This window comes from Coturnix japonica, unplaced genomic scaffold (genome assembly GCF_054131305.1).
Source record: "Coturnix japonica strain WE unplaced genomic scaffold, WE-NBRP24 Scf039, whole genome shotgun sequence".
NCBI classification, from domain to species: domain Eukaryota; kingdom Metazoa; phylum Chordata; class Aves; order Galliformes; family Phasianidae; genus Coturnix; species Coturnix japonica.
Window position 1 is genome coordinate 5,149,735 of NW_028188942.1, and position 72,089 is coordinate 5,221,823.

A 72,089-nucleotide genomic window follows, 5' to 3' on the forward strand; every position below is an offset into this window, starting at 1 on the left:
GCCACCTCCTGCCCCATAAGTTTCACCTCTCGCCCAACAAATGCCACCACCTCCCCCAAAAGCGCCACCTCCTGCCCCACAGGTGCCATTTCCTGCCCCACAACATCCACCTCCTACGCACAAGTGCAACCTACCGCCCCACAACTTCCACCTCCTGCCCCACAAGTGCCAACACCTGCCCCACAAGTGCCACCTCCTGCCCCACAAGTGCCACCTCCCGCCCCACAAGTGCCACCTGTCACCCTGCAAGTCCAGCTCCTCTCGCCCCACAAGTGCCAGATCATGCCCCACATCATCAACCTCCTGCCCCACAAGTGCCACCTCCAACCCCACAAAGACCACCTCCTGCCCCACAAATGCCAAATCCTGCCCTGCAACTTCCACCTCCTGCCCCACAAGTGCCAACTCCTGCCCCACATCATCCACCAACCGCCCCACAAGTGCCACCTCCTGCCCCACAACTTCCATCTCCCACTCCACAAGTGCCACCTACTGCACAACAAATACCATCTCCTGCCCCATAAGTGCCACCTCCTGCCCCACAACCGCTACCTCCTGCCTCTTATCATTCACCTCCCGCCCCACAATTTCCACCTCCTGCTCAACTAGTGCCACGTGCTGCCCCACAAGTTCCATTTCCCGCCCCACAAGTGCCACCTCCCGCCCCACAAGTGCCGCCTCCAGCCACACAAGTGCTAAATCGTGCCGCACAACTTCCACCTCCCGCCCCACAACTGCCACCTCCCGCCTTAAAAGTGCCACCTCCCGACCCACAAGTGCCTCCTCCTGCCCCACAAGTGCCTCCTCCTGCCCCACAAGTGCCTCCTCCTGCCCCACAAGTGCCTCCTCCTGCCCCACAAGTGCCACTTCCTGCCCCATAAGTGCCACTTCCTGCCCCACAAGTGCCACTTCCTGCCCCACAAGTGCCACCTCCTGCCCCACATCATCCACCTCCTGCCTCACAAATGCCTCCTCCTGACCCACAATTGCCACCTGCCGCCCCACAACTTCCACCTCACGCCCCACAAGTGCCACCTCCCGCCCCACAAGTGCCACAACCCGCCCCACAAATCCAACTCCTGACCCACAAGTGCCACCTCCCTCCCCACAAGTTCCACCTCCCGCCCCACAAGTGCCACCTCCCGCCCCACAAGTGCCACCTCCCGACCCACAAGTGCCACCTCCCGACCCACAAGTGCCAGCTCCTGCCCCTCAAGTGTCACCTCTTCCCCACTAGAAGAAGAAGGGAAGAGGGGGAAGTGGATGATGTGGTTTGGGGGACTGAAATTGAGAACACATCTGTAGGCAAACACTCCCATCAACTTCCATATGTCTGAATGTGCAGCCCCTCCTCATGCAGTGACCCTCCTTCCACAATTGCAGACGGTTTCATTCCCCACAGCAACTTCACAGTGGCAGAAGGGACGGACACCTCCCTGTAACCAGAAGGAAACAACAAAGCAAAATAAAGGGACGCCCGCAACCTCTCCAGCCTGTCCCGGTCCCTCTGGTTGGCTTCCCTCCCCTACAATATATTGACTGCACTGCTCAGTTTGTATCGTCTGCAAACCTGCCATCATCTATGTCACTGACGAAGGAAGATGCTGAAGAGCAACGGTTTATATGGGTTAATACCTTGGAGCCCCTCTCTTCAAGGAGCTAGTTCTGCAAGTCTGAGTCCCACAAAGGGTGGTCTCCATAGACGTTCAAATTCGTGCTGCACAACCCTACTTAATTTTCTGTATTCATTTCTGTATTGATCTCATGTGGATCAAAATAACACAGTCAGTATCTGCAACGAGTCTAGGCCGAGCAAAACTTTTGATGGAGGGAGCAAAGAGATCAAGACAAGATGATGTAGTGCAATGCAGTCAAAGCAGCTGGCCAAGCAAAAGCTATGTGCATGCATTTCCAAGCTGAGCACGCACCTGGAGCTGGGACTGTATCACTCATTGTCAGAAGAATTCCTGAGTACCCTCATAAAGAAAGCTATACACCAGTGTGACTGGAGTCCATTTACACCAATTAGACCTCTTTACATTTTAATAAGCACCATTTACTACTCCAAAGTTGCACTTCCCTTTGCCTTTCCATCTGAAGGGCTTTGAAAAAGTCTCTGAAATAGAAATTCTGTGACTGCTGTAATACACTTGGGTAGGTATCTGGACTTCCATCTTGAGACATCCAGCGCCTTTTACAGAAATAAAGAATACTCAAGGACTTAGGCCACCAAATTCCAACTCAGTTTTACACCACTGGTTTTTGATCTGATAGGCAGGAGACAGTGAAAGGCAGCTGCTCAGCAATCCCAGGAAGACAGCTGGGCTCTAGGGAGACAAGAAGGGCAGTAAGGTGACAAACAAAGTGATTATAAGGTTTTATTTAACAGCTCTGTATGGGACGATTCAACTACTTCAAGCTCCAGCAAGCTGCTAGAGACTGATAAAGCAAGACACCTCAGCGACCTCAAAAGCTGACAGCCTTTCAAAAGATAAACTGAACATACCATCTCAAAAAGCATACAATCAATCCATAGAAGTTAATCCAGCAAGCAGTCCTATGGTCAAATTGTGTGCTGCCAGTAAAGCCTTTTCATGAGCATTAAGAACATTTCTGGTTAGAGAGTTATCACAACATGGGCAGAAAATACCTAGGAGAATAGGAAAAAGAAAAAAGCAACCTACCCTTACCCTTACCCTACCCTTATCCAACTCCTCTCCCACATTTAGAATTGAAACAAGTTCAAATGCCATAAAAAATTGGGGGAATAAAACCATCTGGTATTTCCCAGGCAAACCACCAAGACCACAGAACCACAGAATAGCCCAAGTTGTAAAGGAACCACGAGGATTATCAAGTCCAACCCGATGCTCCAGGAAGGACAACCTAAACTCAAACGGCCTTTAAGCTGCAGCAGCTCAGGGCCAGGCCCACAGCCTCAGGGAGCATGTTCCATGACCGCTGGTATCAGACACAGCAAGCACAGGGAGCAGGCAGGTAGGCACAGCAAAGCAGCAAGCAAAGCCCAATTTCTCAGAGGGGGCCTGCTAACAGGAAGACCAGACACTGTCCTCCCAAAAAAACTCCACCATTTTGACAGCCAAAACAGAAACTACATTTTCGGTTCTCATGACTCTTCCCTGTGCTCCCAAATAAATAGTTTCGTGACATCCTCTATCACACTGCAACTGCTCAGAAGTAATAATCAAAATTATATCACTCATAAGAAACTCACTTTTGCATGGTGGTAACGAGAGTCCATTCCCATTGTGTCCCTCCGTGTTATGAACACTGCAATTGGCCTTCTGACAGCCTCCTGAATGAATCCACCAAAAGCAAGGAAGCACCCTGCCCTTACTCTGAAGAGAGAAAGAAAGCAAGGTTCATGGAAACAGGCACACAAGGCTCGCAACCAGACACGGTGCTCCAGGCTCCTGATCATGCCAGAGATAGGACTACCACAGTGCCAGAACATGATTTACCACTAAAGGAAACATCTGGGAGCACAATCACAACTTCAGCACAAGCTGTAACGGCTCAGCATATTTAGCTTCCGTATCATACAGCTGGAGAACGAGATACTCCCAAGCATCAGTCAGCAAGCACTCGGATGAGCCAGCCCTTTGGTTTTAATGATGACTGCCACCTTTGACACCTTACCAGAAGATACTTCCATTTATTAGCCTGGACTTCGTTTCTTCCATCAGCAGCTGCTCCTAAACTGCCCTTGATTCATACAGCGATACCATCGACTTCTAGCACGAGCTGACCTGCAAGACAGAGAAAAGAAAGCAGGATGACAACAAACACAGACGTAGCATCCTTTAATTATCTTGAACAACAGCAACAACAAAAACAGGAGATAAGTGCTGCTGTGGATGCACCCCAGTTTATAAAGAAATGGAAAACCAGCCCGGCCTCAGCAGCCCAACCTCCCACCCCATACGTTCCACCTTCCGCCCCACAAGTGCCACCTCACACCCCAACAGTGTCAACTTCCGCCCCACAAGTGACACCTCACGCCCCACAACTTCCACATCCCGCCCCACAAGTGCCACCACCTGACGCACAAGTGCCAACTCCTGCCCCACTAATGCAACTACCTGCCCCACAAGTGCCAACTCGCGCCCCACAAGTGCCAACTCCTGCCCCACAAGTTCTACCTCCTGCCTTACAAGTGCCACCCCCTGCCTCACAGCTTCCACCTCCCGACCCACAAATGCCACCTCCTGCCCTACAAGTGCCACCTCAGGCCCCACAAGTGCCCCCTCCCGCTCCACAAGTGCCACGTCCTGCCCCACAAGTGCCACGTCCTGCCCCACAAGGGCCAAATCCTGCCACGCAACTTCCACCTCCTGCCCCACATCATCCACCTCCCACCCCACAAGTGCCACCTCCTGTGGCAAAAGTGCCAATTCCAGCCCTAAAAGTGCCAGCTCATGCTTCACAATTGCCAGCTCCTGCCCCACAAGTGCCACCTCCTGCCCCACATGTGCCACCTCCTATCCCACATGTGCCAACTCCTGCCCCACAAGTGCCATTTCCTGCACCACATTTGCCACCTCCTGCCCCACAAGTGCCACCTCCTTCCCCACAAGTGCCACCTCCCGCCCCACAAGTTTAACCTCCAGACACACAAGTGCCACGTCCTGCCCCACAAGTGCCATCTCCCGCCCCACAAGTGCCAAATCCTGACGCGCAACTTCCACCTCCTGCTCCACAAGTGCCATCTCCTGCCCCACAAGTGCCACCTCCCGCCCCTCTATGGCCACCTCCTGCCCCACATGTTACACCTCTTGCCCCACAAGTTACACCTCTTGCCCCACAACGTCGACCCCCACCCCACATGTGCCACCACCTGACCCACAAGTGCCAACTCTTGCCCCACAAGTGCCGGCTCCTGCCCCACAAGTGTTACCTCTCGCCCCACAGCTTCAACCTCCAGCCACACAAGTGCCAACTCCTGCCCAACAAGTGCCACCTCCCGCCCTAAAGTGCCACCTCCCACCCCACTACTTCCACGTCACACCCCAAATCTTCTTACCTTCCACACCACAAGTGCCACCTCCTGCCCCAAAACTTCAACCTACTGCCCCACAACTGCCACTTCCCACCCAGCAATTGCCACCCCCCGCCCCACAAGTGCCTCCTCCCACCCCACAAGTGCCAACCCTTACCCCACAAGTGCCAACTCCTGCCCCACATCATCCAACAACCGCCCCACAAGTGCCACCTCCTGCACCACAAGTGCCACCTCCCGCCCCACAACTTCCAGCTCCCGCCCCAATAGTGCCAGCTCCCGGCCCACAGTTGCCACCTCCTGCCCCACAACTTCCATCTCCCACTCCACAAGTGCCACCTACTGCACAACAAATACCATCTCCTGCCCCATAAGTGCCACCTCCTGCCCCACAACCGCTACCTCCTGCCTCATATCATTCACCTCCCGCCCCACAATTTCCACCTCCTGCTCAACTAGTGCCACGTGCTGCCCCACAAGTTCCATTTCCCGCCCCACAAGTGCCACCTCCCGCCCCACAAGTGCTAAATTGTGCCGCACAACTTCCACCTCCCGCCCCACAACTGCCACCTCCCGCCTTAAAAGTGCCACCTCCCGACCCACAAGTGCCTCCTCCTGTCCCACAGTTGTCACCTCCCGCTCCACAAGTTACACCTCACCCCCCACAAGTTCTACCACCCACCCCACAAGTGCCACCTGCAGCCCCAGAAGTGTCAAATCCTGCCACACAACTTCCACATCCAGCCCCACAAGTGCCACCTCCCGCCCCACAACTTCCACTTCCCGCCCAACAACAGCCTCCTCCTGCCCCACAAGTGCCTCCTCCTGCCCCACAAGTGCCACCTCCTGCCCCACAAGTGCCACCTCCTGCCCCACAAGTGCCACCTCCTGCCCCACAAGTGCTACCTACTTCCCCACAAGTGCCACCTCCTGCCGCACAAGTGATACCTTCTGCCCCACATCATCCACCTCCTGCCTCATAAATGCCTCCTCCTGACCCACAATTGCCACCTGCCGCCCCACAACTTCCACCTCCTGCCCCACAAGTGCCACCTTCTGCCCCACAAGTGCCACCTCCTGCCCTTCAAGAGCCACTTCTTGCCTCACAAGTAACATTTCCTGCCCCACAAGTGCCAACCCCTGCCCAACAAGTGCTATGACCCAGCCCACAAGTGCCAACTCCTGCCCCACTAGTGCCACCTCCCGCCCCACAAGTGCCACCACCCTCCCCACAACTTCAAACTCCTTCCCCAAAACATCCACCTCCCGCCCCACAGGTGTCATCATCTGCCCCACAACTGCCACATCCCACCCCACAAGTGCCACCTCCTGCCCCACAAGTGCCACCTCCCTCCCCTCAAGTGCCACTCACTGCCCCACAAGTGCCGCCCCCAGCCCCGCAACTGCCACCCCTTGCCCCACAATTTCCACCTCCCACCCCACAATTTTTACCTCCCGCCCCACAAGTGCCATCTCCTGCCCCACAGGTGCCACCTACTGTTCCACATCATCCACCTCCTTCCCCACATCATCCACCTCCTGTTCCACAAATGTCACCTCCTGACCCACAACTTCCACATCCTGCCCCACAAGTGCCACCTCCTGCCCCACATAATCCACGTCCTGCTCCAAAATTGCCACCTCCTGCCCCACAAGTGCCACCTCCCACCCCACAAGTGCCACCTCCAGCCCCACCAGTTCCACCGCCCGCCCCACAAGTACCACCTCCTGACCCACAAGTGCCACTACGTGACCCACAATTGCCACCTCCCGTCTCACAATTGCAACTCTCGCCCAACAAGTGCCACCTCCTGCCCCACAATTGCCACCACCCCCCCAACAAGTGCCACCTCCCGCCCCACAAGTACCACATCCCACCCCACAAGTGCAACCTCCTGCCCCACAAGTGCCAACTCTCGCCCCACAAGTGCCAACTCCTGCCCCACAACATCCACCTCACGCTCCAAAAGTGCCACCTCCTGCCCCACAAGTGCTACTTCCTGCTTTACAAGTGCCACTTCCCGCTGCACAAGTGACACCTCCAGCCCCACAGCTGCCACAACCCGCCCCACAACTTCCACATCCCGCCTCACAACTGCAAGCTCCTGCCCCACAATTGCCACCTCCTACCACACAAGTGCCAACTCCTGCCCCACAAGTGCCACCTCATGTCCCTCAATTTTCACCTTATGCCCCAAAAGTGCCACCTCCCGCCCAACAAGTGCAACATCTCGCCCCACTAGTGCCACGTCCCGGCCCAAAATTGCTACCTCCTGCCCCACATCATCCACCTCCTGTTCCACAAATGTCACCTCCTGACCCACAACTTCCACCTCCTGCCCCACAAGTGCCACCTTCTGCCTCACAAGTGCCACCCCTTGCCCCACAAGTGCCACATCCCACCGCACAATTTCCACCTCTTGTTACACAAGTCCCACCTCCCGCCCAACAACAGCCTCCTCCTGCCCCACAAGTGCCACCTCCTGCCCTACAAGTGCCACCTCCCACCCCACAAATGCCACCTCCTGCCCTGCAACTTCCACCTCCTGCTCAACAAGTGCCATCTCCTGCCCCACATCGTCCACCTCCCACCCAACAAGTGCCATCTCCTGCCCCTCAAGTGCCATGTCCTGCCCCACAAATGCCAGTTCATGCCCCACATCATCCACCTTCTGCCCCACAAGTGCCACCTCCTGCCCCACATCATCCACCCCCTGACCCACAAGTGCCACCTCCTGCCCCACATCATCCACCCCCTGCAGCACAAATGCCAGCTCATTCCCCTGAAGTGCCAGCTCTTTCCCCACACGTGCCAGCTCCTGCCCAACAAGAGCCACTTCCTGCCCCACAAGTACCTCTTCCCTCCCAACAAGTTCCAATTTCCGCCCCACAAGTGCCACCTCCTGCCCCACAAGTGCCACCTTTCTCCCCACAAGTGCCACCTCCTGCCCCACAAGTGCAACCTCCTGCCCCACAAGTGCCACCTTTCGCCCCACAAGTGCAACCTCACGCCCAACATCTACCACCTCCCACCCCACAAGTGCCACCTCCCACCCTACAACTTCCACCTCCTGCCCCGCAAGTGTCAACTCATGCTCCACAAATGCCACCTCCTGCTCCACAAGTTCCACCTCTTGCCCCACAAGTGCCAAATACTTCCCCACAACTTCCACCTTCTGCCCCACAAGTGCCAGCTCATGCTTCACAAGTGCCAGCACCTGCCCCACATCATCCACTGCCCCACAAGTGCCACCTCCCGCCCAACAACTTCAACATCCCACCACACAAGTGCCAACTCCTGCCCGTGTGCCACATCCTGCCCCACAAGTGCCAACTCCTGCCGCACAACTGACAATTCCTGCCCCAAAAGTGCCAGCTCATGCTTCACAATTGCCAGCTCCTGCCCCACATCATCCACCTTCTGCCCCACAAGTGCCACCTCTCGCCCCACAAGTGCCACATCCCGCCCCACAAGTGCCACCTCCTTCCAAACTAGTGCAACCTCCTGCCCCACAAGTGCCATATCTCGCCAGACAATTTACAGCTCCTGCCCCACAAGTGCTACATCCTGAACCACAACTTCAACCTCCTGCCCCACAAGTGCCAATTCCTGCCTCACATCTGCCAGCTCATGCTTCACAAGTGCCAGCTCCTGCACCACATCATCCACTTCCTGCCCACAAGTGCCAGCTCCTGCCCCACAGGAGCCACTTCCTTCACCACAGGTACCCCATCCCACCCCACAAGTTTCAATTCCTGCCATACAAGTGCCACCTCCTTCCCCACAAGTGACACCTCCTGCCCCACAAGTGCCACCTCCTGCCCCACAACTGACACCTCCTGCCCCACAACTGACACCTCCTGCCCCACAACTGACACCTCCCGCCAAACAACTGACACCTCCTGCCCCACAAGTGTCACCTCCTGCCCAACAAGTTCCACCTCTTGACCTACAAGTGCCACCTCCTGCCCCATAAGTTTCACCTCTCGCCCAACAAATGCCACCACCTCCCCCAAAAGCGCCACCTCCTGCCCCACAGGTGCCATTTCCTGCCCCACAACATCCACCTCCCACGCACAAGTGCAACTTACCGCCCCACAACTTCCACCTCCTGCCCCACAAGTGCCAACACCTGCCCCACAAGTGCCACCTCCTGCCCCACAAGTGCCACCTCCCGCCCAACAATTGTGGCCACATGACAAACAAGTTCCACTTCCGCCCCACAAGTGCCACCTCCTGCCCAACAAGTGCCATTTCTTACCCCACAGGTTCCAAATCCTACCCCACTGGTGCCATTTCCTGCCCCACAAGTGCCATTTCCCCCCCCACATGTGCCAACTCCTGCCTTACAAGTTTCACCTACCACCCCACAAATTCCACCTCCAACCCCACAAGTTCCACCTCCTGCCCCAAAAGTGCCAATTCCTGCTTCACAAGTGCCAGCTCATGCTTCACAAATGCCAGCTCATGCCCCACATCATCAACTTCCTGCCCCACAAGTGCCACCTCTAACCCCACAAAGACAGCCTCCTGCCCCACATCATCCACCTCCTGCCCCACATCATCCACCTCCTCCCCCACAAGTGACAATACCTGTTCCACAAGTGCCACCTCCCGCCCCACAACTTCAACATCCCGCCACACAAGTGCCGACTCCTGGCAACGTGTGCCACATCCTGCCCCACAAGTGCCAGCTCCTGCCCCACATTTTCCACCTACCATCCCACAAATTCCACCTCATGCCCCACAAGTGCCAACTCCCAACCCACAAATGCCAAATCCTGCCCTGCAACTTCCACCTCCTGCTCCACAAGTGGCACCTCCTGCCCCACATCGTCCACCTCCCACCCAACAAGTGCCACCACCTGCCCCACAAGTTCCACTTCCTGCCCCACAAGTACCTCTTCCCTCCCAACAAGTTCCAATTTCCGCCCCACAAGTGCCACCTCCTGCCCCACATCATCCACCTCCCGCCACACAATTGCCACCTCCTGCCCCACAAGTGCCACCTCCTGCCCCACAAGTGCCACCTCCTGCCCCACATCGTCCACCTCTCACCCAACAAGTGCCACCACCTGCCCCACAAGTGCCGATTCCTGCCCCACAAGTGCCAGTTCATGCCCCACAAGTGCCAGCTCCTGCACTACGTCATCCACTTCCTGCCCCACAAGTGCCACCTCCTGACCGACAAAGACATCCTCCTGCCCCATAAGTGCCAATTTCTGCCCCACAAGTGCCAGCTCATTCCCCTGAAGTGCCACATTTGTCCACACCACTGCCTCCTCCCCCCCAAATAATCCACCTCCTGCCCCACAAGTGTCACTGACTGACCAACTTCCTCCTCCTGACCCACAAGTGCCAGCTCCTGCCCCACAAGTGCCAGCTCCTGCCCCACAAGAGCCACTTCCTGCCCCACAAGTACCTCTTCCCTCCCAACAAGTTCCAATTTCCGCCCTGCAAGTGCCACCTCCTGCCCCACAACTGCAACCTCCTGCCCCACAAATGCCACCTTTCGCCCCACAAATGCCACCTCCCGCTCCACAGCTTCCACCTCCTGCCCCACAAGTGCCACCTCCCGACCCACAAGTGCCACCTCACGCCCAACATCTACCAACTCCCACCCAACAAGTGCCACCTTCCGCCCTACAACTTCCATCTCCCGGCCCACAAGTGCCACCTCCTGCCTCAAAAGAGCCACCTCCCGCCCCACAACTTCCACGTAACGCCCCATAAGTTCCACCTCCCGCCCAACAAGTGCCACCTCTCGTCCCAAAAGGACCACCTCCTGCCCCACAAGTGCCACCTCCTGCCCCACAAGTGCCAACTCCTGCCCCACAAGTGTCAACTCATGCTCCACAAATGCCACCTCCTGCTCCACAAGTTCCACCTCTTGCCCCACAAGTGCCAAATACTTCCCCACAACTTCCACCTTCTGCCCCACTAGTGCCAACTCCAATTCCACAAGTGCCACCTCCAGCCCTACAACTGCCACTTCCAGCCCCACAAGTGCCACCTCCCGCCCAACAACTTCAACATCCCACCACACAAGTGCCAACTCCTGCCCGTGTGCCACATCCTGCCCCACAAGTGCCAACTCCTGCAGCACAACTGACAATTCCTGCCCCAAAAGTGACAGCTCATGCTTCACAATTGCCAGCTCCTGCCCCACATCATCCACCTTCTGCCCCACAAGTGCCACCTCTCGCCCCACAAGTGCCACATCCCGCCCCACAAGTGCCACCTCCTTCCAAACTAGTGCAACCTCCTGCCCCACAAGTGCCATATCTCGCCAGACAATTTACAGCTCCTGCCCCACAAGTGCTACATCCTGCACCACAACTTCAACCTCCTGCCCCACAAGTGCCAATTCCTGCCCCACATGTGCCAGCTCATGCTTCACAAGTGCCAGCTCCTGCACCACATCATCCACTTCCTGCCCACAAGTGCCAGTTCATGCCCCACAAGTGCCAGTTCATGCCCCACAAGTGCCAGCTCCTGCCCCACAAGTGCCACTTCCTTCACCACAGGTACCCCATCCCATCCCACAAGTTTCAATTCCTGCCATACAAGTGCCACCTCCTGTCCCACAAGTGCCACCTCCTGCCCCACATGTGCCACCTCCCGCCAAACAACTGACACCTCCTGCCCCACAAGTGCCACCTCCCACCAAACAACTGACACCTCCTGCCCCACAAGTGTCACCTCCTGCCCAACTAGTTCCACCTCTTGACATACAAGTGCCACCTCCTGCCCCATAAGTTTCACCTCTCGCCCAACAAATGCCACCACCTCCCCCAAAAGCGCCACCTCCTGCCCCACACGTGCCATTTCCTGCCCCACAACATCCACCTCCCACGCACAAGTGCAACCTACCACCCCACTACTTCCACCTCCTGCCCCACAAGTGCCAACACCTGCCCCACAAGTGCCAACACCTGCCCCACAAGTGCCACCTCCTGCCCCGCCAGTGCCACCTGTCACCCTGCAAGTCCAGCTCCTGCCCCACAAGTGCCAGCTCATGCTTCACAAGTGCCAGCTCCTGCCCCACAAAGACAGCCTCCTGCCCCACATCATCCACCTCCTGCCCCACAAAGACCACCTCCTGCCCCACATCATCCACCTCCTCCCCCACAAGTGACAATACTTGTTCCACAAGTGCCACCTCCCGCCCCACAAATGCCAAATCCTGCCCTGCAACTTCCACCTCCTGCCCCACAAGTGCCAATTCCTGCCCAACAAGATCCAGCTCATGCTTCACAAGTGCCAGCTCCTGCCCCACATCATCCACTTCCTGCTCACATGTGCCACCTCCTGTCCGAAAAGACCACCTCCTGCCCCACATCATCCACCCCCTGCCCCACAAGTGCCACCTCCTGCCCCACATCATCCACCCCCTGCCCCACAAGTGCCACCTCCTGCCCCACAACGACCACCCCCTGCACCACAAGTGCCAATTCCTGCCCTACAAGTGCCAGCTCATTCTCCTGAAGTGCCAGCTCCTGCCCCACAAGTGCCACAGTTTGACACACCACTGCCACCTCCCCCCCAAAATAATCCACCTCCTGCCCCACAAGTGTCACTGACCGCCCAACTTCCTCCTCCTGACACACAACTGCAACCTCCTCCCCACAAGTGCCAGCTCCTGCCCCACAAGTGGCACATTTTGCCCCACAAGTACCTATTCCCTCCCAACAAGTTCCAATTTCCACCCCACAAGTGCCACCTCCTGCCCCACAAGTGCAACCTCCTGCCCCACAAATGCCACCTTTCGCCCCACAAATGCCACCTCCCGCTCCACAACTTCCACCTCCTGCCCCACAAGTGCCACCTCCTGACGCACTAGTGCCACCTAATGCCCAACATCTACCACCTCCCACCCCACAAGTGCCACCTCCCGCCCTAAAACTTCCACCTTCTGCCCCACAAGTGCCACCTCCTGCCCCACAAGTGCCACCTCCTGCCCCACAAGTGCCACCTCCTGCCCCACAAAGACCACCTCCTGCCCCACATCATCCACCTCCTCCCCCAAAAGTGACAATACCTGTTCCACAAGTGCCACCTCCCGCCCCACAACTTCAACATCCCGCCACACAAGTGCCGACTCCTGGCAACGTGTGCCACATCCTGCCCCACAAGTGCCAGCTCCTGCCCCACATTTTCCACCTACCACCCCACAAATTCCACCTCATGCCCCACAAGTGCCAACTCCCAACCCACAAATGCCAAATCCTGCAATGCAACTTCCACCTCCTGCTCCACAACTTCCACCTCCTGCTCCACAAGTGCCACCTCCTGCCCCACATCGTCCACCTCCCACCCAACAAGTGCCACCACCTGCCCCACAAGTGCCAATTCCTGCCCCACATGTGCCAGCTCATGCTTCACAAGTGCCAGCTCCTGCACTACGTCATCCACTTCCTGCCCCACAAGTGCCACCTCCTGACCGACAAAGACATCCTCCTGCCCCACAAGTGCCAATTCCTGCCCCACAAGTGCCAATTCCTGCCCCACAAGTGCCAGTTCATGCCCCACAAGTGCCACATTTCTCCACACCACTGCCACCTCCCCCCCAAATAATCCACCTCCTGCCCCACAAGTGTCACTGACTGAACAACTTCCTCCTCCTGACCCACAAGTGCCATCTCCTGCCCCACAAGTGCCAGCTCCTGCCCCACAAGAGCCACTTCCTGCCCCACAAGTACCTCTTCCCTCCCAACAAGTTCCAATTTCCGCCCAAGTACCACCTCCTTCTGCACAAGTTCCACCTCCTGCCCTTAAAGCTCCATTTCCTGCCCCACAAGTGCCACCTCCCGCCCCACAAGGGCCACCTCCTGCCCTACAACTTCCACCTCCTGGCCCACAAGTGCCACCTCCCGCCCTACAACTGCCAAACCCTGCCCCAAAACTTCCACCTCCTGCCCAACAATTTCCAACTCGTGCCCCACAATTGCCACCTCCTGCCACGCAAATGCCACCTTCTGCCTCAAAATGCCACCTCCTGCCCAACAACTCCAACCTCCCGCCCCACAAGTACCACCTCCTGCTTCACAAGTTCCACCTCCTGCCCCATAAGTTCCACCTTACGCCCCACAAGTGCCATCTCCTGCCCCAAAAGCTCAATTTCCTGCCCCATCAGTGCCACCTCCCGCACAACAAGTGCCACCTCCTGCCCCAGAAGTGCCAATTTCTGCCCCACAAGTGCCACCTCCCACCCAACAAGTGCCACCACCTGCCCCACAAGTGCCAATTCCTGCCCCACAAGTGCCAGTTCATGCCCCACAAGTGCCACATTTGTCCACACCACTGTCACCTCCCCCCCCCAAATAATCCACCTCCTGCCCCACAAGTGTCACTGACTGACCAACTTCCTCCTCCTGACCCACAAGTGCCAGCTCCTGCCCCACATCATCCACCTCCCGCCCCACAATTGCCACCTCCTGCCCCACAAGTGCCACCTCCCGCCCAACAATTGTGGCCACATGACAAACAAGTTCCACTTCCGCCCCACAAGTGCCACCTCCTGCCCAACAAGTGCCATTTCTTACCCCACAGGTTCCAAATCCTACCCCACTAGTGCCATTTCCCCCCCCACATGTGCCAACTCCTGCCTTACAAGTTTCACCTCCCACCCCACAAATTCCACCTCCCACCCCACAAGTTCCACCTCCTGCCCCAAAAGTGCCAATTCCTGCTTCACAAGTGCCAGCTCATGCTTCACAAATGCCAGCTCATGCCCCACATCATCAACTTCCTGCCCCACAAGTGCCAGATCATGCCCCACAGGTGCCACCTCTTACCCCACAGGTGCCACCTCCTCCCCCACATCATCCACCTCCTCCCCCACAAGTGACAATACCTGTTCCACAAGTGCCACCTCCCGCCCCACAACTTCAAAATCCCGCCACACAAGTGCCGACTCCTGGCAACGTGTGCCACATCCTGCCCCACAAGTGCCAGCTCCGGCCCCACATGTTCCACCTACCATCCCACAAATTCCACCTCATGCCCCACAAGTGCCAACTCCCAACCCACAAATGCCAAATCCTGCCCTGCAACTTCCACCTCCTGCTCCACAAGTGCCACCTCCTGCCCCACATCGTCCACCTCTCACCCAACAAGTGCCACCACCTGCCCCACAAGTGCCAATTCCTGCCCCACATGTACCAGCTCATGCTTCACAAGTGCCAGCTCCTGCACTACGTCATCCACTTCCTGCCCCAAGAGTGCCACCTCCTGACCGACAAAGACATCCTCCTGCCCCATAAGTGCCAATTTCTGCCCCACAAGGGCCAGCTCATTCCCCTGAAGTGCCACATTTGTCCACACCACTGCCTCCTCCCCCCCAAATAATCCAACTCCTGCCCCACAAGTGTCACTGACTGACCAACTTCCTCCTCCTGCCCCACAAGTGCCAGCTCCTGCCCCACAAGTGCCAGCTCCTGCCCCACAAGTGCCAGCTCCTGCCCCACAAGTGCCTCTTCCCTCCCAACAAGTTCCAATTTCTGCCCAACAAGTACCACCTCCTTCTGCACAAGTTCCACCTCCTGCCCTAAAATCTCCATTTCCTGCCCCAGAAGTGCCACCTCCCGCCCCACAAGTGCCACCTCCTGCCCTACAACTTCCACCTCCTGGCCCACAAGTGCCACCTCCTGCCCTACAACTTCCACCTCCTGGCCCACAAGTGCCACCTCCCGCCCTACAACTGCCAAACCCTGCCCCAAAACTTCCACCTCCTGCCCAACAATTTCCAACTCGTGCCCCACAATTGCCACCTCCTGCCACACAAATGCCACCTTCTGCCTCAAAATGCCACCTCCTGCCCAACAACTCCAACCTCCCGCCCCACAAGTACCACCTCCTGCTCCACAAGTTCCACCTCCTGCCCCATAAGTTCCACCTTACGCCCCACAAGTGCCATCTCCTGCCCCAAAAGCTCAATTTCCTGCCCCATCAGTGCCACCTCCCGCACCACAAGTGCCACCTCCTGCCCCATAAGTGCCAATTTCTGCCCCACAAGTGCCACTTCCCGCCTTACAAATGCCACCTCCTGCCCCACAACTTTCACCTCCTGCCCCACAAGTGCAACCTCCCTGCCCACGAGTGACACAATCTGCCCAAGTGCCACCTCCTGCCTCACAACTTCCACCTCCCACCCCACAAGTGCAACCTCCCGCCCCACAACTTCCACAACCTGCCCCACAAGTGCCACCTCCCGTCACTCAACTTCCAACTCCCGCCCCACAAGTGCCACCTCCAGCCCTACAACTTCCACCTCCCGCACCACAACTTCCACCTCCTGCCTCACAAGTTCCACATTCTCCCGCCCCACAACTTCCAACTCCTGGCCCACAAGTGCGACCTCCTGCCCCACCATTACCACCTCCTGCCCCACAATTTCCACCTCCTGCCCCACAAGTGCCACAACCTGCTCCACAATTTCAACGTCCTGCCTCACAAGTGCCACATTCTGCCCCACAAGTGTAGGCTCCTGCTCCACAAGTGCCACCTCCCGAACCACAACCTCAACCTCTGGCCCCACAAGTCCCACCTCCCGCCCCACAAGTGCCACATCCCGCCCCACAAGTGCCACCTTCTGTTCCACAACTTCCACCTCCTGCCCCACAAGTTATAACTCCTGCCCCACAAGTGTTGCATTTTGCCCCACAAGTGCCACCTCCCGACCCACAAGTGCCAACTCCTGCCCCGCAACTTCCATCTCCTGCTCCACAAGTGCCACCTCGAACCGCACAATTGCCACCTCCTTCCCATATCAACCACCTCCCATCCAACAAGTGCCACCTCCTGCCCCACAAGTGCCAATTCCTGCCCCACAAGTGCCAGCTCATGCTTCACAAGTGCCAGCTCCTGCCCCTCATCATCCACCTCCTGCCCCACAAGTGCCACCTCCTGACCCACAACATCAATCTCCAGCCCCACAGGAGCCGCCTCCTGCCCGACAAGTTACACCTGCTACAAGTTCCACAAGTGCCACCTCCCTGCTCACGAGTGCCACATCCCGCCCCACATGTACCACCTCCTGCATCACAACTTCCACCTCCCGCCCCACATGTACCACCTCCTGCATCACAACTTCCACCTCCCGCCCCACATGTACCACCTCCTGCATCACAACTTCCACCTCCCGCCCCACATGTACCACCTCCTGCATCACAACTTACACCTCCCGCCCCACATGTACCACCTCCTGCATCACAACTTCCACCTCCCGCCCCACAAATGCCACCTCCTGCCCTACAAGTGCCACCTCAGGCCCCACAAGTGCCCCCTCCCGCTCCACAAGTGCCACGTCCTGCCCCACAAGTGCCATCTCCCGCCCCACAAGGGCCAAATCCTGCCACGCAACATCCACCTCCTGCCCCACATCATCCACCTCCCACCCCACAAGTGCCACCTCCTGCCGCACAACTGCCAATTCCAGCCCTAAAAGTGCCAGCTCATGCTTCACAATTGCCAGCTCCTGCCCCACATCATCCACCTCCTGCCCCACAAGTGCCACCTCCTATCCCACATGTGCCAACTCCTGCCCCACAAGTGTCATTTCCTGCACCACATTTGCCACCTCCTGCCCCACAAGTGCCACCTCCCAACCCACAAGTTTAACCTCCGGACACACAAGTGCCATCTCCCGCCCCACAAGTGCCATCTCCCGCCCCACAAGAGCCAAATCCTGACGTGCAACTTCCACCTCCTGCTCCACAATTGCCATCTCCTGCCCCACAAGTACCACCTCCCGCCACACAAGTGCCACCTCCCGCCCCTCTATAGCCACCTCCTGCCCCACAAGTTACACCTCTTGCCCCACAACGTCGACCCCCGCCCCACATGTGCCACCACCTGACCCACAAGTGCCAACTCCTGCCCCACAAGTGCCATTTCCTGCACCACATTTGTCGCGTCCTGCCCCACAATTGCCGGCTCCTGCCCCACAAGTGCTACCTCTCGCCCCACAACCTCAACCTCCAGCCACACAAGTGCCACCTCCCGCCCCACAAGTGCCACCTCCCGCCCCACTACTTCCACGTCACACCCCAAATCTTCTTACCTTCCACCCCACAAGTGCCACCTCCTGCCCCAAACCTTCAACCTACTGCACCACAACTGCCACTTCCCACCCAGCAATTGCCACCCCCCGCCCCACAAGTGCCTCCTCCCACCCCACAAGTGCCAACCCTTACCCCACAAGTGCTAACTCCTGCCCCACATCATCCACCAACCGCCCCACAAGTGTCACCTCCTGCCCCACAACTTCCATCTCCCACTCCACAAGTGCCACCTACTGCACAACAAATACCATCTCCTGCCCCATAAGTGCCACCTCCTGCCCCACAACCGCTACCTCCTGCCTCATATCATTCACCTCCCGCCCCACAATTTCCACCTCCTGCTCAACTAGTGCCACGTGCTGCCCCACAAGTTCCATTTCCCGCCCCACAAGTGCCACCTCCCGCCCCACAAGTGCCGCCTCCAGCCACACAAGTGCCACCTCCTGCCCCACAAGTGCCACCTCCCGACCCACAAGTGCCTCCTCCCGCCTTAAAAGTGCCACCTCCCGACCCACAAGTGCCTCCTCCTGTCCCACAGTTGTCACCTCCCGCTCCACAACTTCCACCTCCCGCCCCACAAGTTCCACCTCCCGCACCACAAGTGCCACCTCCTGCCCCACAAGTTCCACCTCCCGACCCACATGTACCAACTTCTGCCCCACAAGTGCCAGCTCCTGCCCCTCAAGTGTCACCTCCTCCCCACAAGTGCCACTTCCTGCCGCACAAGTGATACCTCCAGCCCCACAACTGCCACCACCCGCCCCACAACTTCCACCTCCCGCCTCACATGTGCAACCTCCAGGCCCACAAGTGCCACCTCCAGATCCACAAGAATTAACTCCTGCCCCACAAGTGCCACCTCCTGCCCTTCAAGAGCCACTTCTTGCCCCACAAGTAACATTTCCTGCCCCACAAGTGCCAACTCCTGCCCCACTAGTGCCACCTCCCGCCCCACAAGTGCCACCACCCTCCCCACAACTTCAACCTCCTTCCCCAAATAATCCACCTCCTGCCCCACAAGTGTCACTGACTGACCAACTTCCTCCTCCTGCCCCACAAGTGCCAGCTCCTGCCCCACAAGTGCCAGCTCCTGCCCCACAAGAGCCACTTCCTGCCCCACAAGTACCTCTTCCCTCCCAACAAGTTCCAATTTCCGCCCAACAAGTACCACCTCCTTCTGCACAAGTTTCACCTCCTGCCCTAAAAGCTCCATTTCCTGCCCCAGAAGTGCCACCTCCTGCCCAACAACTCCAACCTCCCGCCCCACAAGTACCACCTCCTGCTCCACAAGTTCCACCTCCTGCCCCATAAGTTCCACCTTACGCCCCACAAGTGCCATCTCCTGCCCCAAAAGCTCAATTTCCTGCCCAATGCATTTCTATGTGTACCTATGGGTTTCAATGTGGTGCCTATGTGCCTCTATGGGGTCTCTTATGGGTCTCAGCGAGGTCCCTATGTGTCTCTATGGGTCTCACTGTCCCCCACTGAAATCCATGGGGTCCCTATGTGTCCCAATGTCCCCCTATTGGTCCCAGTGTCAGCCTATGGGTCACAATGTGTCCCTGTGTGTCCCAATGTCCCTCCTATGTGTTGCTAAGTGTCTCCATGGGGTCTCTTATGAGTATCTCTGGGCCAAAATATCTACCTATTGGTATCCATAGGTTACATTACGTCCCTATGTGCCTCTATGGGGTCTCTTAAGGGTTACAGCGCAGTCCCTATGTGTCTCTATGGGTCTCACTGTCCCCCACTATGTTCCATGGGGTCCCTATGTGTCCCAATATACCCCTATGGGTCCCAGTGTCTCCCTATGGGTCACTATTTGTTCCTAAGTGCCGAATGTCCCCTCTATGTGTCCCAATGGCCCACTTTGGGGTTTCTATGGGGACTCATATTGGTATCTCTGGGCCCAAATGTCTTCCTATGGGTATCTATGGGTTTCATTGAGGTCCCTATGTGCCTCTATGGGGTCTCTTATGGGTATCAGTGGAGCCCCTATGTGTCACTACGGGTCTCACTGTTCCCCACTGTAATCCATGGGTTCCCTCTGTGTCCCAATGTCCACACTATGGGTTGCTATGTACCTCTATGGGGTCTCTATGTGGTCTCTTATGGGTATTTCTGGGCCCAAATGTCTTCCTATGGGTATCTATGGGTTTCAATGTGGTCCCTATGTGCCTCTATGGGTCTCACTGTCCCCCACCTTAATCCATGGGGTCCCTATGTGTCCCAATGTCCCCCTATGGGTCCCAGTGTCTCCCTATGGGTCACTTTGTGTCCCTATGTGTCCCTATGTCCCCCCTATGGGTTGCTATGTGCCTCTTTGGGTTCTCTATGGGGCTCTATGTGGTGCCTATGGAGCTCTATGGAGTACTATGGGGCGTTCTGAGGTTTCTATGGGGTGTCTATGGAACGCTATGGTGTGTCTATGTGGCAAAATGAGTTTCTATGGGTGGCTATGGGAGCTCTATGGGGCACAATGGGTTGCCTACGGGGCTCTATGGGATGTCTATGGGGCACTATGGCGCGGCTATATGTCCTTATGTGGTGTCTATGTGGCACTATGTTGTGCTATGGGGTGCTGTGAGGCACTATGGGGTGCTATGAGGCTCTATGGAGCAGTATAGGGTGTCTATGGGTCCCTATGGGGTGCAATGGGGTGCTGTGGGGCACAAGGGAGTGTCTATGAGGCTCCATGGGCTGCTATGTTGCACTATGGAGTAGCTATGGGGTGCTACGGGGTCTCTTTGGGCCCCTATGAGTCACTATGGGGTGTCTATGGGGCTCTATGGGGTATCTTTGTGTTCCTATGGGGCGCTATGGGTGACTATGGGGTCGCTATGGGTTTCTTTGAGGCACTATGGGTCTCAATGGGGTCTCTATGGGTCTCAATTTATCCTTATGGCTCCCAATGACTGTCTATGGGTCTCTATGTGTCCCTATGTGTCCCAGTGTCTCTCTATGGGTCCCAATGTCTTCCTCTGGATCTCTATGGGTCCCTAGGGGTCCCAGTGTCTCTCTATGTCCCCCTGTCTAGGTGGTAACTATACAGATGGTAACAAAGATGGTAACAAATGTACAGAGGTTCTAAGCGAGAGAGAAACTCACCAGTGGTGATGCCTTCGCTGAGGAAGCTGGGGCGGTCTTCACTGCAGAGCGATGTCCAAGAGATGCTGCCTCACAGAATCACAGAATTCTCAAGGTTGGAAAAGGGCTGCCAGCTTTTGTAGGAGAATAGCATGGGAGACAGTTGTGAAGGCTTTGCTGAAGTCCAAGTAGAGCACATCAACAGCCTTTCTTTCTTTCCTTCATCCATCAGATGGGTCACAGGATCGTAGAAGGAGATCAGATTGGTCAAGCAGGAGCTGCCCTTCACGAACCCATGCTGGCTAGGTCTGATCTCCTGCTCATCCCACACCTGCCGCATCTGTCATCTCCCTCAAGACAATTCGTTCCATTCCCTTCCCTGGCACCGAGGTCAGGCTAACAGGCCTGGAGTTGCCCGGATCCTCCTGACAACCTTGCTTGGAAATGGGAGTCACGTTGGCAAGCCTCCAGTCTTCTGGGACCTCACCCGGTAACAGGGAGCTCGGAAAGATAATGGAAAGCGGCTCGAGTGAGGGTCAGCCCTTAAATGAGGTCTCAGAGGAGGTGGAGTCGAGCTCCAGCCCTCCCGGGAGCACAGCTCCATTACTCTCACCTGTGCTCCCGCAGCTGACCCCACACTTGCCTCAGCTGATTAATCAGAGGTTCAGGCTGTGATTACCAATCTCCCACACAGCCCCTGTGGGTCCCAATGTTTCCCTATGGATCTCTGGGTGTCCCCTTAGGACTCTATGGGGTTATTATGCCTCTAAATGGGTCCCTATATGTCTCTATGTCTCTCTATGGGGTCCCTATGTGTCCCAATGTCCCCCTATGGATCTCTATGTATCCATATGGGTCCCAGTGACTCCCTTTGGGTCACTAATGAGTCACTATGTGTCCCAACGTCTCCCCTATGGGTTGCTATGTGCCTCTGTGGGGTCTCTTATTGGTATCTCTGGACCCAAATGTATTCCTATGGGTACCTATGGGTTTCAATGTGGTCCCTATGTGCCTCTATGGGGTCTCTATGGGTCTCAGCAGTGTCCCTATGTGTCTCTATGGGTCTCACTGTCCCCCACTGTAATCCATGGGATCCCTATGTGTCCCAATGCCCCCCTATGGGTCCCAGTGTCTCCCTATGGGACACTATGTGTCCCTGTGTGTCCCAATATCCCCCCTATGGGTAGCTATGTGCCTCTATGGGTACTCTTATTTGTATCTATGGGCCCAAATGTCTTCCTATGGGTATCTATGGGTTTCAATGCAGTCCCTATGTGCCTCTATTGAGTCTCTTATAGCTCTCAGCAGAGTCTCTATGTCTCTACGGGCATCACTGTCCCCCACTGTAATCCATGGTGTCCCAATGTGTCCCAATGTCACCCTATGGGTCCCAGTGTCTCCCTATGGGTCACTATGTGTCCCTGTGTGTCCCAATGTCCCCCCTATGGGTTGCTATGTGCCTCTATGGGTTCTCTATGGGGTGCCTATGGAGCTCTATGGGGTTCTATGGGGCGTTCTGAGGTTTCTATGGGCTGTCTATGGAACGCTATGGTGTGTCTATGTGGCAAAATGAGTTTCTATGGGTGGCTATGGGAGCTCTATGGGGACAAATGGGTTGCCTACGGGGCTCTATGGGTTGCCTACGGGGCTCTATGGCGCGGCTATATGTCCTTATGTGGTGTCTATGTGGCACTATGTTGTGCTATGGGGTGCTGTGAGGCACTATGGGGTGCTATGGGGCTCTATGGAGCAGTATAGGGTGTCTATGGGTCCCTATGGGGTGCAATGGGGCGCTGTGGGGCACAAGGGAGTGACTATGAGGCTCCATGGGCTGCTATGGGGCACTGTGGAGTAGCTATGGGATGATTTGGGGTCTCTTTGTGCCCCTATGGGGCGCTATGGGTCACTATGTGGTGTCTATGGGGCTCTATGGAGTGGCTATGCGGTGCTGTAGGGTGGCTATGGGGTGCTTTGGGGTATCCTAGGGTTCCTATGGGGTGCTATGGTTTGCTATGGGGCTCTATGTGGAAGAATGGGTTCTCTATGGGGCGCTATGAGGTCCCTATGGGGCTCTATGGGGAGTCTATGGATTGTCTTTGGTGATCTATGGGTTGCCTGTGGGGCTCTATGGGGTCTGCATGGGGTCTGTATGGGGTTCAGTGGGTCTCTATGTGGCTGCTATGGGGTGTCTACAGGCACTATGGGGCGATATGGGGTGTCTATTTGGTTCAATTGGGCTCTATGGTGTGGCAGTAGGGCCTTATGTGGTGTCTATGGGGCACTGTGGGCTGCTATGGGGTGCTGTGGGGAACTATGGGGTGTCTATGGGGCACTATGGAACAGTATGCTGTGTCTATGGGTCCCTATGGGGTGCAATGGGGTGCTGTGGGGCACAATGGAGTGTCTATGAGGCTCCATGGGCTGCTATAAGGCACTATGGAGTAGCTATGGGGTGCTATGGGGTCTCTTTGGGCCCCTGTGGGTCACTATGGGGTGTCTATAAGGCTCTATGGGGTATCTTTGTGTTCCTATGGGGCGCTATGGGTGACTATGGGGTCGCTATGGGTTTCTTTGAGGCACTATGGGTCTCAATGGGGTCTCTATGGGTCTCAATTTATCCTTATGGCTCCCAATGACTGTCTATGGGTCTCTATGTGTCCCTGTGGGTCCCAGTGTCTCTCTATGTCCCCCTATCTAGGTGGTAACTATACAGATGGTAACAAAGATGGTAACAAATGTACAGAGGTTCTAAGCGAGAGAGAAACTCACCAGTGGTGATGCCTTCGCTGAGGAAGCTGGGGCGGTCTTCACTGCAGAGCGATGTCCAAGAGATGCTGCCTCACAGAATCACAGAATTCTCAAGGTTGGAAAAGGGCTGCCAGCTTTTGTAGGAGAATAGCATGGGAGACAGTTGTGAAGGCTTTGCTGAAGTCCAAGTAGAGCACATCAACAGCCTTTCTTTCTTTCCTTCATCCATCAGATGGGTCACAGGATCGTAGAAGGAGATCAGATTGGTCAAGCAGGAGCTGCCCTTCACGAACCCATGCTGGCTAGGTCTGATCTCCTGCTCATCCCACACCTGCCGCATCTGTCATCTCCCTCAAGACAATTCGTTCCATTCCCTTCCCTGGCACCGAGGTCAGGCTAACAGGCCTGGAGTTGCCCGGATCCTCCTGACAACCTTGCTTGGAAATGGGAGTCACGTTGGCAAGCCTCCAGTCTTCTGGGACCTCACCCGGTAACAGGGAGCTCGGAAAGATAATGGAAAGCGGCTCGAGTGAGGGTCAGCCCTTAAATGAGGTCTCAGAGGAGGTGGAGTCGAGCTCCAGCCCTCCCGGGAGCACAGCTCCATTACTCTCACCTGTGCTCCCGCAGCTGACCCCACACTTGCCTCAGCTGATTAATCAGAGGTTCAGGCTGTGATTACCAATCTCCCACACAGCCCCTGTGGGTCCCAATGTTTCCCTATGGGTCTCTAGCTGTCCCTATAGGACTCTATGGGGTTATTATGCCTCTAAATGGGTCCCTATGTGACCCTATGTCTCTCTATGGGGTCCCAATGTGTCCCACTGTCCCCCTATGTATCTCTATGTATCCATACGGGTCCCAGTGACTCCCTTTGGGTCACTAATGAGTCACTATGTGTCCCAACGTCTCCCCTATGGGTTGCTATGTGCCTCTGTGGGGTATCTTATGGGTATCTCTGGACCCAAATGTATTCCTATGGGTACCAATGGGTTTCAGTGTGGTCCCTATGTGTCTCTATGGGGTCTCTTATGGGTCTCAGCAGTGTCCCTATGTGTTTCTATGGGTCTCACTGTCCCCCACTGTAATCCATGGGATCCCTATGTGTCCCAATGTCCCCTTATGGGTCACTATGTGTCCCTTAGTTTCCCAATGTCCCCCCTCTGGGTAGCTATGTGCCACTATGGGGTCTCTATGGGGTCTCATGGATATCTCTGGGCCCAAATGTCTTCCTATGGGTATCTATGGGTTTCAGTGCAGTCCCTATGTGCCTCTATGGGGTCTCTTATGGGTCTCAGCGAGGTCCCTATGTGTCTCTATGGGTCTCACTGTCCCCCACTGAAATCCATGGGGTCCCTATGTGTCCCAATGTCCCCCTATTGGTCCCAGTGTCAGCCTATGGGTCACAATGTGTCCCTGTGTGTCCCAATGTCCCTCCTATGTGTTGCTAAGTGTCTCCATGGGGTCACTTATGAGTATCTCTGGGCCAAAATATCTACCTATTGGTATCCATAGGTTACATTACGTCCCTATGTGCCTCTATGGGGTCTCTTAAGGGTTACAGCGGAGTTCCTATGTGTCTCTATGGGTCTCACTGTCCCCCACTATGTTCCATGGGGTCCCTATGTGTCCCAATATACCCCTATGGGTCCCAGTGTCTCCCTATGGGTCACTATTTGTTCCTAAGTGCCGAATGTCCCCACTATGTGTCCCAATGGCCCCCTTTGGGGTTTCTATGGGGACTCTTATTGGTATCTCTGGGCCCAAATGTCTTCCTATGGTTATCTATGGGTTTCAATGAGGTCCCTATGTGCCTCTAAGGGGTCTCTTATGGGTATCAGTGGAGCCCCTATGTGTCTCTACGGGTCTCACTGTTCGACACTGTAATCCATGGGTTCCCTCTGTGTCCCAATGTCCACACAATGGGTTGCTATGTACCTCTATGGGGTCTCTATGTGGTCTCTTATGGGTATCTCTGGGCCCAAATGTCTTCCAATGGGTATCTATGGGTTTCAATGTGGTCCCAATGTGCCTCTATGGGTCTCACTGTCCCCCACTGTAATCCATGGGATCCCTATGTGTCCCAATGTCCTCCTATGGGTCCCAGTGTCTCCCTATGGGTCACTATGTGTCCCTATGTGTCCCAATATCCCCCCTATGGGTAGCTATGTGCCTCTATGGGGTCTCTTATTTGTATCTATGGGCCTAAATGTCCTCCTATGGGTATCTATGGGTTTCAATGTGGTCCCTATGTGCCTCTATGGGGCCTCTTATGGGTCTCAGCAGAGTCTCTATGTGTCTACGGGTATCACTGTCCCCCACTGTAATCCATGGTGTCCCTATGTGTCCCACTGTCCCCCTATGGGTTGCTATGTGCCTCTATGGTTTCTCTATGGGGCTCTATGGGGTGCCTATGGAGCTCTATGGGGTTCTATGGGGCGTTCTGAGGTTTCTATGGGCTGTCTATGGAACGCTATGGTGTGTCTGTGGCAAAAAGAGTTTCTATGGGTGGCTATGGGAGCTCTATGGGGCACAATGGGTTGCCTACGGGGCTCTATGGGATGTCTATGGGGCTCTATGGCGCGGCTATATGTCCTTATGTAGTGTCTATGGGGCACTATGGGCTGCTATGGGGTGCTGTGGGGAACTATGGGGTGTCTATGGGGCTCTATGGAGCAGTATGCTGTGTCTATGGGTCCCTATGGGGTGCAATGGGGTGCTGTGGGGCACAAGGGAGTGTCTATGAGGCTCCATGGGCTGCTATGGGGCACTATGGAGTAGCTATGGGGTGCTATGGGGTCCCTTTGGGCCCCTATGGGTCACTATGGGTCACTATGTGGTGTCTATGGGGCTCTATGGGGTGGCTATGCGGTGCTGTAGGGTGGCTATGGGGTGCTTTGGGGTATCCTTGGGTTCCTATGGGGCGCTATGGGTGACTATGGGGTGCTATGGTTTGCTATGGGGCTCTATGCGGAAGAATGGGGTCTCTATGGGGCGCTATGAGGTCCCTATGGGGCTCTATGGGGAGTCTATGGGGTGTCTTTGGGGATCTATGGGTTGTCTGTGGGGCTCTATGGGGTCTGCATGGGGTCTGTATGGGGTTCAGTGGGTCTCTATGGGGCTCTATGGGGTGTCTACAGGCACTATGGGGCGATATGGGGTGTCTATGTGGTTCAATTGGGCTCTATGGTGTGGCTGTAGGGCCTTATGTGGTGTCTATGGGGCACTGTGGGCTGCTATGGGGTGCTGTGGGGAACTACGGGGGTGTCTATGGGGCTCTATGGAGCAGTATGCTGTGTCTATGGGTCCCTATGGGGTGCAATGGGGTGCTGTGGGGCACAATGGAGTGTCTATGAGGCTCCATGGGCTGCTATGGGGCACTATGGAGTAGCTGTGGGGTGCTATGGGGTCTCTTTGGGCCCCTATGGGTCACTATGGGTCACTATGTGGTGTCTATGGGGCTCTATGGGGTGGCTATGCGGTGCTGTAGGGTGGCTATGGAGTGCTTTGGGGTATCCTTGGGTTCCTATGGGGCGCTATGGTTTGCTATGGGGCTCTATGCGGAAGAATGGGGTCTCTATGGTGCGCTATGGGGTCCCTATGGGGCTCTATGGGGAGTCAATGGGGTGTCTTTGGGGATCTATGGCTTGTCTGTGGGGCTCTATGGGGTCTGCATGGGGTCTGTATGGGGTTCAGTGGGTCTCTATGGGGCTCTATGGGGTGTCTACAGGCACTATGGGGCGATATGGGGTGTCTATGTGGTTCAATTGGGCTCTATGGTGTGGCTGTAGGGCCTTATGTGGTGTCTATGGGGCACTGTGGGCTGCTATGGGGTGCTGTGGGGAACTTTGGGTGTCTATGGGGCTCTATGGAGCAGTATGCTGTGTCTATGGGTCCCTATGGGGTGCAATGGGGTGCTGTGGGGCACAATGGAGTGTCTATGAGGCTCCATGGGCTGCTATGGGGCACTATGGAGTAGCTATGGGGTGCTATGGGGTCTCTTTGGGCCCCTATGGGTCACTATGGGGTGTCTATGGGGCTCTATGGGGTATCTTTGTGTTCCTATGGGGCGCTATGGGTGACTATGGGGTCGCTATGGGTTTCTTTGAGGCACTATGGGTCTCAATGGGGTCTCTATGGGTCTCAATTTATCCTTATGGCTCCCAATGACTGTCTATGGGTCTCTATGTGTCCCTATGGGTCCCAGTGTCTCTCTATGTGTCCCTATGGGTCCCAGTGTCTCTCTATGGGTCCCAATGTCTTCCTCTGGATCTCTATGTGTCTCTATGGGTCCCAGCGTCTCTCTATGTCTCCCTGTCTAGGTGGTAACTATACAGATGGTAACAAAGATGGTAACAAATGTACAGAGGTTCTAAGCGAGAGAGAAACTCACCAGTGGTGATGCCTTCGCTGAGGAAGCTGGGGCGGTCTTCACTGCAGAGCGATGTCCAAGAGATGCTGCCTCACAGAATCACAGAATTCTCAAGGTTGGAAAAGGGCTGCCAGCTTTTGTAGGAGAATAGCATGGGAGACAGTTGTGAAGGCTTTGCTGAAGTCCAAGTAGAGCACATCAACAGCCTTTCTTTCTTTCCTTCATCCATTAGATGGGTCACAGGATCGTAGAAGGAGATCAGATTGGTCAAGCAGGAGCTGCCCTTCACGAACCCATGCTGGCTAGGTCTGATCTCCTGCTCATCCCACACCTGCCGCATCTGTCATCTCCCTCAAGACAATTCGTTCCATTCCCTTCCCTGGCACCGAGGTCAGGCTAACAGGCCTGGAGTTGCCCGGATCCTCCTGACAACCTTGCTTGGAAATGGGAGTCACGTTGGCAAGCCTCCAGTCTTCTGGGACCTCACCCGGTAACAGGGAGCTCGGAAAGATAATGGAAAGCGGCTCGAGTGAGGGTCAGCCCTTAAATGAGGTCTCAGAGGAGGTGGAGTCGAGCTCCAGCCCTCCCGGGAGCACAGCTCCATTACTCTCACCTGTGCTCCCGCAGCTGACCCCACACTTGCCTCAGCTGATTAATCAGAGGTTCAGGCTGTGATTACCAATCTCCCATACAGCCCCTATGGGTCCCAGTGTCTCCCTATGTGTCACTATGTGTTCCTAAGTGCCGAATGTCCCCCCTATGTGTCCCATTGGCCCCCTTTGGGGTTTCTATGGGGACTCTTATTGGTATCTCTGGGCCCAAATGTCTTCCTATGGGTATCTATGGGTTTCAATGCAGTCCCTATGTGCCTCTATGGGGTCTCTTATGGGTATCAGTGGAGCCCCTATGTGTCTCTATGGGTCTCCCTGTTCCCCACTGTAATCCATGGGGTCCCTATGTGTCCCAATGTCAACCTATGGGTCCCAGTGTCCCCCTATGGGTCACTATGTGTCCCTATGTGTCCCAATGTCCCCCCTATGGGTTGCTATGTGCCACTATGGGGTCTCTATGGGGTCTCTATGGGGTCTCATGGATATCTCTGGGCCCAAATGTCTTCCTATGGGTATCTATGTGTTTCAATGCAGTCCCTATGTGCCTCTATGGGGTCTCTTATGGGTCTCAGCGAGGTCCCTATGTGTCTCTATGGGTCTCACTGTCCCCCACTGAAATCCATGGGGTCCCTCTGTGTCCCAATATCCCCCTATTTGTCCCAGTGTCAGCCTATGTGTCACAATGTGTCCCTATGTGTCCCAATGTCCCTCCTATGTGTTGCTAAGTGCCTCCATGGGGTCTCTTATGAGTATCTCTGGGCCAAAATATCTACCTATTGGTATCCATAGGTTACATTACGTTCCTATGTGCCTCTATGGGGTCTCTTAAGGGTTACAGCGGAGTCCCTATGTGTCTCTATGGGTCTCACTGTCCCCAACTATGTTCCATGGGGTCCCTATGTTTCCCAATATACCCCTATGGGTCCCAGTGTCTCCCTATGGGTCACTATGTGTCCCTATGTGTCCCAATATCCCCCCTATGGGTAGCTATGTGCCTCTATGGGGTCTCTTATTCGTATCTATGGGCTTAAATGTTCTCTTATGGGTATCTATGGGTTTCAGTGTGGTCCCTATGTGCCTCTATGGGGTCTCTTATGGGTCTCAGCAGAGTCTCTGTGTGTCTCTACGAGTATCACTGTCCCCCACTGTAATCCATGGTGTCCCTATGTGTCCCAATGTCACCCTATGGGTCCCAGTGCCTCCCTATGGGTCACTATGTGTCCCTATGTGTCTCAATGTCCCCCCTATGGGTTGCTATGTGCCTCAATGGGTTCTCTATGGGGCTCTATGGGGTGCCTATGGAGCTCTATGGGGTTCTATGGGGCATTCTGTGGTTTCTATGGGGTGTCTATGGAACGCTATGGTGTGTCTATGTGGCAAAATGAGTTTCTATGGGTGGCTATGGGAGCTCTATGGGGCACAATGGGTTGCCTACGGGGCTCTATGGGATGTCTATGGGGCTCTATGGTGCGGCTATATGTCCTTATGTGGTGTCTATGTGGCACTATGTTGTGCTATGGGGTGCTGTGAGGCACTATGGGGTGCTATGGGGCTCTATGGAGCAGTATAGGGTGTCTATGGGTCCCTATGGGGTGCAATGGGGCGCTGTGGGGCACAAGGGAGTGTCTATGAGGCTCCATGGGCTGCTATGGGTCACTGTGGAGTAGCTATGGGATGATTTGGGGTCTCTTTGTGCCCCTATGGGGCGCTATGTGTCACTATGTGGTGTCTATGGGGCTCTATGGGGTGGCTATGCGGTGCTGTAGGGTGGCTATGGGGTGCTTTGGGGTATCCTTGGGTTCCTATGGGGCGCTATGGGTGACTATGGGGTGCTATGGTTTGCTATGGGGCTCTATGTGGAAGAATGGGTTCTCTATGGGGCGCTATGAGGTCCCTATGGGGCTCTATGGGGAGTCTATGGATTGTCTTTGGTGATCTATGGGTTGCCTGTGGGGCTCTATGGGGTCTGCATGGGGTCTGTATGGGGTTCAGTGGGTCTCTATGGGGCTCTATGGGGTGTCTACAGGCACTATGGGGCGATATGGGGTGTCTATGTGGTTCAATTGGGCTCTATGTTGTGGCTGTATGGCCTTATGTGGTGTCTATGGGGCACTGTGGGCTGCTATGGGGTGCTGTGGGGAACTATGGGGTGTCTATGGGGCTCTATGGAGCAGTATGCTGTGTCTATGGGTCCCTATGGGGTGCAATGGGGTGCTGTGGGGCACAATGGAGTGTCTATGAGGCTCCATGGGCTGCTATGGGGAACTATGGAGTAGCTATGGGGTGCTATGGGGTCTCTTTGGGCCCCTATGGGTCACTATGGGGTGTCTATGGGGCTCTATGGGGTATCTTTGTGTTCCTATGGGGCGCTATGGGTGACTATGGGGTCGCTATGGGTTTCTTTGAGGAACTGCCAACTCCTGCCCAACGTGTGATATCTCCTGCACCACAAGTTCCAAGACTTGCCCCACAAGTTCCACCTACCATCCCACAAGTGCCACCTCCTGCCCAACAAGTGCCAACTCCTGCCCCACAAGTGCCAACTCCTGCCCCATATCATCCAACTCCTGCCCCACAAGTGCCACCTCCTGCCCAACAAGTGCCACCACCTGCCCCACAAGTGCCACCTACTGCCCTGCAACTTCCACCTCCCGACCCACAAGTGCCACCTCCTGCCGTGCAAGTGCCAGCTCCTGCCCCGAAAGTGCCAGCTCCTGCTCCACATGTGCCACCTCTTGCCCCACAAGTTCCAGCTCCCGCCCCATAAGTGCCACCTCCCTCTCCACAAATTCCACCTCCCGCCCACAAGTGCCACATCGCTCCCCACAAGTGCCACCTCCTGCCCCACTAGTGCCACCTCCAGCCCCACAAGTGCCAACTCCAGCCCCACAAGTGCAACCTCCCACCCCACAAGTACCAAATCCTGCCCCACAACTTCCACCTCCTGCCCCAGAAGTGCCATCTCCTGCCCCACATGTGTCACCTCCTGCCCCACATGATCCACCTCCAAACCCATAAATGCCACCTCCTGCACAACAAGTGCCATTTCCTGCCCCACAAGTGCCATTTCCCCCCCCACATGTGCCAACTCCTGCCTTACAAGTTTCACCTCCCACCCCACAAATTCCACCTCCCACCCCACAAGTTCCACCTCGTGCCGCAAAAGTGCCAATTCCTGCTTCACAAGTGCCAGCTCATGCTTCACAAATGCCAGCTCATGCCCCACATCATCAACTTCCTGCCCCACAAGTGCCACCTCTAACCCTACAAAGACAGCCTCCTGCCCCACATCATCCACCTCCTCCCCCAAAAGTGACAATACCTTTTCCACAAGTGCCACCTCCCACCCCACAACTTCAACATCCCGCCACACAAGTGCCGACTCCTGGCAACGTGTGCCACATCCTGCCCCACAAGTGCCAGCTCCTGCCCCACATGTTCCACCTACCATCCCACAAATTCCACCTCATGCCCCACAAGTGCCAACTCCCAACCCACAAATGCCAAATCCTGCAATGCAACTTCCACCTCCTGCTCCACAAGTGCCACCTCCTGCCCCACATCGTCCACCTCCCACCCAACAAGTGCCACCACCTGCCCCACAAGTGCCAATTCCTGCCACACATGTGCCAGCTCATGCTTCACAAGTGCCAGCTCCTGCACTACGTCATCCACTTCCTGCTCGCAAGTGCCACCTCCTGACCGACAAAGACATCCTCCTGCCCCATAAGTGCCAATTCCTGCCCCACAAGTGCCCGTTCAAGCCCCACAAGTGCCACATTATTCCACACCACTGCCTCCTCCCCCCCAAATAATCCACCTCCTGCCCCACAAGTGTCACTGACTGACCAACTTCCTCCTCCTGCCCCACAAGTGCCAGCTCCTGCCCCACAAGTGCCAGCTCCTGCCCCACAAGAGCCACTTCCTGCCCCACAAGTACCTCTTCCCTCCCAACAAGTTCCAATTTCCGCCCAACAAGTACCACCTCCTTCTGCACAAGTTCCACCTCCCGCCCCACAAGTTCCACCTCCTGCCCTAAAAGCTCCATTTCCTGCCCCAGAAGTGCCACCTCCCGCCCCACAAGTGCCACCTCCCGCCCTACAACTGCCAAGCCCTGCCCCAAAACTTCCACCTCCTGCCCAACAATTTCCAACTCGTGCCTCACAATTGCCACCTCCTGCCACACAAATGCCACCTTCTGCCTCAAAATGCCACCTCCTGCCCAACAACTCCAACCTCCCGCCCCACAAGTACCACCTCCTGCTCCACAAGTTCCACCTCCTGCCCCATAAGTTCCACCTTACGCCCCACAAGTGCCATCTCCTGCCCTAAAAGCTCAATTTTCTGCCCCATCAGTGCCACCTCCCGCACCACAAGTGCCACCTCCTGCCCCATAAGTGCCAATTTCTGCCCCACAAGTGCCACTTCCCGCCTTACAAATGCCACCTCCTGCCCCACAACTTTCACCTCCTGCCCCACAAGTGCCAATTCCTGCCCAACAAGTGCCAGCTCATGCCCCACAAGTGCCACCTCCTACCCCACAAAGACCACCTCCTGCCCCACATCATCCACCTCCTCCCCCACAAGTGACAATACCTGTTAGACAAGTGCAACCTCCAGCCCCACAACTTCAACATCCCGCCACACAAGTGCCGACTCCTGGCAACGTGTGCCACATCCTGCCCCACAAGTGTCAACTCCTGCCCCACATCGTCCACCTCCCATCCAACAAGTGCCACCTCCTGCCCCACATGTGCCAATTCCTGCCCCCCAAGTGCCAGCTCATGCTCCACAAGTGCCAGCTCCTGCCCCTCATCATCCACCTCCTGCCCCACAAGTGCCACCTCCTGACCCACAACATCAATCTCCAGCCCCACAAGAGCCGCCTCCTGCCCGACAAGTTACACCTGCTACATGTTCCACAAGTGCCACCTCCCTGCTCACGAGTGCCACATCCCGCCCCACATGTACCACCTCCTGCATCACAACTTCCACCTCCCGCCCCACATGTACCACCTCCTGCATCACAACTTCCACCTCCCGCCCCACATGTACCACCTCCTGCATCACAACTTCCACCTCCCGCCCCACAAATGCCACCTCCTGCCCTACAAGTGCCACCTCAGGCCCCACAAGTGCCCCCTCCCGCTCCACAAGTGCCACGTCCTGCCCCACAAGTGCCACCTCCCGCCCCTCTATTGCCACCTCCTGCCCCACAAGTTACACCTCTTGCCCCACAACGTCGACCCCCGCCCCACATGTGCCACCACCTGACCCACAAGTGCCAACTCCTGCCCCACAAGTGCCATTTCCTGCACCACATTTGTCGCGTCCTGCCCCACAATTGCCGGCTCCTGCCCCACAACTTCAACCTCCAGCCACACAAGTGCCAACTCCTGCCCAACAAGTGCCACCTCCCGCCCCACAAGTGCCACCTCCCGCCCCACAAGTGCCACCTCCCGCCCCACTACTTCCACGTCACACCCCTAATCTTCTTACCTTCCACCCCACAAGTGCCACCTCCTGCCCCAAACCTTCAACCTACTGCCCCACAACTGCCACTTCCCACCCAGCAATTGCCACCCCCCGCCACACAAGTGCCTCCTCCAGCCCCACAAGTGCCACCCCTTACCCCACAAGTGCTAACTCCTGCCCCACATCATCCACCAACTGCCCCACAAGTGCCACCTCCTGCCCCACAACTTCCATCTCATGCCCCATAAGTGCCACCTCCTGCCCCACAACCGCTACCTCCTGCCTCATATCATTCACCTCCCGCCCCACAATTTCCACCTCCTGCTCAACTAGTGCCACGTGCTGCCCCACAAGTTCCATTTCCCGCCCCACAAGTGCCATCTCCCGCCCCACAAGTGCCGCCTCCAGCCACACAAGTGCTAAATCGTGCCGCACAACTTCCACCTCCCGCCCCACAACTGCCACCTCCCGCCTTAAAAGTGCCACCTCCCGACCCACAAGTGCCTCCTCCTGTCCCACAGTTGTCACCTCCCGCTCCACAAGTTACACCTCACCCCCCACAAGTTCTACCACCCACCCCACAAGTGCCACCTGCAGCCCCAGATGTGTCAAATCCTGCCACACAACTTCCACATCCAGCCCCACAAGTGCCACCTCCCACCCCACAACTTCCACTTCCCACCCAACAACAGCCTCCTCCTGCCCCACAAGTGCCTCCTCCTGCCACACAAGTGCCACCTCCTGCCCCACAAGTGCCACTTCCTGCCCCACAAGTGCTACCTACTTCCCCACAAGTGCCACCTCCTGCCCCTCATCATCCACCTCCTGCCTCACAAATGCCTCCTCCTGACCCACAATTGCCACCTGCCGCCCCACAACTTCCACCTCACGCCCCACAAGTGCCACCTCCCGCCCCACAAGTGCCACAACCCGCCCCACAAATCCAACTCCTGACCCACAAGTGCCACCTCCCGCCCCACAAGTTCCACCTCCCGCACCACAAGTGCCACCTCCCGACCCACATGTGCCAACTTCTGCCCCACAAGTGCCAGCTCCTGCCCCTCAAGTGTCACCTCTTCCCCACAAGTTCCACCTTCTGCTCCACAAGTGCCACTTCCTGCCGCACAAGTGATACCTCCAGCCCCACAAGTGCCACCACCCTCCCCACAACTTCAACCTCCTTCCCCAAAACATCCACCTCCCGCCCCACAGCTGTCAGCATCTGCCCCACAACTTCCACCTCACGCCCCACAAGTGCCACCTCCCTCCCCACAAGTGCCACAACCCGCCCCACAAATCCAACTGCTGACCCACAAGTTCCACCTCCCGCCCCACAAGTTCCACCTCCCGCCCCACAAGTGCCACCTCCCGACCCACATAATCCACGTCCTGCTCCAAAATTGCCACCTCCTGCCCCACAAGTGCCACCTCCCACCCCACAAGTGCCACCTCCAGCCCCACCAGTTCCACCGCCCGCCCCACAAGTACCACCTCCTGACCCACAAGTGCCACTACGTGACCCACAATTGCCACCTCCCGTCTCACAATTGCAACTCTCGCCCAACAAGTGCCACCTCCTGCCCCACAATTGCCACCACCCCCCCCAACAAGTGCCACCTCCCGCCCCACAAGTACCACATCGCACCCCACAAGTGCAACCTCCTGCCCCACAAGTGCCAACTCTCGCCCCACAATTGCCAATTCTTGCCCCACAACTTCCACCTCCCACCCCATAACTTCCACCTCCCGTCCCACAGCTTCCACATCCTGCCCCACAAGTGCCACCTCCTGCCCCAGAAGTACCACCACCTGACCCACAAATGCCAACTCCTGCCCCACAAGTGCCACCTCGCATCCCGCAAGTGCCACATCCCGCCCCACACTTTCCACCTCCTGCCTTACAAGTGCCCATTCCTGCTTCACAAGTGCCAGCTCATGCTTCACAAATGCCAGCTCCTGCCCCACATCATCAACTTCCTACCCCACAAGTGTCACCTCCAACCCCACAAAGACAGCCTCCTGCCCCACATCATCCACCTCCTGCCCCACAAGTGCCAATTCCTGCCCCACAAGTGCCAGCTTATGCCCGACAAAAGCCTCCTCCTGCCCCACAAGTGTCACATCCAACCCCACAAAGACAGCCTCCAGCCCCACATCATCCACCTCCTGCCCCACATGTGCCAGCTCCTGCCCCACAAGTGCCAGCTCTTGCCTCACAGGTGCCACCTCCTGCCCCACAAGTGCCACGTCCTTCCCAATTGCCACGTCCTGTCCCACAAGTGCCACCTCCTGCCGTACAAGTGCCACCCTCTGCCCCACAATTGCCACTTCTTGCCCCACAATTGCCAATTCTTGCCCCACAACTTCCACCTCCCACCCCATAACTTCCACCTCCCGTCCCACAGCTTCCACATCCTGCCCCACAAGTGCCCGATCCTGCCCCAGAAGTACCACCACCTGACCCACAAGTGCCAACTCCTGCCCCACAAGTGCCACCTCGCATCCCGCAAGTGCCACATCCCGCCCCACAAGTTCCACCTCCTGCCCCACAAGTGCCAATTCCTGCCCCACAAGTGCCAGCTCATGCCCCACAAGTGCCACCTCCTGCCCCACAAGTGCCACCTCCTGCCCCACAAGTGCCACCTCCTGCCCCACATGTTCCACCTACTACCCAACAAATTCCAACTCCTGCCCCACAAGTGCCAGCTCCTGCCCGACAAGAGCCACTTCCTGCCCCACAAGTACCTCTTCCCTCCCAACAAGTTCCAATTTCCGCCCCACAAGTGCCACCTCCTGCCCCACAAATGCAACCTCCTGCCCCACAAGTGCCACATTTCACCCCACAAATGCCACCTCCCGCTCCACAACTTCCACCTCCTGCCCCACAAGTGCCAGCTGCTGCTCCACATCATCCAACTCCCGCCCCACAAGTGCCATGTCCAGCCCCACAACATCTGCCTCCATCCCCAAAAGTGTCAACTCCTGCCCCATAAGTTCCATATCCCGCCCCACAAGTGCCACCTCCCACCCCACAATTGCCACCTCCTGCCCCACAAGTTCCAACTCTCGTCTAACAAGTGCCACCTCCTGCCCAACATTTACCACCTCCCGCTCCACAAGTGCCACCTCCTGCCCAACAAGTGCCATTTCTTACCCCACATGTTCCAACTCCTGCCCCACAGGTGCCATTTCCTGCCCCACAAGTACCACCTCCTGTCCCACATTTACCAACTCCTGCCCCACAAGTGCCATTTCCTGCCCCACATCTGTTGCATACCACACCACAAATTCCACCTCCCGCCACACAAGTGCCACCTCCCGCTTCACAACTTCCACATCCTGCCCTACAAGTGCCACCTCCCGCCATAAAATGCCACCTCCCGTCCCTCTATCACCACCTCCTGCCCCACAAGTTACACCCCCACCCCACAGATACCACCACCTGCCCCACAAGTACCAACTCCTGCAAACAAATGCCATTTCTTAAACCACAGGTCCAAACTCCTGCCCCACAAGTGCCACCTCCTGTCCCACATGTGCCACCTCCTGCCCCACAAGTGCCACCTCCCGACCGACAAATGCCACCTCCCGCCAAACAACTGACACCTCCTGCCCCACAAGTGTCACCTCCTGCCCAACAAGTGCCACCTCCTGCCCCATAAGTTTCACCTCTCGCCCAACAAATGCAACCACCTCCCCCAAAAGCGCCACCTCCTGCCCCACAGGTGCCACTTCCTGCCCCACAATATCCACCTCCCACGCACAAGTGCAAACTACCGCCCCACAACTTCCACCTCCTGCCCCACAAGTGCCACCTCCTGCCCCATAAGTGCCAACACCTGCCCGACAAGAGCCACTTCCTGCCCCACAAGTACCTCTTCCCTCCCAACAAGTTCCAATTTCCGCCCTGCAAGTGCCACCTCCTGCCCCACAAGTGCAATTTCCTGCCCCACAAATGCCACCTTTCGCCCCACAAATGCCACCTCCCGCTCCACAACTTCCACCTCCTGCCCCACAAGTGCCACCTCCCGACCCACAAGTGCCACCTCACGCCCAACATCTACCACCTCCCACCCAACAAGTGCCACCTCCCGCCCTACAACTTCCATCTCCTGGCCCACAAGTGCCACCTCCTGCCTCAAAAGAGCCACCTCCCGCCCAACAAGTGCCACCTCTCGTCCCACAAGGACCACCTCCTGCCCCACAAGTGCCACCTCCTGCCCCACAAGTGTCAACTCATGCTCCACAAATGCCACCTCCTGCTCCACAAGTTCCACCTCTTGCCCCACAAGTGCCAAATACTTCCCCACAGCTTCCACATTCTGCCCCACTAGTGCCAACTCCAATTCCACAAGTGCCACCTCCCGCCCAACAACTTCAACATCCCACCACACAAGTGCCAACTCCTGCCCAACGTGTGCCACATCCTGCCCCACAAGTGCCAACTCCTGCCGCACAACTGACAATTCCTGCCCCAAAAGTGCCAGCTCATGCTTCACAATTGCCAGCTCCTGCCCCACATCATCCACCTTCTGCTCCACAAGTGCCACCTCCTGCCCCACAAGTGCCACATCCCGCCCCACAAGTGCCACCTCCTTCCAAACTAGTGCAACCTCCTGCCCCACAAGTGCCTTATCTCGCCAGACAATTTACAGCTCCTGCCCCACAAGTGCTACATCCTGCACCACAACTTCAACCTCCTGCCCCACAAGTGCCACTTTCTGCCCCACAAGTGTAGGCTCCTGCCCCACAAGTGCCAATTCCTGCCCCACATGTGCCAGCTCATGCTTCACAAGTGCCAGCTCCTGCACCACATCATCCACTTCCTGCCCACAAGTGCCAGTTCATGCCCCACAAGTGCCAGCTCCTGCCCCACAAGTGCCAGCTCCTGCCCCACAAGAGCCACTTCATTCACGACAGGTACCCCATCCCACCCCACAAGTTTCAATTCCTGCCATACAAGTGCCACCTCCTTCCCCACAAGTGCCAACTCCTGCCCCACATGTTCCACCTACCACCCCACAAATTCCAACTCCTGCCCCACAAGTGCCAGCTCCTGCCCGACAAGTACCACATCCCACCCCACATGTGCAACCTCCTGCCCCACAAGTGCAACCTCCCACCCCACAAGTGCCAACTCTCGCCCCACAAGTGCCACCTCCTGCCCCACAACATCCACCTCACGCTCCAAAAGTGCCACCTCCTGCCCCACAAGTGCTACTTCCTGCCTTACAAGTGCCACTTCCCGCTGCACAAGTGACACCTCCAGCCCCACAGCTGCCACAACCCGCCCCACAACTTCCACATCCCGCCTCACAACTGCAAGCTCCTGCCCCACAATTGCCACCTCCTACCACACAAGTGCCAACTCCTGCCCCACAAGTGCCACCTCATGTCCCTCAATTTTCACCTTATGCCCCAAAAGTGCCACCTCCCGCCCAACAAGTGCAACATCTCGCCCCACTAGTGCCACGTCCCGGCCCAAAATTGCTACCTCCTGCCCCACATCATCCACCTCCTGTTCCACAAATGTCACCCCCTGACCCACAACTTCCACCTCCTGCCCCACAAGTGCCACCTTCTGCCTCACAAGTGCCACCCCTTGCCCCACAAGTGCCCGATCCTGCCCCAGAAGTACCACCACCTGACCCACAAGTGTCAACTCCTGCCCCACATGTGCCACCTCGCATCCCGCAAGTGCCACATCCCGCCCCACAAATTCCACCTCCTGCCTTACAAGTGCCAATTCCTGCTTCACAAGTGCCAGCTCATGCTTCACAAATGCCAGCTCCAGCCCCACATCATCAACTTCCTGCCCCACAAGTGCCACCTCCAACCCCACAAAGACAGACTCCTGCCCCACATCATCCACCTCCTGCCCCACAAGTGCCAATTCCTGCCCCACAATTGCCAGCTCATGCCCCACAAGTGCCAGCACCTGCCCCACAAGTGCCACCTCTTGCCCAACAGGTGCCACCTCCTGCCCCACAAATGCCAAATCCTGCCCTGCAACTTCCAACTCCTGCCCCACAAGTGCCAACTCATTCCCCACATCATCCACCAACCGCCCCACAAGTGTCACCTCCTGCCCCACAACTTCCATCTCCCACTCCACAAGTGCCACCTACTGCACAACGAATACCATCTCCTGCCCCATAAGTGCCACCTCCTGCCCCACAACCGCTACCTCCTGCCTCATATCATTCACCTCCCACCCCACAATTTCCACCTCCTGCTCAACTCGTGCCACGTGCTGCCCCACAAGTTCCATTTCCCGCCCCACAAGTGCCACCTCCCGCCCCACAAGTGCCGCCTCCAGCCACACAAGTGCTAAATCGTGCCGCACAACTTCCACCTCCCGCCCCACAACTGCCACCTCCCGCCTTAAAAGTGCCACCTCCCGACCCACAAGTGCCTCCTCCTGTCCCACAGTTGTCACCTCCCGCTCCACAAGTTACACCTCACCCCCCACAAGTTCTACCACCCACCCCACAAGTGCCACCTGCAGCCCCAGAAGTGTCAAATCCTGCCACACAACTTCCACATCCAGCCCCACAAGTGCCACCTCCCACCCCACAACTTCCACTTCCCGCCCAACAACAGCCTCCTCCTGCCCCACAAGTGCCTCCTCCTGCCACACAAGTGCCACCTCCTGCTCCACAAGTGCCACTTCCTGCCCCACATCATCCACCTCCTGCCTCACAAATGCCTCCTCCTGACCCACAATTGCCACCTGCCGCCCCACAACTTCCACCACACGCCCCACAAGTGCCACCTCCCGCCCCACAAGTGCCACAACCCGCCCCACAAATCCAACTCCTGACCCACAAGTTCCACCACCCGCCCCACAAGTTCCACCTCCCGCACCACAAGTGCCACCTCCCGACCCACATGTGCCAACTTCTGCCCCACAAGTGCCAGCTCCTGCCCCTCAAGTGTCACCTCTTCCCCACAAGTGCCACCTTCTGCTCCACAAGTGCCACTTCCTGCCGCACAAGTGATACCTCCAGCCCCACAACTGCCACCACCCGCCCCACAACTTCCACCTCCCGCCTCACAAGTGCAACCTCCAGGCCCACAAGTGCCACCTCCAGATCCACAAGAATTAACTCCTGCCCCACAAGTGCCACCTCCTGCCCTTCAAGAGCCACTTCTTGCCCCACAAGTAACATTTCCTGCCCCACAAGTGCCACCTCCTGCCCCACTAGTACCACCTCCCGCCCCTCAAGTGCCACACACTGCCCCACAAGTGCCGCCCCCAGCCCCGCAACTGCCACCCCTTGCCCCACAATTTCCACCTCCCACCCCACAATTTTTACCTCCCGCCCCACAAGTGCCATCTCCTGCCCCACAGGTGCCACCTACTGTTCCACATCATCCACCTCCTTCCCCACATCATCCACCTCCTGTTCCACAAATGCCACCTCCTGCCCCACAAATGCCACCTCCTGCCCTACAAGTGCCACCTCAGGCCCCACAAGTGCTCCTTCCCGCTCCACAAGTGCCACGTCCTGCCCCACAAGGGCCGAATCCTGCCACGCAACATCCACCTCCTGCCCCACATCATCCACCTCCCACCCAACAAGTGCCAATTCCCGCCCTAAAAGTGCCAGCTCATGCTTCACAATTGCCAGCTCCTGCCCCACATCATCCACCTTCTGCCCCACAAGTGCCACCTCCTAACCCACATGTGCCAACTCCTGCCCCACAAGTGCCATTTCCTGCACCTCATTTGCCACCTCCTGCCCCACAAGTGCCACCTCCTTCCCCACAAGTGCCACCTCCCACCCCACAAGTTTAACCTCCAGACACACAAGTGCCATCTCCCGCCCCACAAGTGCCATCTCCCGCCCCACAAGTGCCATCTCCCGCCCCACTAGTGCCAAATCCTGACGTGCAACTTCCACCTCCTGCTCCACAAGTGCCATCTCCTGCCCCACAAGTGCCACCTCCCGCCACACAAGTGCCACCTCCCGCCCCTCTATAGACACCTCCTGCCCCACAAGTACCACCTCCCGCCACACAAGTGCCACCTCCCGCCCCACAAGTTACACCTCTTGCCCCACAACGTCGACCCCCGCCCCACATGTGCCACCACCTGACCCACAAGTGCCAACTCCTGCCCCACAAGTGCCAACTCCTGCCCCACAAGTGCCGGCTCCTGCCCCACAAGTGCTACCTCTCGCCCCACAACTTCAACCTCCAGCCACACAAGTGCAAACTCCTGCCCAACAAGTGCCACCTCCCGCCCCACAAGTGCCACCTCCCGCCCCACTACTTCCACGTCACACCCCAAATCTTCTTACCTTCCACCCCACAAGTGCCACCTCCTGCCCCAAACCTTCAACCTACTGCCCCACAACTGCCACTTCCCACCCAGCAATTGCCACCCCCCGCCACACAAGTGCCTCCTCCCACCCCACAAGTGCCAACCCTTACCCCACAAGTGCTAACTCCTGCCCCACATCATCCACCAACCGCCCCACAATTGTCACCTCCTGCACCACAAGTGCCACCTCCCGACCCACAACTTCCAGCTCCCGGCCCACAATTGCCACCTCCTGCCCCACAACTTCCATCTCCCACTCCACAAGTGCCACCTACTGCACAACAAATACCATCTCCTGCCCCATAAGTGCCATCTCCTGCCCCACAGGTGCCACCTACTGTTCCACATCATCCACCTCCTTCCCCACATCATCCACCTCCTGTTCCACAAATGTCACCTCCTGACCCACAACTTCCACATCCTGCCCCAAAAGTGCCACCTCTTGCCCCACATAATCCACGTCCTGCTCCAAAATTGCCACCTCCTGCCCCACAAGTGCCACCTCCCACCCCACAAGTGCCACCTCCAGCCCCACCAGTTCCACCGCCCGCCCCACAAGTACCACCTCCTGACCCACAAGTGCCACTACGTGACCCACAATTGCCACCTCCCGTCTCACAATTGCAACTCTCGCCCAACAAGTGCCACCTCCTGCCCCACAATTGCCACCACCCCCCCAACAAGTGCCACCTCCCGCCCCACAAGTACCACATCCCACCCCACAAGTGCAACCTCCTGCCCCACAAGTGCCAACTCTCGCCCCACAAGTGCCAACTCCTGCCCCACAACATCCACCTCACGCTCCAAAAGTGCCACCTCCTGCCCCACAAGTGCTACTTCCTGCCTTACAAGTGCCACTTCCCGCTGCACAAGTGACACCTCCAGCCCCACAGCTGCCACAACCCGCCCCACAACTTCCACATCCCGCCTCACAACTGCAAGCTCCTGCCCCACAATTGCCACCTCCTACCACACAAGTGCCAACTCCTGCCCCACAAGTGCCACCTCATGTCCCTCAATTTTCACCTTATGCCCCAAAAGTGCCACCTCCCGCCCAACAAGTGCAACATCTCGCCCCACTAGTGCCACGTCCCGGCCCAAAATTGCTACCTCCTGCCCCACATCATCCACCTCCTGTTCCACAAATGTCACCTCCTGACCCACAACTTCCACCTCCTGCCCCACAAGTGCCACCTTCTGCCTCACAAGTGCCACCCCTTGCCCCACAAGTGCCACATCCCACCGCACAATTTCCACCTCTTGTTACACAAGTCCCACCTCCCGCCCAACAACAGCCTCCTCCTGCCCCACAAGTGCCACCTCCTGCCTCACAAATGCCTCCTCCTGACCCACAAGTGCCACGTCCTTCCCAATTGCCACGTCCTGTCCCACAAGTGCCACCTCCTGCCGTACAAGTGCCACCCTCTGCCCCACAATTGCCACTTCTTGCCCCACAATTGCCAATTCTTGCCCCACAACTTCAACCTCCCACCCCATAACTTCCACCTCCCGTCCCACAGCTTCCACATCCTGCCCCACAAGTGCCCGACCCTGCCCAAGAAGTACCACCACCTGACCCACAAGTGCCAACTCCTGCCCCACAAGTGCCACATCCCGCCCCACAAGTGCTACCTCCTGCCTTACAAGTGCCCATTCCTGCTTCACAAGTGCCAGCTCATGCTTCACAAATGCCAGCTCATGCCCCACATCATCACCTTCCTGCCCCACAATTGTCACCTCCAACCCCACAAAGACAGCCTCCTGCCCCACATCATCCACCTCCTGCCCCACAAGTGCCAATTCCTGCCCCACAAGTGCCAGCTCATGCCCCACAAGTGCCAGCTCCTGCCCCACAAGTGCCAGCTCTTGCCTCACAGGTGCCACCTCCTGCCCCACAAAGACCACCTCCTGCCCCACAAGTGCCAACTCCTGCCCCACAAGTGCCACCTCCCGCCAAACAACTGACACCACCTGCCCCACAAGTGTCACCTCCTGCCCAACAAGTTCCACCTCTTGACCTACAAGTGCCACCTCCTGCCCCATAAGTTTCACCTCTCGCCCAACAAATGCCACCACCTCCCCCAAAAGCGCCACCTCCTGCCCCACAGGTGCCATTTCCTGCCCCACAACATCCACCTCCCACGCACAAGTGCAACCTACTGCCCCACAACTTCCACCTCCTGCCACACAAGTGCCACCTCCTGCCCCACAAGTGCCACCTGTCACCCTGCAAGTCCAGCTCCTCTCGCCCCACAAGTGACAGCTCATGCTTCACAAGTGCCAGCTCCTGCCCCACATCATCAACTTCCTGCCCCACAAGTGCCACCTCCAACCCCACAAAGACAGCCTCCTGCCCCACATCATCCACCTCCTGCCCCACAAGTGCCAATTCCTGCCCCACAATTGCAAGCTCATGCCCCACAAGTGCCAGCACCTGCCCCACAAGTGCCACCTCTTGCCCAACAGGTGCCACCTCCTGCCCCACAAATGCCAAATCCTGCCCTGCAACTTCCAACTCCTGCCCCACAAGTGCCAATTCCTGCCCCACAAGTTCCAGCTCATGCTTCACAAGTGCCAGCTCCTGCCCCACATCATCCACTTCCTGCTCACATGTGCCACCTCCTGTCCGACAAAGACCACCTCCTGCCCCACATCATCCACCCCCTGCCCCACAAGTGCCACCTCCTGCCCCACAACGACCACCCCCTGCACCAAAAGTGCCAATTCCTGCCCCACAAGTGCCAGCACCTGCCCAACAAGAGCCACTTCCTGCCCCACAAGTACCTCTTCCCTCACAACAAGTTCCAATTTCCGCCCCACAAGTGCCACTACCTGCCCCACAAATGCAACCTCCTGCCCCACAAGTGCCACCCTTCGCCCCACAAATGCCACCTCCCGCTCCACAACTTCCACCTCCTGCCCCACAAGTGCCACCTCTCGACCCACAAGTGCCACCTCACGCCCAACATCTACCACCTCCCACCCCACAACTTCCATCTCCTGGCCCACAAGTGCCACTTCCTGCCTCAAAAGAGCCACCTCCCGCCTCACAACTTCCACGTAACGTCCCATAAGTTCCACCTCCTGCCCCACAAGTGCCAGCTGCTGCTCCACATCATCCAACTCCCGCCCCACAAGTGCCATGTCCAGCCCCACAACATCTGCCTCCTGCCCCATATGTGTCAACTCCTGCCCCATAAGTTCCATATCCCACCCCACAAGTGCCACCTCCCACCCCACAAGTGCCACCTCCTGCCCCACAAGTTCCAACTCTCGTCTAACAAGTGCCACCTCCTGCCCAACAAGTGCCATTTCTTACCCCACATGTTCCAACTCCTGCCCCACAGGTGCCATTTCCTGCCCCACAAGTACCACCTCCTGTCCCACATTTACCAACTCCTGCCCCACAAGTGCCATTTCCTGCCCCACATCTGGTGCATACCACCCAACAAATTCCACCTCCCGCCACACAACTGCCACCTCCCGCTTCACAACTTCCACATCCTGCCCTACTAGTGCAACCTCCCACCATAAAATGCCACCTCCCGTCCCTCTATCACCACCTCCTGCCCCACAAGTTACACCCCCACCCCACAGGTACCACCACCTGCCCCACAAGTACCACCTCCTGCAAACAAATGCCATTTCTTAAACCACAGGTCCAAACTCCTGCCCCACAAGTGCCACCTCCTGTCTCACAAGTGCAACCTCCCGCCCCACAACTTCCACAACCTGCCCCAAAAGTGCCACCTCCCGTCACTCAACTTCCAACTCCCGCCCCACAAGTGCCACCTCCCGCCCTACAACTTCCACCTCCCGCACCACAACTTCCACAACCTGCCCCACAAGTTCCACATCCCGCCCCACAACTTCCAACTCCTGGCCCACAAGTGCGACCTCCTGCCCCACCATTACCACCTCCTGCCCCACAATTTCCACCTCCTGCCCCACAAGTGCCACAACCTGCTCCACAATTTCAACGTCCTGCCTTACAAGTGCCACATTCTGCCCCACAAGTGTAGGCTCCTGCTCCACAAGTGCCACCTCCCGAACCACAACCTCAACCTCTGGCCCCACAAGTCCCACCTCCCGCCCCACAAGTGCCACATCCCGCCCCACAAGTGCCACCACCCGCCCCACAAGTGCCACCTTCTGTTCCACAACTTCCACCTCCTGCCCCACAAGTTATAACTCCTGCCCCACAAGTGTTGCATTTTGCCCCACAAGTGCCACCTCCCGCCTCACAAGTGCCACCTCCCGACCCACAAGTGCCAACTCCTGCCCCGCAACTTCCATCTCCTGCTCCACAAGTGCCACCTCGAACCGCACAATTGCCACCTCCTTCCCCATATCAACCACCTCCCATCCAACAAGTGCCACCTCCTGCCCCACAAGTGCCAATTCCTGCCCCACAAGTGCCAGCTCATGCTTCACAAGTGCCAGCTCCAGCCCCTCATCATCCACCTCCTGCTCCACAAGTGCCACCTCCTGCCCCACAATGACCACCTCCTGCCCCACATCATCCACCCCCTGCGCCACAAGTGCCAATTCCTGCCCTACAAGTGCCAGCTCATTCCCCTGAAGTGCCAGCTCCTGCCCCACAAGTGTCACTGACTGCCCAACTTCCTCTTCCTGACACACAACTGCAACCTCCTGCCCCACAAGTGCCACCTCCCGCCCTACAACTTCCACCTCCCGCTCCACAACTTCCACCTCCTGCCCCACAAGTGCCACCTCCCGCCCTACAACTTCCATCTCCTGGCTCACAAGTTCCACCTCCTGCCTAAAAAGAGCCACGTCCTGCCCCACAACTTCCACGTAACGTCCCATAAGTTCCACCTCCTGCCCCACAAGTGCCAACTCCTGCCCCACAAGTGCCACCTCCTGCCCAACAAGTGCCACCACCCTCCCCAAAAAGCCAACTCCCGCCCCACAAGTGCCACGTCCAGCCCCACAACTTCCATCTCCTGCCCCAAAAACAAAAACTTATGGGGCAGGAGTGTAAACTCCTGCCCCATAAGTTCCATATCCCACCCCACAAGTGCCACTACCTGCCCCACTAGTGCCATCTCCATTTCCATAGGTGCCACCTCCCGCCCCACAACTTCCACGTAACGCCCCATAAGTTCCACCTCCTGCCCAACAAGTGCCACCTCTCGTCCCACAAGGACCACCTCCTGCCCCACAAGTGCCACCTCCTGCCCCACAAGTGCCAAATACTTCCCCACAACTTCCACCTTCTGCCGCACTAGTGCCAACTCCAATTCCACAAGTGCCACCTCCCACACCACAAGTGCCACCACCTGACCCACAAGTGCCAACTCCTGCCCCACAAGTGCCATTTCTTGCCCCACAAGTACCACCTCCTGCCCCACAAGTGCCATTTCCTGCCCTACAACTTCCACCTCCTGCCCCACAAGAGCCAGTTCCAGCCCCACAAATGCCACCTCCCGCCCCACAACTTCAACATCCCGCCATACAAGTGCCACATCCTGCCCCACAAGTGCCAAATCCTGCCCCGCAACTTTTACCTCCTGCCCCACAAGTGCCAGCTCCTGCCCCTCATCATCCACCTCCTGCCCCACAAGTGCCACCTCCTGCCCCACAAGTGCCACCTCCTGCCCAACAAGTGCCACCTCTCGTCCCACAAGGACCACCTCCTGCCCCACAAGTGCCACCTCTTGCCCCACAAGTGCCAAATACTTCCCCACAACTTCCACCTTCTGCCGCACTAGTGCCAACTCCAATTCCACAAGTGCCACCTCCCACACCACAAGTGCCACCACCTGACCCACAAGTGCCAACTCCTGCCCCACAAGTGCCATTTCTTGCCCCACAAGTGCCACCTCCTGCCCCACAAGTGCCATTTCCTGCCCCACAACTTCCACCTCCTGCCCCACAAGAGCCAGTTCCAGCCCCACAAATGCCACCTCCTGCCCCACAACTTCAACATCCCACCATACAAGTGCCACCTCCTGCCCAACGTGTGCCACATCCTGCCCCACAAGTGCCAAATCCTGCCCCGCAACTTTTACCTCCTGCTCCACAAGTGCCAACTCCTGCCCCACAACATCCACCTCCAGTCCCACAAGTGCCAACTCCAATTCCACAAGTGCCACCTCCAGCCCTACAACTGCCACTTCCAGCCCCACAAGTGCCACCTCCCGCCCAACAACTTCAACATCCCACCACACAAGTGCCAACTGCTGCCCGTGTGCCACATCCTGCCCCACAAGTGCCAACTCCTGCCCGTGTGCCACATCCTGCCCCACAAGTGCCAATTCCTGCCACACAACTGACAATTCCTGCCCCAAATGTGACAGCTCATGCTTCACAATTGCCAGCTCCTGCCCCACATCATCCACCTTCTGCTCCACAAGTGCCACCTCCTGCCCCACAAGTGCCACATCCCGCCCCACAAGTGCCACCTCCTGCCAAACTTGTGCAATCTCCTACCCCACAAGTGCCTTATCTCGCCAGACAATTTACAGCTCCTGCCTTACAAGTGCTACATCCTGCACCACAACTTCAACCTCCTGCCCCACAAGTGCCACGTTCTGCCCCACAAGTGTAGGCTCCTGCCCCACAACTGCCAATTCCTGCCCCACATGTGCCAGCTCATGCTTCACAAGTGCCAGCTCCTGCACCACATCATCCACTTCCTGCCCACAAGTGCCAATTCCTGCCCCACAAGTGCCAGTTCATGCCCCACAAGTGCCAGCTCCTGCCCCACAAGAGCCACCTCCTGCCCCACAAGAGCCACCTCCCGCCAAACAACTGACACCTCCTGCCCCACAAGTGCCACCTTTTGTTCCACAACTTCCACCTCCTGCCCCACAAGTGTTGCATTTTGCCCCACAAGTGCCACCTCCCGCTCCACAAGTGCCACCTCCCGACCCACAAGTGCCAATTCCTGCCCCGCAACTTCCATCTCCTGGTCCACAAGTGCCACCTCGAACCGCACAATTGCCACCTCCTTCCCCATATCATCCACCTCCCATCCAACAAGTGCCACCTCCTGCCCCACAAGTGCCAATTCCTTCCCCACAAGTGCCAGCTCATGCTTCACAAGTGCCAGCTCCTGCCCCTCATCATCCACCTCCTGCCCCACAAGTGCCACCTCCCTGCTCACGAGTGCCACATCCCGCCACACATGTACCACCTCCTGCATCACAACTTCCACCTCCCGCCCCACAAGTTCCACCTCCTCCCCACAAGTGCCACCTCCCGCCCCACAAGCGCCACCTCCCTCTCCACAAACTCCACCTCCCACGCACAAGTGCCACATCCTGCCCCACAAGTGTCACCTCCTGCCCCACAAGTGCCACCTTCCGCCCCACAAGTGCCACCTCACACCCCAACAGTGTCAACTTCCGCCCCACAAGTGACACCTCACGCCCCACAACTTCCACATCCCGCCCCACAAGTGCCACCACCTGACCCACAAGTGCCAACTCCTGCCCCACTAATGCAACTACCTGCCCCACAAGTGCCAACTCGCGCCCCACAACTGCCAACTCCTGCCCCACAAGTTCTACCTCCTGCCTTACAAGTGCCACCCCCTGCCTCACAGCTTCCACCTCCCGCCCCACAAATGCCACCTCCTGCCCTACAAGTGCCACCTCAGGCCCCACAAGTGCCCCCTCCCACTCCATAAGTGCCACGTCCTGCCCCACAAGTGCCATCTCCCGCCCCACAAGGGCCAAATCCTGCCACGCAACATCCACTTCCTGCCCCACATCATCCACCTCCCACCCCACAAGTGCCACCTCCTGTGGCACAAGTGCCAATTCCAGCCCTAAAAGTGCCAGCTCATGCTTCACAATTGCCAGCTCCTGCCCCACATCATCCACCTCCTGCCCCACAAGTGCCACCTCCTAACCCACATTTGCCACCTCCTGCCCCACAAGTGCCACCTCCTTCCCCACAAGTGCCACCTCCCACCCCACAAGTTTAACCTCCAGACACACAAGTGCCATCTCCCGCCCCACAAGTGCCACCTCCTTCCCCACAAGTGCCACCTCCCGCCCCACAAGTTTAACCTCCAGACACACAAGTGCCACGTCCTGCCCCACAAGTGCCATCTCCCGCCCCACAAGTGCCAAATCCTGACGCGGAACTTCCACCTACTGCTCCACAAGTGCCACCTCCTGCCCCACAAGTTACACCTCTTGCCCCACAAGTTCCACCTCTTGCCCCACAACGTCGACCCCCGCCCCACATGTGCCACCACCTGACCCTCAAGTGCCAACTCCTGCCCCACAAGTGTTACCTCTCGCCCCACAGCTTCAACCTCCAGCCACACAAGTGCCACCTCCCGCCCCACAAGTGCCACCTCCCGCCCCACTACTTCCACGTCACACCCCAAATCTTCTTACCTTCCACCCCACAAGTGCCACGTCCTGCCCCAAACCTTCAAGCTACTGCCCCACAACTGCCACTTCCCACCCAGCAATTGCCACCCCCCGTCCCACAAGTGCCAACCCTTACCCCACAAGTGCCAACTCCTGCCCCACATCATCCACCAACTGCCCCACAAGTGCCACCTCCTGCACCACAAGTGCCACCTCCTGACCCACAACTTCCAGCTCCTGCCCCAATAGTGCCAGCTCCCGGCCCACAATTGCCACCTCCTGCCCCACAACTTCCATCTCCCACTCCACAAGTGCCACCTACTGCACAACAAATACCATCTCCTGCCCCATAAGTGCCATCTCCTGCCCCACAGGAGCCACCTACTGTTCCACATCATCCACCTCCTTCCCCACATCATCCACCTCCTGTTCCACAAATGTCACCTCCTGACCCACAACTTCCACCTCCTGCCCCACAAGTGCCACCTTCTGCCCCACAAGTGCCTCCTCCTGCCACACAAGTGCCACCTCCTGCCCCACAAGTGCCACCTACTTCCTCACAAGTGCCACCTCCTGCCCCACATCATCCACCTCCTGCCCCACATCATCCACCTCCTGCCTCACAAATGCCTCCTCCTGACCCACAATTGCCACCTGCCGCCCCACAACTTCCACCTCACGCCCCACAAGTGCCACCTCCCGACCCACATGTGCCACAACCCGCCCCACAAATCCAACTACTGACCCACAAGAGCCACCTCCCGACCCACATGTGCCAACTTCTGCCCCACAAGTGCCAGCTCCTGCCCCTCAAGTGTCACCTCTTCCCCACAAGTGCCACCTTCTGCTCCACAAGTGCCACCACCCTCCCCACAACTTCAACCTCCTTCCCCAAAACATCCAACTCCCGCCCCACAGGTGTCATCATCTGCCCCACAACTGCCACATCCCGCCCCACAAGTGCCACCTCCTGCCCCACAAGTGCCACCTCCCGCCCCTCAAGTGCCACACACTGCCCCACAAGTGCCGCCCCCAGCCCCGCAACTGCCACCCCTTGCCCCACAATTTCCACCTCCCACCGCACAATTTTTACCTCCCGCCCCACAAGTGCCATCTCCTGCCCCACAGGTGCCACCTACTGTTCCACATCATCCACCTCCTTCCCCACATCATCCACCTCCTGTTCCACAAATGTCACCTCCTGACCCACAACTTCCACATCCTGCCCCACAAGTGCCACCTCCTGCCCCACATAATCCACGTCCTGCTCCAAAATTGCCACCTCCTGCCCCACAAGTGCCACCTCCCACCCCACAAGTGCCACCTCCAGCCCCACCAGTTCCACCGCCCGCCCCACAAGTACCACCTCCTGACCCACAAGTGCCACTACGTGACCCACAATTGCCACCTCCCGTCTCACAATTGCAACTCTCGCCCAACAAGTGCCACCTCCTGCCCCACAATTGTCACCACCCCCCCAACAAGTGCCACCTCCCGCCCCACAAGTACCACATCCCGCCCCACAAGTGCCAACTCTCGCCCCACAAGTGCCAACTCCTGCCCCACAACATCCACCTCACGCTCCAAAAGTGCCACCTCCTGCCCCACAAGTGCTACTTCCTGCCCCACAAGTACCTCTTCCCTCCCAACAAGTTCCAATTTCCGCCCAACAAGTACCACCTCCTTCTGCACAAGTTCCACCTCCTGCCCTAAAAGCTCCATTTCCTGCCCCAGAAGTGCCACCTCCCGCCCCACAATTGCCACCTCCTGCCCTACAACTTCCACCTCCTGGCCCACAAGTGCCACCTCCCGCCCTACAACTGCCAAACCCTGCCCCAAAATTTCCACCTCCTGCCCAACAATTTCCAACTCGTGCCCCACAATTGCCACCTCCTGCCTCAAAATGCCACCTCCTGCCCCACATCATCCACCTCCCACCCAACAAGTGCCAATTCCAGCCCTAAAAGTGCCAGCTCATGCTTCACAATTGCCAGCTCCTGCCCCACATCATCCACCTCCTGCCCCACAAGTGCCACCTCCTAACCCACGTGTGCCAACTCCTGCCCCACAAGTGCCATTTTCTGCACCACATTTGCCACCTCCTGCCCCACAAGTGCCACCTCCTTCCCCACAAGTGCCACCTCCCACCCCACAAGTTTAACCTCCAGACACACAAGTGCCATCTCCCGCCCCACAAGTGCCATCTCCCGCCCCACAAGTGCCAAATCCTGACGTGCAACTTCCACCTCCTGCTCCACAAGTGCCATCTCCTGCCCCACAAGTGCCACCTCCCGCCACACAAGTGCCACCTCCCGCCCCTCTATAGCCACCTCCTGCCCCACAAGTTCCACCTCTTGCCCCACAACGTCGACCCCCGCCCCACATGTGCCACCACCTGACCCACAAGTGCCAACTCCTGCCCCACAAGTGCCGGCTCCTGCCCCACAAGTGCTACCTCTCGCCCCACAACTTCAACCTCCAGCCACACAAGTGCCAACTCCTGCCCAACAAGTGCCACCTCCCGCCCCACAATTGCCACCTCCCGCCCCACTACTTCCACGTCACACCCCAAATCTTCTTACCTTCCACCCCACAAGTGCCACCTCCTGCCCCAAACCTTCAACCTACTGCCCCACAACTGCCACTTCCCACCCAGCAATTGCCACCCCCCGCCACACAAGTGCCTCCTCCCACCCCACAAGTGCCAACCCTTACCCCACAAGTGCCAACTCCTGCCCCACATCATCCACCAACCGCCCCACAAGTGCCACCTCCTGCACCACAAGTGCCACCTCCCGACCCACAACTTCCAGCTCCCGGCCCACAATTGCCACCTCCTGCCCCACAACTTCCACCTCCCACCCCACAAGTGCCACGTCCTTCCCAATTGCCACGTCCTGTCCCACAAGTGCCACCTCCTGCCGTACAAGTGCCACCCTCTGCCCCACAATTGCCACTTCTTGCCCCACAATTGCCAATTCTTGCCCCACAACTTCAACCTCCCACCCCATAACTTCCACCTCCCGTCCCACAGCTTCCACATCCTGCCCCACAAGTGCCCGATCCTGCCCCAGAAGTACCACCACCTGACCCACAAGTGCCAACTCCTGCCCCACAAGTGCCACCTCGCATCCCACAAGTGCCACATCCTGCCCCACAAGTGCCACCTCCTGCCTTACAAGTGCCAATTCCTGCTTCACAAGTGCCAGCTCATGCTTCACAAATGCCAGCTCCAGCCCCACATCATCAACTTCCTGTCCCACAAGTGCCACCTCCAACCCCACAAAGACAGCCTCCTGCCCCACATCATCCACCTCCTGCCCCACATCATCCACCTCCTGCCCCACAAGTGCCAATTCCTGCCCCACAAGTGCCACCTCCTGCCCCACAAGTGCCAATTCCTGCCCCCCAAGTGCCAGCTCCTGCCCCTCATCATCCACCTCCTGCCCCACAAGTGCCACCTCCTGACCCACAACATAAATCTCCAGCCCCACAAGAGCCGCCTCCTGCCCGACAAGTTACACCTGCTACAAGTTCCACAAGTGCCACCTCCCTGCTCACGAGTGCCACATCCCGCCCCACATGTACCACCTCCTGCATCACAACTTCCACCTCCCGCCCCACATGTACCACCTCCTGCATCACAACTTCCACCTCCCGCCCCACATGTACCACCTCCTGCATCACAACTTCCACCTCCCGCCCCACATGTACCACCTCCTGCATCACAACTTACACCTCCCGCCCCAAGAATGCCACATCCTGCCCCACAAGTGCCACCTCGTGCCTCACAAGTGCCACCCCCCCCAAAAGTGCCACCTCCCGCCCCACAAGTGCCACCTCCCACGCACAAGTTCCACCTTCCGCCCTACAAGTGCCACCTCACACCCCAACAGTGTCAACTTCCGCCCCACAAGTGCCACCTCACACCCCACAACTTCCACATCCCGCCCCACAAGTTCCACCTCCTCCACACAAGTGCCACCTCCCTGCCCACAATTGCCACCTCCCGCCCCACAAGTTCCACCTCCTCCCCACAAGTGCCACCTCCCGCCCCACAAGCGCCACCTCCCTCTCCACAAACTCCACCTCCCACGCACAAGTGCCACATCCTGCCCCACAAGTGCCACCTCATGCCTCACAAGTGCCACCCCCCTCCCACAATTGCCACCTCCCGCCCTACAAGTGCCACCTCCTGCCCCACAAGTTCCACCTCCTCCCCACAAGTGCCACCTCCTGCCCCACAAGCGCCACCTCCCTCTCCACAAACTCCACCTCCCACGCACAAGTGCCACATCCTGCCCCACAAGTGCCACCTCATGCCTCACAAGTGCCACCCCCCTCCCACAATTGCCACCTCCCGCCCTAAAAGTGCCACCTCCTGCCCCACAAGTTCCACCACCTCCCCACAAGTGCCACCTCCTGCCCCACAAGCGCCACCTCCCTCTCCACAAACTCCACCTCCCACGCACAAGTGCCACCTCCTGCCTCACAACTTACACCTCCCGCCCCAAGAATGCCACATCCTGCCCCGCAAGTGCCACCTCCCGCCCCAGAAGTGCCACCTCCCGCCCCACGAACTCCACCTCCCACGCACAAGTGCCACCTTCCGCCCCACAGGTGCCACCTCACCCCAACAGTGTCAACTTCCGCCCCACAAGTGCCACCTGTCACCCCACAACTTCCACATCCCGCCCCACAAGTGCCACCACCTGACCCACTAATGCAACCACCTGCCCCACAAGTGCCAACTCGTGCCCCACAAGTGCCAACTCCTGCCTTACAAGTGCCACCCCCTGCCTCACAACTTCCACCTCCCGCCCCACAAATGCCACCTCCTGCCCTACAAGTGCCACCTCAGGCCCCACAAGTGCCCCCTCCCGCTCCACAAGTGCCACGTCCTGCCCCACAAGTGCCATCTCCCGCCCCACATCATCCACCAACCGCCCCACAAGTGTCACCTCCTGCCCCACAACTTCCATCTCCCACTCCAAAAGTGCCACCTACTGCACAACAAATACCATCTCCTGCCCCATAAGTGCCACCTCCTGCCCCACAACCGCTACCTCCTGCCTCATATCATTCACCTTCCGCCCCACAATTTCCACCTCCTGCTCAACTACTGCCACGTGCTGCCCCACAAGTTCCATTTCCCGCCCCACAAGTGCCACCTCCCGCCCCACAAGTGCCGCCTCCAGCCACACAAGTGCTAAATCGTGCCGCACAACTTCCACCTCCCGCCCCACAACTGCCACCTCCCGCCTTAAAAGAGCCACCTCCCGACCCACAAGTGCCTCCTCCTGTCCCACAGTTGTCACCTCCCGCTCCACAAGTTACACCTCACCCCCCACAAGTTCTACCACCCTCCCCACAAGTGCCACCTGCAGCCCCAGAAGTGTCAAATCCTGCCACACAACTTCCACATCCAGCCCCACAAGTGCCACCTCCTGCCCAACAAGTGCCACCTCCCACCCCACAACTTCCACTTCCCGCCCGACAACAGCCTCCTCCTGCCCCACAAGTGCCACCTCCTGCCGCACAAGTGCCACCTCCTGCCCCACATCATCCACCTCCTGCCTCACAAATGCCTCCTCCTGACCCACAAGTTCCACCTTCCGCACCACAAGTGCCACCTCCCGCCCCTCTATAGCCACCTCCTGCCCCACAAGTTACACCTCTTGCCCCACAAGTTACACCTCTTGCCCCACAACGTCGACCCTTGCCCCACATGTGTCACCACCTGACCAACAAGTGCCAACTCCTGCCCCACAAGTGCCATTTCCTGCACCACATTCGCTGCGTCCTGCCCCAGAAGTGCTACCTCTCGCCCCACAACTTCAACCTCCAGCCACACAAGTGCCAACTCCTGCCCAACAAGTGCCACCTCCCGCCCCACAAGTGCCACCTCCCGCCCCACTACTTCCACGTCACACCCCAAATCTTCTTACCTTCAACCCCACAAGTGCCACCTCCTGCCCCAAACTTTCAACCTACTGCCCCACAACTGCCGCTTCCCACCCAGCAATTGCCAACCCCCTCCCCACAAGTGCCTCCTCCCGCCCCACAAGTGCCAACCCTTACCCCACAAGTGCCAACTCCTGCCCCACAGCATCCACCAACCGCCCCAATAGTGCCAGCTCCCGGCCCACAATTGCCACCTCCTGCCCCACAACTTCCATCTCCCACTCCACAAGTGCCACCTACTGCACAACAAATACCATCTCCTGCCCCACAAGTGCCACCTCCCACCCAACAACTTCCACTTCCCGTCCAACAACGGCCTCCTCCAGCCCCACAAGTGCCTCCTCCAGCCACACAAGTGCCTCCTCCTACCCCACAAGTGCCTCCTCCTGCCCCACAAGTGCCACCTCCTGCCCCACAAGTGCCTCCTCCTGCCACACAAGTGCCACCTCCTGCTGCACAAGTGCCACCTCCTGCCGCACATCATCCACCTCCTGCCTCACAAATGCCTCCTCCTGACCCACAATTGCCACCTGCCGCCCCACAACTTCCACCTCACGCCCCACAAGTGCCACCTCCCGACCCACATGTGCCACAACCCGCCCCACAAATCCAACTCCTGACCCACAAGTGCCACCTCCCGACCCACATGTGCCAACTTCTGCCCCACAAGTGCCAGCTCCTGCCCCTCAAGTGTCACCTCTTCCCCACAAGTGCCACCTTCTGCTCCACAAGTGCCACTTCCTGCCGCACAAGTGATACCTCCAGCCCCACAACTGCCACCACCCGCCCCACAACTTCCACCTCCCGCCTCACAAGTGCAACCTCCAGGCCCACAAGTGCCACCTCCAGATCCACAAGAATTAACTCCTGCCCCACAAGTGCCACCTCCTGCCCTTCAAGAGCCACTTCTTGCCCCACAAGTAACATTTCCTGCCCCACAAGTGCCAACCCCTGCCCAACAAGTGCTATGACCCAGCCCAAAAGTGCCAACTCCTGCCCCACTAGTGCCACCTCCCGGCCCACAAGTGCCACCACCCTCCCCACAACTTCAACCTCCTTCCCCAAAACATCCACCTCCCGCCCCACAGGTGTCATCATCTGCCCCACAACTGCCACATCCCGCCCCACAAGTGCCACCTCCTGCCCCACAAGTGCCGCCCCCAGCCCCGCAACTGCCACCCCTCACCCCACAATTTCCACCTCCCACCCCACAATTTTTACCTCCCGCCCCACAAGTGCCATCTCCTGCCCCACAGGTGCCACCTACTGTTCCACATCAACCACCTCCTTCCCCACATCATCCACCTCCTGTTCCACAAATGTCACCTCCTGACCCACAACTTCCACATCCTGCCCCACAAGTGCCACCTCCTGCCCCACATAATCCACGTCCTGCTCCAAAATTGCCACCTCCTGCCCCACAAGTGCCACCTCCCACCCCAAAAGTGCCACCTCCAGCCCCACCAGTTCCACCACCCGCCTCACAAGTACCACCTCCTGACCCACAAGTGCCACTACGTGACCCACAATTGCCACCTCCCATCTCACAATTGCAACTCTCGCCCAACAAGTGCCACCTCCTGCCCCACAATTGCCACCACCCCCCCAACAAGTGCCACCTCCCGCCCCACAAGTACCATATCCCGCCCCACAAGTGCCAACTCTCGCCCCACAAGTGCCAACTCCTGCCCCACAACATCCACCTAACGCTCCAAAATTGCCACCTCCTGCCCCACAAGTGCTACTTCCTGCCTTACAAGTGCCACTTCCCGCTGCACAAGTGACACCTCCAGCCCCACAGCTGCCACAACCCGCCCCACAACTTCCACATCCCGCCTCACAACTGCAAGCTCCTGCCCCACAATTGCCACCTCCTACCACACAAGTGCCAACTCCTGCCCCACAAGTGCCACCTCATGTCCCTCAATTTTCACCTTATGCCCCAAAAGTGCCACCTCCCGCCCAACAAGTGCAACATCTCGCCCCACTAGTGCCACGTCCCGGCCCAAAATTGCTACCTCCTGCCCCACATCATCCACCTCCTGTTCCACAAATGTCACCTCCTGACCCACAACTTCCACCTCCTGCCCCACAAGTGCCACCTTCTGCCTCACAAGTGCCACCCCTTGCCCCACAAGTGCCACATCCCACCGCACAATTTCCACCTCTTGTTACACAAGTCCCACCTCCCGCCCAACAACAGCCTCCTCCTGCCCCACAAGTGCCACCTCCTGCCCCACAAGTGCCACCTCCCACCCCACAAGTGCCACGTCCTGTCCCACAAGTGCCACCTCCTGCCGTACAAGTGCCACCCTCTGCCCCACAATTGCCACTTCTTGCCCCACAATTGCCAATTCTTGCCCCACAACTTCCACCTCCCACCCCATAACTTCCACCTCCCGTCCCACAGCTTCCACATCCTGCCCCACAAGTGCCCGATCCTGCCCCAGAAGTACCACCACCTGACCCACAAGTGCCAACTCCTGCCCCACAAGTGCCACATCCCGCCCCACAAGTGCTACCTCCTGCCTTACAAGTGCCCATTCCTGCTTCACAAGTGCCAGCTCATGCTTCACAAATGCCAGCTCATGCCCCACATCATCAACTTCCTGCCCCACAAGTGCCACCTCCAACCCCACAAAGACAGCCTCCTGCCCCACATCATCCACCTCCTGCCCCACAAGTGCCAATTCCTGCCCCACAAGTGCCAGCTCATGCCCCACAAGTGCCAGCTCCTGCCCCACAACAGCCTCCTCCTGCCCCACAAGTGCCACCTCGCATCCCACAAGTGCCACATCCCGCCCCACAAGTTCCACCTCCTGCCTTACAAGTGCCAATTCCTGCCCTACAAGTGCCAGCTCCTGCCCCACAAGTTCCACATTTTGCCACACCACTGTAACCTCCCCCCCAAATAATCCACCTCCTGCCCCACAAGTGTCACTGACCGCCCAACTTCCTCCTCCTGACACACAAGTGCAACCTCCTGCCCCACAAGTGCCAGCTCCTGCCCGACAAGAGCTACTTCCTGCCCCACAAGTACCTCTTCCCTCCCAACAAGTTCCAATTTCTGCCCCACAATTGCCACCTCCTGCCCCACAAGTGCCACCTGCTGCCCCACAAGTGCAACCTCCTGCCCCACAAATGCCACCTTTCGCCCCACAAGTGCCACCTCCCGCTCCACAACTTCCACCTCCCACTCCACAACTTCCACCTCCTGCCCTACAAGTGCCACCTCCCGCCCCTCAAGAGCCACCTCCCGCCCTTCTCCTTCCATCTTCCATCTCCTGGCTCACAAGTTCCAACTCCTGCCTCAAAAGAGCCACCTCCCGCCCCACAACTTCCACGTAACGCCCCATAAGTTCCACCTCCTGCCCAACAAGTGCCACCTCTCGTCCCACAAGGACCACCTCCTGCCCCACAAGTGCCACCTCCTGCCTTACAAGTGCCACCTCCGGCCCAACAAGTGCCACCACCCTCCTCAAAATGCCAACTCCCGCCCCACAAGTGCCACGTCCAGCCCCACAACTTCCACCTCCTGCCCCAAAAGTGTCAACTCCTGCCCCATAAGTTCCATATCCCGCCCCACAAGTGCCACTACCTGCCCCACTAGTGCCATCTCCATTTCCACAGGTGCCACCTCCCGCCCCACAACTTCCACGTAACGCCCCATAAGTTCCACCTCCTGCCCAACAAGTGCCACCTCTCGTCCCACAAGGACCACCTCCTGCCCCACAAGTGCCACCTCTTGCCCCACAAGTGCCAAATACTTCCCCACAACTTCCACCTTCTGCCGCACTAGTGCCAACTCCAATTCCACAAGTGCCACCTCCCACACCACAAGTGCCACCACCTGACCCACAAGTGCCAACTCCTGCCCAACGTGTGCCACATCCTGCCCCACAAGTGCCAAATCCTGCCCCGCAACTTTTACCTCCTGCTCCACAAGTGCCAACTCCTGCCCCACATCATCCACCTCCTGCCCCACAAGTGCCACCTCCAGCCCCACAAGTGCCACCTCCAGCCCCACAAGTGCCACATCCCTCCCCACAAGTGCCAGCTCCTGCCCCACAAGTGCCACCTACCACGCCACAAATTCGACCTCCTGCCCCACAAGTTCCACCTCCCGCCCCACAAGTGCCAAATCCTGCCACGCAACGTCCACATCCTGCTCCACAAGTGCCACCTCCTGCCCCACATCATCCACCTCCCATCCAACAAGTGCCACCACCTGCCCCACAACTGCAAATTCCTGCCCCACAAGTGCCAGCTCATGCTTCACAAGTGCCAGCTCCTGCCCCTCATCATCCACCTCCTGCCCCACAAGTGCCACCTCCCGCACAACAATTGTGGCCACATGACAAACAAGTGAAAAATCCCACCCCACAAGTGCCACTACATGCCCAACAGGTGCCACCTCCCACCCCACAACTTCAGCCTCCCGCCACAGAAGTGCCAACTCCTGCCCAACGTGTGATATCTCCTGCACCACAAGTTCCAAGTCTTGCCCCACAAGTTCCACCTACCATCCCACAAGTGCCACCTCCAGCCCCACAAGTGCCATCTCCCACCCCACAAGTACCAAATCCTGCCCCACAACTTCCACCTCCTGCCCCAGAAGTGCCATCTCCAGTCGCACAAGTTCCACCTTCTGCCCCACAAGTGTAACCTCCAGCCCCATAAGTGCCAAATCCTGCCCCACAACATCCACCTGTGCCCTACAAATACCATTTCCGGCTCCACATCATCCAACTCCTGCCCCACAAGTGCCACCTCCTGCCCAACAAGTGCCACCTCCTGCCCAACAAGTGCCACCTCCCGACCCACAAGTGCCAGCTCCTGCCGTGCAAGTGCCAGCTCCTGCCCCGAAAGTGCCAGCTCCTGCTCCACATCTGCCACCTCTCGCCCCACAAGTTCCAGCTCCCGCCCCATAAGTGCCACCTCCCTCTCCACAAATTCCACCTCCCTCCCACAAGTGCCACATCGCTCCCCACAAGTGCCACCTCCTGCCCCACTAGTGCCACCTCCTGCCCCACTAGTGCCACCTCCCACCCCACAAGTACCAAATCCTGCCCCACAACTTCCACCTCCTGCCCCAGAAGTGTCATCTCCTGCCCCACATGTGTCACCTCCTGCCGCACATCATCCACCTCCAAACCCATAAGTGCCACCTCCTGCACAACAAGTGCCAATTCCTGCCCCACAAGTGCCAGCACATGCTTCACAAGCGCCAGCTCCAGCCTAACATCATCCACCTCCTGCCCCACAAGTGCCACATCCCGCCCCACAAGAGCCACTTCCTTCCCCACAAGTACCCCATCCCACACCACAAGTTCCAATTCCTGCCATACAAGTGCCTCCTCCTTCCCCACAAGTGCCACCTCCTGCTTCACAACTTCCACCTCCCGACCCACAAGTGCCACCTCCTGCCCCACAACTTCCACCTTGCGACCCACAAGTGCGAACTCCCGCCAAACAACTGACACCTCCTGCCTCACAAGTGCCACCTCCCGACCCACAAGTGCCACCTCCTGCCCCGCCAGTTCCACCTCCTGCCATGCAAGTGCCAGCTCCTGCCCCACATGTGCCACCTCTCGCCCCACATGTGCCACCTCCCGCCCCATAAGTGCCACCTCCCTCTCCACAAATTCAGCCTCCCGCCCACAATTGCCACATCGCTCCCAACAAGTGCCACCTCCCGCCCCACAAGTTCTAACTCCCGCCCCACAAGTGCCAACTCCCGCCCCACAAGTGCCAACTCCCGCCCCACAAGTGCATACTCCCGCCCCACAAGTGCCAACTCCCGCCCCACAAGTGCCACCTCCCGCCCCACAAGTGCCAACTCCCGCCCCACAAGTGCCAACTCCTGCCGCACAACTGCCAATTCCAGCCCCACAAGTGCCAGCTCATGCTTCACAAGTGCCAGCTCCTGCCCCTCATCATCCACCTCCTGCCCCACAAGTGCCACCTCCTGCCCCACAACGACCACCTCCTTCCCCACATCATCCACCTCCTTCCCCACAAGTTCCAATTCCTGCCCTACAAGTGCCAGCTCATTCCCCTGAAGTGCCAGCTCCTGCCGCACAAGTGCCACATTTTGCCACACCACTGCCACCTCCCTTTCCAAATAATCCACCTCCTGCCCCACAAGTGTCACTGACCGCCCAACTTCATCCTCCTGACCCACAAGTGCCACCTCCTGCCCCACTAGTGCCACCTCCCGACCCACAAGTGCCACCTCCTGCCCCGCCAGTTCCACCTCCTGCCATGCAAGTGCCAGCTCCTGTCCCACATGTGCCACCTCTCGCCCCACTAGTGCTAACTCCCGCCCCATAAGTGCCTCCTCCCTCTCCACAAATTCAGCCTCCCGCCCACAAGTGCCACCTCCCGCCCCACAAGTCCCACCTCCCGCCCCACAAGTGCCAACTCCCGCCCCACAAGTGCCAGCTCCCGCCCCACAAGTGCCAGCTCCCGCCCCACAAGTGCCAACTCCCGCCCCACAAGTGCCAACTCCCGCCCCACAAGTGCCAACTCCTGCCCCACAAGTGCCAGCTCCTGCCCCTCATCATCCACCTCCTGCCCCACAAGTGCCACCTCCCGCACAACAATTGTGGCCACATGACAAACAAGTGAAAAATCCCACCCCACAAGTGCCACTACATGCCCAACAGGTGCCACCTCCCACCCCACAACTTCAGCCTCCCGCCACAGAAGTGCCAACTCCTGCCCAACGTGTGATATCTCCTGCACCACAAGTTCCAAGTCTTGCCCCACAAGTTCCACCTACCATCCCACAAGTGCCACCTCCAGCCCCACAAGTGCCATCTCCCACCCCACAAGTACCAAATCCTGCCCCACAACTTCCACCTCCTGCCCCAGAAGTGCCATCTCCAGTCGCACAAGTTCCACCTTCTGCCCCACAAGTGTAACCTCCAGCCCCATAAGTGCCAAATCCTGCCCCACAACATCCACCTGTGCCCTACAAATACCATTTCCGGCTCCACATCATCCAACTCCTGCCCCACAAGTGCCACCTCCTGCCCAACAAGTGCCACCTCCTGCCCAACAAGTGCCACCTCCCGACCCACAAGTGCCAGCTCCTGCCGTGCAAGTGCCAGCTCCTGCCCCGAAAGTGCCAGCTCCTGCTCCACATCTGCCACCTCTCGCCCCACAAGTTCCAGCTCCCGCCCCATAAGTGCCACCTCCCTCTCCACAAATTCCACCTCCCTCCCACAAGTGCCACATCGCTCCCCACAAGTGCCACCTCCTGCCCCACTAGTGCCACCTCCCGCCCCACAAGTGCCAACTCCAGCCCCACAAGTGCAACCTCCCACCCCACAAGTACCAAATCCTGCCCCACAACTTCCACCTCCTGCCCCAGAAGTGTCATCTCCTGCCCCACATGTGTCACCTCCTGCCGCACATCATCCACCTCCAAACCCATAAGTGCCACCTCCTGCACAACAAGTGCCAATTCCTGCCCCACAAGTGCCAGCACATGCTTCACAAGCGCCAGCTCCAGCCTAACATCATCCACCTCCTGCCCCACAAGTGCCACATCCCGCCCCACAAGAGCCACTTCCTTCCCCACAAGTACCCCATCCCACACCACAAGTTCCAATTCCTGCCATACAAGTGCCTCCTCCTTCCCCACAAGTGCCACCTCCTGCTTCACAACTTCCACCTCCCGACCCACAAGTGCCACCTCCTGCCCCACAACTTCCACCTTGCGACCCACAAGTGCGAACTCCCGCCAAACAACTGACACCTCCTGCCTCACAAGTGCCACCTCCCGACCCACAAGTGCCACCTCCTGCCCCGCCAGTTCCACCTCCTGCCGTGCAAGTGCCAGCTCCTGCCCCACATGTGCCACCTCTCGCCCCACATGTGCCACCTCCCGCCCCATAAGTGCCACCTCCCTCTCCACAAATTCAGCCTCCCGCCCACAATTGCCACATCGCTCCCAACAAGTGCCACCTCCCGCCCCACAAGTTCTAACTCCCGCCCCACAAGTGCCAACTCCCGCCCCACAAGTGCCAACTCCCGCCCCACAAGTGCATACTCCCGCCCCACAAGTGCCAACTCCCGCCCCACAAGTGCCACCTCCCGCCCCACAAGTGCCAACTCCCGCCCCACAAGTGCCAACTCCTGCCGCACAACTGCCAATTCCAGCCCCACAAGTGCCAGCTCATGCTTCACAAGTGCCAGCTCCTGCCCCTCATCATCCACCTCCTGCCCCACAAGTGCCACCTCCTGCCCCACAACGACCACCTCCTTCCCCACATCATCCACCTCCTTCCCCACAAGTTCCAATTCCTGCCCTACAAGTGCCAGCTCATTCCCCTGAAGTGCCAGCTCCTGCCGCACAAGTGCCACATTTTGCCACACCACTGCCACCTCCCTTTCCAAATAATCCACCTCCTGCCCCACAAGTGTCACTGACCGCCCAACTTCATCCTCCTGACCCACAAGTGCCACCTCCTGCCCCACTAGTGCCACCTCCCGACCCACAAGTGCCACCTCCTGCCCCGCCAGTTCCACCTCCTGCCATGCAAGTGCCAGCTCCTGTCCCACATGTGCCACCTCTCGCCCCACTAGTGCTAACTCCCGCCCCATAAGTGCCTCCTCCCTCTCCACAAATTCAGCCTCCCGCCCACAAGTGCCACCTCCCGCCCCACAAGTCCCACCTCCCGCCCCACAAGTGCCAACTCCCGCCCCACAAGTGCCAGCTCCCGCCCCACAAGTGCCAGCTCCCGCCCCACAAGTGCCAACTCCCGCCCCACAAGTGCCAACTCCTGCCCCACAAGTGCCAGCTCCTGCCCCTCATCATCCACCTCCTGCCCCACAAGTGCCACCTCCTGCCCAAAACCTGCCACCTCCCTCCCCACAATGCCACCTCCTGCCATATTAGTGCAGCCTCCTGCCCCACAAGTGCCAACTCCCGCCCCAAAAGTGCCACTTCCTGCCCCTCTATCGCCACCTCCTGCCCCAGAAGTTCCACTTCCTGCACCACAAGTCACACCTACAGCCCCACAATTTCCACCTCCTGTTTTACAAGTTCCACTTCCGCCCCACAAGTGCCACCTCCTGCCCAACAAGTGCCAGTTCATGCCCCACAAGTGCAAGGTCCTGTCCTTCAACTTCCACCTCCTGCCCCACAAGTGCCACCTCCTGCCCCACATCATCCACCTCCCGCCCCACAATTGCCACCTCCTGCCCCACAAGTGCCACCTCCCGCCCAACAATTGTGGCCACATGACAAACAAGTTCCACTTCCGCCCCACAAGTGCCACCTCCTGCCCAACAAGTGCCATTTCTTACCCCACAGGTTCCAAATCCTACCCCACTGGTGACATTTCCTGCCCCACAAGTGCCATTTCCCCCCCCACATGTGCCAACTCCTGCCTTACAAGTTTCACCTACCACCCCACAAATTCCACCTCCCACCCCACAAGTTCCACCTCCTGCCCCACAAGTGCCAATTCCTGCTTCACAAGTGCCAGCTCATGCTTCACAAATGCCAGCTCATGCCCCACATCATCAACTTCCTGCCCTACAAGTGCCAGCTCATGCCCCACAAGTGCCACCTCTTGCCCCACAAGTGCCACCTCCTGCCCCACATCATCCACCTCCTCCCCCACAAGTGACAATACCTGTTCCACAAGTGCCACCTCCCGCCCCACAACTTCAACATCCCGCCACACAAGTGCCGACTCCTGGCAACGTGTGCCACATCCTGCCCCACAAGTGCCAGCTCCTGCCCCACATGTTCCACCTACCATCCCACAAATTCCACCTCATGCCCCACAAGTGCCAACTCCCAACCCACAAATGCCAAATCCTGCAATGCAACTTCCACCTCCTGCTCCACAAGTGCCACCTCCTGCCTTACATCGTCCACCTCCCACCCAACAAGTGCCACCACCTGCCCCACAAGTGCCAATTCCTGCCCCACATGTGCCAGCTCATGCTTCACAAGTGCCAGCTCCTGCACTACGTCATCCACTTCCTGCCCCACAAATGCCACCTCCTGACCGACAAAGACATCCTCCTGCCCCATAAGTGCCAATTTCTGCCCCACAAGTGCCAGCTCATTCCCCTGAAGTGCCACATTTGTCCACACCACTGCCTCCTCCCCCCCAAATAATCCACCTCCTGCCCCACAAGTGTCACTGACTGACCAACTTCCTCCTCCTGACCCACAAGTGCAACCTCCTGCCCCACAAGTGCCAGCTCCTGCCCGACAAGAGCCACTTCCTGCCCCACAAGTACCTCTTCCCTCCCAACAAGTTCCAATTTCCACCCCACAAGTGCCACCTCCTTCTGCACAAGTTCCACCTCCTGCCCTAAAAGCTCCATTTCCTGCCCTACAACTTCCACCTCCCGCCCCACAAGTGCCACCTCCTGCCCTACAACTTCCACCTCCTGGCCCACAAGTGCCACCTCCCGCCCTACAACTGCCAAACCCTGCCCCAAAACTTCCACCTCCTGCCCAACAATTTCCAACTCGTGCCCCACAATTGCCACCTCCTGCCACACAAATGCCACCTTCTGCCTCAAAATGCCACCTCCTGCCCAACAACTCCAACCTCCCGCCCCACAAGTACCACCTCCTGCTCCACAAGTTCCACCTCCTGCCCCATAAGTTCCACCTTACGCCCCACAAGTGCCATCTCCTGCCCCAAAAGCTCAATTTCCTGCCCCATCAGTGCCACCTCCCGCACCACAAGTGCCACCTCCTGCCCCATAAGTGCCAATTTCTGCCCCACAAGTGCCACTTCCCGCCTTACAAATGCCACCTCCTGCCCCACAACTTTCACCTCCTGCCCCACAAGTGCAACCTCCCTGCCCACGAGTGACACAATCTGCCCAAGTGCCACCTCCTGCCTCACAACTTCCATCTCCCGCCCCACAAGTGCCACCTCCTGCCCCATAAGTGCCAATTTCTCCCCCACAAGTGCCACTTCCCGCCTTACAAATTCCACCCCCCACCCCACAAGTTCCACCTCCTGCCCCAAAAGTGCCAATTCCTGCTTAACAAGTGCCAGCTCATGCTTCACAAATGCCAGCTCATGCCCCACATCAACTTCCTGCCCCACAAGTGCCACCTCTAACCCCACAAAGACAGCCTCCTGCCCCACATCATCCACCTCCTCCCCCACAAGTGACAATACCTGTTAGACAAGTGCAACCTCCAGCCCCACAACTTCAACATCCCTCCACACAAGTGCCGACTCCTGGCAACGTGTGCCACACCCTGCCCCACAAGTGTCAACTCCTGCCCCACATCGTCCACCTCCCATCCAACAAGTGCCACCTCCTGCCCCACAAGTGCCAATTCCTGCCCCCCAACTGCCAGCTCATGCTCCACAAGTGCCAGCTCCTGCCCCTCATCATCCACCTCCTGCCCCACAAGTGCCACCTCCTGACCCACAACATCAATCTCCAGCCCCACAAGAGCCGCCTCCTGCCCGACAAGTTACACCTGCTACAAGTTCCACAAGTGCCACCTCCCTGCTCACGAGTGCCACATCCCGCCCCACATGTACCACCTCCTGCATCACAACTTCCACCTCCCGCCCCACATGTACCACCTCCTGCATCACAACTTCCACCTCCCGCCCCACATGTACCACCTCCTGCATCACAACTTCCACCTCCCGCCCCACATGTACCACCTCCTGCATCACAACTTCCACCTCCCGCCCCACAAGTTCCACCTCCTGCATCACAACTTCCACCTCCCGCCCCACATGTACCACCTCCTGCATCGCAACTTCCACCTCCCGCCCCACAAGTTCCACCTCCTCCCAACAAATGCCACCTCCCGCCCCACAAGCGCCACCTCCCTCTCCACAAACTTAACCTCCCACGCACAAGTGCCACATCCTGCCCCACAAGTGTCACCTCCTGCCCACAAGTGCCACCTTCCGCCCCACAAGTGCCACCTCACACCCCAACAGTGTCAACTTCCGCCCCACAAGTGACACCTCACGCCCCACAACTTCCACATCCCGCCCCACAAGTGCCACCACCTGACCCACAAGTGCCACCACCTGACCCACTAATGCAACTACGTGCCCCACAAGTGCCAACTCCTGCCCCACAAGTTCTACCTCCTGCCTTACAAGTGCCACCCCCTGCCTCACAACTTCCACCTCCCGCCCCACAAATGCCACCTCCTGCCCCACAAATGCCACCTCCTGCCCTACAAGTGCCACCTCAGGCCCCACAAGTGCCCCCTCCCGCTCCACAAGTGCCACGTCCTGCCCCACAAGGGCCAAATCCTGCCACGCAATATCCACCTCCTGCCCCACATCATCCACCTCCCACCCCACAAGTGCCAATTCCAGCCCTAAAAGTGCCAGCTCATGCTTCACAATTGCCAGCTCCTGCCCCACATCATCCACCTCCTGCCCCACAAGTGCCACCTCCTAACCAACATGTGCCAACTCCTGCCCCACAAGTGCCATTTCCTGCACCACATTTGCCACGTCCTGCCCCACAAGTGCCACCTCCTTCCCCACAAGTGCCACCTCCCACCCCAAAAGTTTAACCTCCAGACACACAAGTGCCATCTCCCGCCCCACAAGTGCCATCTCCCGCGCCACAAGTGCCATCTCCCGCCCCACAAGTGCCAAATCCTGACGTGCAACATCCACCTCCTGCTCCACAAGTGCCATCTCCTGCCCCACAAGTGCCACCTCCCGCCACACAAGTGCCACCTCCCGCCCCTCTATAGCCACCTCCTGCCCCACAAGTTACACCTCTTGCCCCACAAGTTCCACCACCTGACCCACAACGTCGACCCCCGCCCCACATGTGCCACCACCTGACCCACAAGTGCCAACTCCTGCCCCACAAGTGCTACCTCTCGCCCCACAACTTCAACCTCCAGCCACACAAGTGCCAACTCCTGCCCAACAAGTGCCACCTCCCGCCCCACAAGTGCCACCTCCCGCCCCACTACTTCCACGTCACACCCCAAATCTTCTTACCTTCCACCCCACAAGTGCCACCTCCTGCCCCAAACCTTCAACCTACTGCCCCACAACTGCCACTTCCCACCCAGCAATTGCCACCCCCCGCCCCACAAGTGCCTCCTCCCACCCCACAAGTGCCAACCCTTACCCCACAAGTGCCAACTCCTGCCCCACATCATCCACCAACCGCCCCACAAGTGTCACATCCTGCCCCACAATTGCCACCACCCCCCCAACAAGTGCCACCTCCCGCCCCACAAGTACCACATCCCACCCCACAAGTGCCAACCCTTACCCACAAGTGCCAACTCCTGCCCCACATCATCCACCAACCGCCCCACAAGTGCCACCTCCTGCACCACAAGTGCCACCTCCCGACTCACAACTTCCAGCTCCCGCCCCAATAGTGCCACCTCCCGGCCCACAACTTCCATCTCCCACTCCACAAGTGCCACCTACTGCACAACAAATACCATCTCCTGCCCCATAAGTGCCATCTCCTGCCCCACAGGTGCCACCTACTGTTCCACATCATCCACCTCCTTCCCCACATCATCCACCTCCTGTTCCACAAATGTCACCTCCTGACCCACAACTTCCACATCCTGCCCCACAAGTGCCACCTCTTGCCCCACATAATCCACGTCCTGCTCCAAAATTGCCACCTCCTGCCCCACAAGTGCCACCTCCCACCCCACAAGTGCCACCTCCAGCCCCACCAGTTCCACCGCCCGCCCCACAAGTACCACCTCCTGACCCACAAGTGCCACTACGTGACCCACAATTGCCACCTCCCGTCTCACAATTGCAACTCTCGCCCAACAAGTGCCACCTCCTGCCCCACAATTGCCACCACCCCCCCAACAAGTGCCACCTCCCGCCCCACAAGTACCACATCCCACCCCACAAGTGCAACCTCCTGCCCCACAAGTGCCAACTCTCGCCCCACAAGTGCCAACTCCTGCCCCACAACATCCACCTCACGCTCCAAAAGTGCTACCTCCTGCCCCACAAGTGCTACTTCCTGCCTTACAAGTGCCACTTCCCGCTGCACAAGTGACACCTCCAGCCCCACAGCTGCCACAACCCGCCCCACAACTTCCACATCCCGCCTCACAACTGCAAGCTCCTGCCCCACAATTGCCACCTCCTACCACACAAGTGCCAACTCCTGCCCCACAAGTGCCACCTCATGTCCCTCAATTTTCACCTTATGCCCCAAAAGTGCCACCTCCCGCCCAACAAGTGCAACATCTCGCCCCACTAGTGCCACGTCCCGGCCCAAAATTGCTACCTCCTGCCCCACATCATCCACCTCCTGTTCCACAAATGTCACCTCCTGACCCACAACTTCCACCTCCTGCCCCACAAGTGCCACCTTCTGCCTCACAAGTGCCACCCCTTGCCCCACAAGTGCCACATCCCACCGCACAATTTCCACCTCTTGTTACACAAGTCCCACCTCCCGCCCAACAACAGCCTCCTCCTGCCCCATAAGTGCCACCTCCTGCCTCACAAATGCCTCCTCCTGACCCACAAGTGCCACGTCCTTCCCAATTGCCACGTCCTGTCCCACAAGTGCCACCTCCTGCCGTACAAGTGCCACCCTCTGCCCCACAATTGCCACTTCTTGCCCCACAATTGCCAATTCTTGCCCCACAACTTCCACCTCCCACCCCATAACTTCCACCTCCCGTCCCACAGCTTCCACATCCTGCCCCACAAGTGCCCGATCCTGCCCCAGAAGTACCACCACCTGACCCACAAGTGCCAACTCCTGCCCCACAAGTGCCACATCCCGCCCCACAAGTGCTACCTCCTGCCTTACAAGTGCCCATTCCTGCTTCACAAGTGCCAGCTCATGCTTCACAAATGCCAGCTCATGCCCCACATCATCACCTTCCTGCCCCACAAGTGCCACCTCCAACCCCACAAAGACAGCCTCCTGCCCCACATCATCCAACTCCTCCCCCACAAGTGCCAATTCCTGCCCCACAAGTGCCAGCTCATGCCCCACAAGTGCCAGCTCCTGCCCCACAAGTGCCAGCTCTTGCCTCACAGGTGCCACCTCCTGCCCCACAGGTGCC

General features: G+C 58.0%; 2 long non-coding RNA genes across 2 annotated transcripts; both read right to left on the reverse strand.

Moving 5' to 3' along the window:
• Nucleotides 1–2,291: 2,291 nt before the first annotated feature.
• LOC146753299 (uncharacterized) lies at nt 2,292–3,874 on the reverse strand. The gene is made up of 3 exons (XR_014940217.1): nt 3,661–3,874; nt 3,236–3,359; nt 2,292–2,327 (listed from the first exon to the last, which is right to left on the reverse strand). It is a non-coding gene; the product is annotated as an uncharacterized LOC146753299 (long non-coding RNA).
• A 17,322-nt stretch (nt 3,875–21,196) lies between these two features.
• LOC146753300 (uncharacterized) lies at nt 21,197–28,466 on the reverse strand. The gene is made up of 3 exons (XR_014940231.1): nt 28,311–28,466; nt 23,942–24,054; nt 21,197–21,306 (listed from the first exon to the last, which is right to left on the reverse strand). It is a non-coding gene; the product is annotated as an uncharacterized LOC146753300 (long non-coding RNA).
• Nucleotides 28,467–72,089: the final 43,623 nt, after the last annotated feature.